This window comes from Cucurbita pepo, chromosome 12 (genome assembly GCF_057944985.1).
Source record: "Cucurbita pepo subsp. pepo isolate OVF chromosome 12, ASM5794498v1, whole genome shotgun sequence".
NCBI classification, from domain to species: Eukaryota; Viridiplantae; Streptophyta; class Magnoliopsida; order Cucurbitales; family Cucurbitaceae; genus Cucurbita; species Cucurbita pepo.
Window position 1 is genome coordinate 10,377,800 of NC_141809.1, and position 70,118 is coordinate 10,447,917.

At 37.7% G+C, this 70,118-nt stretch overlaps 6 protein-coding genes across 15 annotated transcripts; 4 read left to right on the forward strand and 2 right to left on the reverse strand.

The window, feature by feature from the left end:
• Positions 1-3,409: 3,409 nt before the first annotated feature.
• On the forward strand, positions 3,410-19,231 carry LOC111806778 (protein REDUCED CHLOROPLAST COVERAGE 1). The gene is made up of 25 exons (XM_023692230.2): positions 3,410-3,482; positions 3,598-3,674; positions 3,751-3,812; positions 4,071-4,163; positions 5,022-5,094; positions 5,203-5,505; positions 5,695-5,762; positions 5,919-6,050; positions 7,070-7,111; positions 7,199-7,723; positions 7,882-8,039; positions 8,914-9,427; positions 9,503-9,565; positions 9,663-9,764; positions 10,375-10,689; positions 11,589-11,681; positions 11,783-11,884; positions 12,065-12,169; positions 12,319-12,452; positions 12,818-13,001; positions 13,809-13,940; positions 14,138-14,250; positions 15,582-15,669; positions 16,103-18,399; positions 18,940-19,231. Exons 2-24 carry the CDS (start codon positions 3,611-3,613, stop codon positions 18,224-18,226), a joined length of 5,589 nt encoding a protein of 1,862 aa, XP_023547998.2. The 5' UTR covers positions 3,410-3,482; positions 3,598-3,610; the 3' UTR covers positions 18,227-18,399; positions 18,940-19,231.
• A 2,129-nt stretch (positions 19,232-21,360) lies between these two features.
• Positions 21,361-31,117, forward strand: LOC111807553 (histone-lysine N-methyltransferase ATX3). Of its 2 annotated transcripts, XM_023693319.2 has the most exons (23): positions 21,375-22,419; positions 22,506-22,561; positions 22,648-22,843; positions 23,092-23,214; positions 23,319-23,387; positions 23,499-23,567; positions 23,655-23,746; positions 24,002-24,094; positions 24,228-24,363; positions 24,467-24,548; positions 24,634-24,733; positions 25,227-25,351; positions 28,337-28,482; positions 28,759-28,863; positions 29,079-29,143; positions 29,251-29,464; positions 29,551-29,637; positions 29,725-29,781; positions 29,883-29,972; positions 30,171-30,257; positions 30,427-30,501; positions 30,599-30,699; positions 30,778-31,117. In XM_023693319.2, exons 1-23 carry the CDS (start codon positions 21,565-21,567, stop codon positions 30,866-30,868), a joined length of 3,114 nt encoding a protein of 1,037 aa, XP_023549087.2. In that variant the 5' UTR covers positions 21,375-21,564; the 3' UTR covers positions 30,869-31,117. The 2 variants fall into 2 exon arrangements, 1 of the variants encoding a protein (XP_023549087.2); XR_015423226.1 differs by lacking the exon at positions 30,778-31,117 and having other exon boundaries at positions 21,361-22,419; positions 29,911-29,972; positions 30,599-30,664.
• Positions 31,118-39,689: 8,572 nt separating this feature from the next.
• Positions 39,690-43,966, forward strand: LOC111807054 (putative F-box protein At3g61730). Its single transcript, XM_023692623.2, has 8 exons — positions 39,690-39,965; positions 40,989-41,188; positions 41,282-41,326; positions 41,693-41,854; positions 41,966-42,013; positions 42,453-42,623; positions 43,132-43,239; positions 43,637-43,966. The coding sequence occupies exons 1-8, from the start codon at positions 39,724-39,726 to the stop codon at positions 43,717-43,719; spliced, it is 1,059 nt and encodes a 352-aa protein (XP_023548391.1). The 5' UTR covers positions 39,690-39,723; the 3' UTR covers positions 43,720-43,966.
• A 164-nt stretch (positions 43,967-44,130) lies between these two features.
• On the reverse strand, positions 44,131-47,515 carry LOC111807396 (uncharacterized). Its single transcript, XM_023693107.2, has 3 exons — positions 46,794-47,515; positions 45,226-45,835; positions 44,131-44,527 (listed from the first exon to the last, which is right to left on the reverse strand). The coding sequence occupies exons 1-3, from the start codon at positions 47,456-47,458 to the stop codon at positions 44,381-44,383; spliced, it is 1,422 nt and encodes a 473-aa protein (XP_023548875.2). The 5' UTR covers positions 47,459-47,515; the 3' UTR covers positions 44,131-44,380.
• A 3,995-nt stretch (positions 47,516-51,510) lies between these two features.
• Positions 51,511-53,819, reverse strand: LOC111807055 (uncharacterized). The gene is made up of 6 exons (XM_087129314.1): positions 53,280-53,819; positions 53,092-53,191; positions 52,821-52,941; positions 52,699-52,735; positions 52,414-52,618; positions 51,511-52,272 (listed from the first exon to the last, which is right to left on the reverse strand). Exons 1-6 carry the CDS (start codon positions 53,523-53,525, stop codon positions 52,184-52,186), a joined length of 798 nt encoding a protein of 265 aa, XP_086985440.1. The 5' UTR covers positions 53,526-53,819; the 3' UTR covers positions 51,511-52,183.
• A 9,455-nt stretch (positions 53,820-63,274) lies between these two features.
• LOC111807737 (uncharacterized) lies at positions 63,275-68,661 on the forward strand. 9 transcript variants are annotated; one of them, XM_023693603.2, is made up of 10 exons: positions 63,275-63,398; positions 63,684-63,753; positions 64,367-64,478; positions 65,704-65,868; positions 65,986-66,091; positions 66,334-66,516; positions 66,651-66,822; positions 67,262-67,533; positions 67,621-67,710; positions 67,973-68,350. In XM_023693603.2, the coding sequence occupies exons 3-10, from the start codon at positions 64,464-64,466 to the stop codon at positions 68,137-68,139; spliced, it is 1,170 nt and encodes a 389-aa protein (XP_023549371.2). In that variant the 5' UTR covers positions 63,275-63,398; positions 63,684-63,753; positions 64,367-64,463; the 3' UTR covers positions 68,140-68,350. The 9 variants fall into 9 exon arrangements, with proteins under 9 accessions (XP_023549371.2, XP_023549373.2, XP_023549370.2 ...); XM_023693605.2 differs by having other exon boundaries at positions 64,373-64,478; XM_023693602.2 differs by having other exon boundaries at positions 64,402-64,478.
• Positions 68,662-70,118: the final 1,457 nt, after the last annotated feature.

Sequence of the window (70,118 nt, forward strand, 5' to 3'; positions counted from 1 at the left end):
TCGTCTTAAAGCACTAACAACCCCTGTATGGGGCCCTAAACTTTTTGTCTGCCTTTCAAAAGAAAGTAGGGAGTCAAAGGAACCCGTTAAAAGGGGTGTGATGTACGTGGAAGCGTAAGTTAACCATAGAGTGATCAAGAGAACTATGGACAAATTTATGGTAGAGATGAAAGTCAACCGCATGAATATCAACTAGCATCGAGACATACGAAAAATGAAAGTCCTCAACTTAGAGCCTTATCAATTCTAGGATTTTTGAAGAAGACCCCATCAAGCTAGGAACTTGGAGTGGACAAACTAACTTCATGATCGCTAAGATGGCTGATTGCAATGTCATGTTAGGGATGAAGTTTCTATTACAACAAAAAGTCATCCCCATGCCCTTGGTCAAATGCTTGGTCATTAAAGGTTCCAACCCCACATTTGTCCGGACAAACATCAAGCAAGAAGGGGTGAAGATATCAACTCTCCAACTAAAGCGAGGCCTCGCTCATTTGAACCCACCTTCAGTACCATTCCTCTAGTTGAAGCATAGAACTCAATCGTATAGATCCCTATAGAAATAACGAAGGTGCTAAAACGATATCAAGACGTGATGTCGTTGAGTCTACCAAAGATTGTACCTTCATGAAGGGGTATAGACCAAAAATGCATATCGAATAGCTCTAGCTGAGCTGAAAAAAACTACAAAAATAACTCAATGAATTATTGAACGTAGAGTTTATCACACTCGCAAAAGCTCTATATGGAGCCACTGTTTTGTTTCAAAAGAAGAGAGGCGGGAATCTCCACTTATGCATTGACTTCATGCTCTTAATAAAATCACAATTCGCAACTGTCATCTATTGCCCATAATTACAAACCCATTCCGGCTTCATGGCGCCAACTACTTTTTTTTTTAAACTTGACTTGAGGTCAGGACACTACAAAGTCCAAATTGTCGAGTGTGAGATGAGTCCAAGATGACTTATGTCACAAGATATGGCCTTTGAATTATTATTATTTATTTGAAAAATATATTTAAAAAGAATAAGATTAAAATATATTTCAACCTAATATTTATTTGAAAAATATAAAAATAAAAAATAAGTTGAAAATAAAAATATATGTTATTTTAATTAAAAGACAACTTTAGAGGTGGAAAATGTGGGGAAGAGAGAGAGAGTGCATGGGTTTGGCAAAGTCTCGTGATTTGAAACGACACGTCGTGGGTTTGGATTATGTTCCATTTGCATTGCATACCTTCATTGCTCCTACTTGTGTGTGTCGTTTTTAACATGATTCTAACCCCAAATTTTCCTCTGCCAAATCCTTCTCTGTCTTATCTCACATCCAAGACTCGTTTTTATGTTTCATCTCATCTCGGCCTATAGACTTTCTGCGATGAAAATACTTTAAGAGTGTACACGAGTTGAATTGGGTTAGATAATTTTTTTTTTTCAACACTAAATTTTGGGTTGATTGGGTTAGTGATCCGAGCTACCTGAATAGAATTCCCTGTTGGATGATGAAGCCCAAAGCAAAACCATGAGAGCTTGCACTCAAAGTGGACAATATCATACCATTGTGGAGAGCCGTGTTCGTCTAACATCCCCAACCCAATCCTCTATTTTCAAGTTGGGTTAATAATTTTAAAAGTAAGATAGGTAGACAAACACAATACACAAACTAAGAAACGTAGAACAATTAGCTTATAAGAACGATTCAATGATAAAGCAACTTTTCATGTTTTAATCATAAAATCTTAAAAATAAAAAATGTATGTACCAGACATAAAATGATGCGTAGAATTTAAAAAGTTACCATATTTGTTCAACTTTGCGTAATGTCATCCTTCTCTTCACTTCTCTCAACTATATCTAAGAAAGAATATGAACCGAACACAGGATAGGATGCGTCGAGATTAAAAAAGTTACCAAATTTTAAAAATAATTTTGTATTCTTTAATTACAAAAAAATTCAAATAGTAATTCGATGTTAAATAGTATCAAAATCAGACCCTAGAAGTTGAAAAAGTATCATATAGATTAAAGGAATATCTTGAATTTGTTAAATAAATATATTTGAGTGTGGAGTCGGGATGATAAATAATTTTTTTATTTTTCTTTTAAAATTTAAAATTTTTGAGATTTTACTTAAATTTTAGAATTCTAAAGGTAAGAAAAGAATGCTTAAAAAAATTTAAGAAACTCAAAAAAAAAAAAAAAAAGAAGAAAGAAATAGTGAAAATGGAAAACAAAGTCAATTCGAGACAAGTGTAGATGAATATGTACAACATAGTCATAATTGGCCTGCAATTTTGAACCTAAATGTTTATAAAACTTTCTTAATACATGACATGATAACGTACTGTCGCATTCCAAGATAGAGGTAGATCACAAAGATCACCTAAGTAAGATCTTGATAATGCAGGGAATATGTTAGTTGATGTCAATCTCTCGAAGTGTACCTAGAAAAACTGCAAGGTTTACCTCACATGTACAAGTTTGGTAGAGCTTACATCTCCAAATGGATGTGCGTTATAAAAGTTCTCTTGGACGCAGTCTAACAGAGGAATCATTGTGACGACTTCACGCAACAATCTGAGAAAAAAAAAAATGAACAGAAAGATTGAAACTAATATTTTTATGAAGTAAAAAATAATAATAATAATAAATTAAAAAAAATGAAAGTATTATTTATAAATTTAATTTTAAAATAAAAAATGATTTTCAAATTCATAATTAATTAGAGTAATTAAATAAAATAAGACAAAAAAAATTAGTTTAAAACCTACATTTAATTAGCGTAGGACAGTGTAACATCTCATGCTTAGGTTCGGGGTTTTGAATTTAGTTCTGCACCGATATGTCCAATATTAATATTTTTGACATATTTTATTCTTAGTCACGTGATTTCTAAAAAATTCTAAAAAAAAAAAAAAAATCATCTAAATACATAATTATTCATAATAAAACAAACATAATTTTAAAGTTTCCATCGTTAATTCATAGTAATTTTTATTCAATTCTTTTGACCCTTTACTAGTTATCGTACTTGTAGTAACGATTGGTTCATGTATCTCAAATTTATGTAATATAAAATATAAAATTTGTCTAATAGAAACTTAATTAATTAATTATATTAAAAAAAAAAAAAAAAAAAAAAAAAAAAAAGAGAAGAAGCGTAGTGTGTAGATGCCACCAAAACATGCTGATTGGGAGTGGTCCCCACTCCCAATCCCATATCTTAATCCCGACCTTTCAAATGGCTGCATCCATGCCTCTCACTCTCTCTCAATATTCCACCCATATTAAAAATAATAAATAAACTAATTATTTAAAATTTATTTATTAAAAAAAAAAGAAAAAGGGGGAGGGAGGCATAAAATGACAAAATTACCATTCTGAGTCATAAAAATCTCAGCCCTTCCTTTCTTATCACACAGCAACAACAACAACAACATCAACAACACAACACACCCTTTGCTGCTGCTTCTGCTGGTACTGCTTCTTCTCCATTCTTCTTCCTTCTTCTTCTCCATAATATTATCCCTTAGCTCTCTCTCTTCAGCTCCCTTCAATGGCGCTTTCTTAATCTTCTTCTCTGCCTTTGCAGCTCCACCCACAAAATGGCGCCCAGAAACACCCACGCCAAGCCCAAACCAGAGAAGAAGAAGAAGAAGGACGATAAGGGTAATTTTGTATTTTCCTTCTTTATATTAAATTAATTATAAAAAAAAATTTAAAATTTATTTTTTGGGTTTTGCAGTTCTTCCGGTTGTTATGGACATCTCCGTTCACCTTCCTCATCACACCCATCTTCTCTTAAAGGTCCCAACCTTTTTTTCTTTTTCTTTTTTGAATTTTCTCTCTTTTTCTTTTTCATTTTTATTTTATTTCTTTATGAGAATTATGGAAAATAAATTGTTGTTTTTTATATAAATTTTTTAAATTCTGGGTAACTAAGTTTTTATATATTATATTTCAAATAATGAATGGATTAATATGAAAATTATTATTATTATTATTATTGTTAGTACAAGAAAGGAGAGTTTTTGAATTACTGTAAGACTGTGTTGTTTAAAGCAGGGGATATCTACAGACAAAATAATAGACGTTCGTCGCCTACTATCTGTCCATACTGAGACGTGCAATATTACCAATTTCTCCCTTTCTCATGAGGTAATTTCCCCCCTTTTTTTAATTTATTTTTTTAATTTTTGGGATGAAAATGGCTTCTTTTTTTCCTATTTTATTCCAAAAAATTAATAAATTTGTGCACTCTGTTATGAATTTTATTAAGATTTATTCTAATTTTTCATAATTAATTTTTTAATTCAATAGGGTGATAAAAAAAAGAAGAAATTCGATTAGTTAACTCATACGAGTTCGATTGTATTATGAATTTATTTGAGTTGAATTGAATTTAAATAAATGAAAAATTTTATAATTGGGTCCTTATATTATTACTAATTTAAAAAAAAAATACATTTGTTTTTATTTACAATACAAATTATATATATGTATATTTATTTTATTTTTATTCATTTTCATAATTATTTTTTTTATCATTTATCCCTCAATAACTTTTCAAATTATTTTAATTATTTAGAAAGTAATTATTTAAATATATATATCTAAATTAATGGTAAATCTAAATTAAATATTTGAAAATAATACATTTTATTTTGATTAAAAATAAAAAAATTTAATAAACTATGGAAACAACCTCGACCAATTTTTTAATTAGATTGGATTAATTGTTTATAAGAATTGTTTGATTTAAAAAATATCCTAATCAAATCCAAAGCGTTAAATTTAATGTCGAGGAGCAAATGGTTTTATTTTAATGAAAGATATTATATTTTAATTTCAATATATTTTTAAATAAAATACCATGCCATTTTAATAACATAAATAAACATTGGTTTAGAATTATATTAATGATAATAGCCCAAAATTAATAAATTTATGTTTAATTAAAAATATATCAGGGGTATTTTGGACATTGTCTAATTTCATATTTTTCTGTTCTAAAAGGTAAGAGGGCCTCGTTTAAAGGATTCGGTGGACGTGTCCGCACTGAAGCCGTGCACCCTAACGTTAGTGGAAGGTACGCAACGGCGTCGTTTTAGGAAACATTTCCCGCTTCTTTCTTCTCAATGGAATGTCTTTTGTTATCTTTTATTTCTTTGATCTGACTCGTCCCGTCGCCGGACAGAGGACTACGACGAGGAGCTTGCAGCGGCGCATGTCCGACGACTGCTCGATGTCGTCGCTTGCACCACTTGTTTTGGAACGTTACCGTCGGGGAAGGATCAGAATGGCGGTAAGCTTGACGGCAATGGCAGGAACTTGTCCGGTGCGCTGGATAAGAACGGGAAAAAGTCTTCCAACTCCGCTAAGTCGGACGGCTCTACGGCCAAGCATGACGAGTTGGAGGCCGAGATCAGCCATTCGTGCCCTAAGCTTGGAACGTTCTACGATTTTTTCTCTCTCTCCCACCTGACGCCTCCTCTCCAATGTAACTCTCTTCTCTGTGATCTCTCTTTTGTATGGTTTGATCATTATTAGCTTTTGAAAGTGTGAAGCGTTTGTGTGAAAGAGAAAGCAGTTTTCTCCTGAGAAATTCTTGTCTCTCGTCTCTCTCTCTTTCTGGTAGTTCGTTATTTTTAGAATTTCATAGTGTTACAATATGCGGATGGTGCTGCAGTTATACGGAGACTAACGAAGAAGCAAGTCGATGGGATTTTGCCTGATGACCATCTTTTCTCGCTTGAAGTAAGTTGCTATATTCTTCTAGAATTCCAGAATAACGTCACTCTGTACGCGATGTGTAAAGACATTTCTTACGAATTCTATTGCTACACTTCTTCTATTTACACCGTATTGATGAATTTGGCTGTAATTTGTTTATCTATTTATTGAATTTGTAAGGCAAAGCTTTGCAACGGGAAGGTTGTGCGCGTGGAATCTTGCAGGAAGGGGTTCTTTCATGTTGGAAAACACCGGATTTTGAGTCACAACCTGGTTGATTTGTTACGCCAGCTTAGTAGAGCCTTCGATAACGTTAGCTTCTCTTACTCTTCTTTTCGATCAACTTTCATCCCCCCTCCTTTTTTTTTTTTTTTTTTTTTTTTTTTAATTTGTACGTATTTATTTATAGTTATTTTAATATTTTTTTATTAGAAGAATCTGTAGTTCGGATTGTAACCTTCTTGGATATGTGGTAACAAGGACGAACTCAGAAATTTTCATATGTAGTGGCAAATTTTTTTCATTTGAATAATAAAATTTCAATCTCCAAAACTTAGGGAGTGAGAAAATGTGAAAATCTTAACGTTTTTATATAATTTTCTTAATCTAGACTAAGCCAAGAGAGGAAAAATTTTGAATGAGCCCACCAGATTATAGCTGCTTCTTAACAAGCATTGGATATAGATTTAGAAATATGAATGCTTTAATCCTCTAGATATAAACTCATAGTACTTTTGTAGATTTTGTCTCCTGTATCCAAAGATGCAAAATTGCCAACCACGATGGGCCTTCTTGAATAATTTCTTCAAGAGAGGGCGCCTTCTTCACTTCACCCCTGTGTGGGAAGAAGCACGGATTATTCATTGCCGCTAAGAACTTAGGAAGCTTTTAGTGAGTTGAGTTTAAAAACTAGTGTTTGTACCTTTTTAGTGAAGATATACTTTGATAACTGTTTTCTACATGGGCGGAAAATAGTGATTTACGAGATATGAGTCAGTTGGCATTATTTGTTAGTGTATAATTTTACCAAGCTTTACATGCCTCAATAAGTACACTACAATGGTCCTGACATCAATCAATTCGACTGACAGTGACAGAACTATGTTACTTTGGAAGTTGGATAGGGTTCATGTGCTTTTTGTACATTAATTCTGGACTTCTGATAACAAATTTTTTCATCTTGCTATACATTTGCTCTCATGCTATACCAAAGAGAACGGCATGCTTTTACTGTATTGAAAATTTTCTAATATCTTGAAATTTATTAGTTTTTTTAATTTAAGATTTCGAAATATTGGTCGAATTCACATTTCTTATTTCTGATGTTTCAGGCATATAGTGATCTCATCAAAGCATTCTCAGAACGCAACAAGGTTGACCATGATTTTTTCTGTTGGAAGTATGTACTTCTCATTTTTAATTTCTCGATTATAACTAACTATTCATGAATTTCCTTGCAGTTTGGAAATCTTCCTTACGGCTTTAGAGCCAACACATGGCTTGTTCCTCCTGTGTCAGCACAATCGCTATCAGTTTTCCCTCCTCTCCCTGTGGAGGATGAAACTTGGGGAGGTAATGGAGGTGGTTTAGGAAGAGATGGTCAAAGTGACTTGATACCATGGGCCAGTGAGTTCCTATTTCTTGCATCAATGCCTTGCAAGACGGCAGAAGAAAGACAGATTCGAGATAGAAGGGCTTTTCTTCTGCACAGCCTTTTTGTTGATGTTGCCATTTTCAGAGCCATTAAAGCAATTCGACATGTTATTGAAATGTCAAAGGTCGACCATTTAGTTTCAGAGGATGGCGTTCTTTTTACCGAGAGGGTAGGGGATTTAAAAGTTACGGTTGCAAAGGATATTCCTGATGCAAGTTGCAAAGTAGGTACAAAAATCGATGGAATACAAGCCATTGGAATGGACCAAAAGAACCTGGTGGAAAAGAATTTATTGAAGGGGATTACTGCTGATGAAAATACTGCTGCCCATGTAAGATGTTTTCCGATTGAAGTTTAGTTCGTTCAACGTCTGTGAGTTGGACTAGTGTTATTATTAATTATTATCATTTTGACTTTATATCTATTTGTTTGGTTAATTTTTATGGATTTCCTTTCCAGTCATTAAATTAAGTTTTGTAATGGGTATAGGATACTGCAGTCCTAGGTGTCATAAATGTGAGATATTGTGGTTATATCTCCATAGTGAAAGTTGAGGGGAAAGATAACGAGAATGTTAGTTCTCAATATCAAAGCATTGAACTTCTTGACCAGCCTGAAGGTGGCGCCAATGCCCTTAACATCAACAGGTATAAATATCTCAACCATATAAGTGCTATAGCAATTTCCTCTTAACTCTCTACATGCAGATTATGTATACGTATTGTCGCTTGTTACTGCCCTTCAACATGATCTCTAGCTTTAGTTTTTGCATTAGACTTGTAAAAGGTAGTTTATCTATCTTAATAATAATTTTTAGGTTAAGTAACAAGTTCAATCTCTAAACTTTTAGTTGTCTTGTTCGTCCTTGAAATTTAAAAAGTATCTTATAGGTCTTTAAACTTTCAATTTTGTGTCCAATAGAATTGAACAATTTTATGCTTAAGAGGTCATTGACTTATTTACCATTTTTTATAATTCATGGACGTATTAGACACATAATTGAACGATTAAGGTATCATAGGACATAAAATTCAACCTTACATCCATTTGATCAATTAATTTTCATACATTTTGATTATGTATATGTTAGGGACCTGTTAAATACAAAATTGGATATTTAAAGACTTATTAGACACTTTTTAAATCTTAGGACTAAATAGATAAAAACTAGAAAATTCAAATGTTAATACTCCCTATTGCTTCATAGAAAGTTGTTGCCTGCTGTTAAAATTGTTGATGGATAAAATGTTTCATATAAAACAAGCTTGAGAAGTATTTAAAGCTGTTACAAATAATTAAAAAAAAAAAAAAAAAACTTATATTTTGTGGTTTTATTCATCCCCAATCGAGTACAGCTCTAGTTCTTAAAGACAGGTTACTACGTCATGTTGTAAAGTGATCAGCGTTAACTATCAACAAGGAAGATATCAAAGCTTTGGTTTGATGTCAGAGCTTTGCTTGTTCCTAGTTAAGCCATTTTTCATGTCACTCAGAGTCTCACAACTGTATTTTTTCTTACAGCTTGAGATTATTACTTCACCAAACTACACCTTCAGAGCGTAACAAGTCTCTCACACATTTGCAAAATATGGACCAAGAAGAGCTTGGTGAAGCCCAAGCTTTCGTAGAGAAACTGTTAAAAGATAGTCTTGCTGAGCTTGAAAACGAGGAGATACAATCTAATCAGTTTGTTAGATGGGAACTTGGAGCCTGTTGGATTCAACATTTGCAAGATCAAAGGAACTCAGAAAAAGATAAGAAATCTTCCAGTGAAAAGGCCAAGAATGAAATGAAGGTGGAGGGACTTGGGACACCTCTCAAATCTCTAAAGAATAAGAAAAGGCAAGATATGAAAACTTTAAAGATGCAGTCTGGAAATGATTCCAGCAGTTCAGATGGTGAAGTCAACAATGCTACCTCATGTGAAACTGAAAACGAACTAAATTCAAAAGAAAATGAATTAGCATTAAGGAGGAAGTTGTCCAAAGAGGCCTTTGATCGGCTGAAAAATCTGGACACTGGTTTGCATTGCAAGGTAATGCTTCTTTAGAGGCTGTTGCGTCTCCCACCATCTACCATACCTCAACTAACTTACCACTTCTGATTTCAGTCTATGCAAGAATTAATTCACTTGTCCCAGAATTATTACGTGGAAGTTGCTCTTCCAAAACTGGTAATTTTACATTTAATGGTCACATACTTGTTTCTTTTTCTTGCATGTTAATATTGTCATGGTGATTCCCTTTTCTAGCATTTATCATGCTTTACAGGTATCAGATTTTGGTTCTTTGGAGCTTTCACCAGTTGATGGCCGTACTCTAACAGATTTCATGCACACAAGAGGTCTTCAGATGCGTTCACTGGGTCATATTGTAAGTTCATTGATGTATCCCTGCCATGCCTTTGCAGTTTCGTATTGCTTTTTTGTTGTTTTATTCCAACAAGCTGAAAGGGATGAGAATTGAACATGCTGTGGGTTGTTTTGTTCTTACATATTGCCAATCTTCAAACAAGCTCCCCCTTTCAGAATCTCTCTTCCATGATTTAGAGCAATTTACTATGTCTCTCTCGTTGAAATTGGACATGAATGAACAAGGTTTAAAAAACAACTTTTTCTAGCATCAAAGCAATGGTGCAGCATCTCCATTATTATTCTATTTGCTTTGCTTGCCAGACTCTTATCTCATTCTTTCAACAAGAGCTGCTCTTCATATTCTGATCTGACCTGAATATTAGTTGCATATATCAGGAAAAAATGCTCGACTTAAATGTTAGAAGTATTGAATATGACTTTTTTCCCCTTCATGTCTTTTCTTGAAAATAACATAGAGAATTCTTCTTTTTTTTTTTTTTTTTTTTTTTTTTTTTTTTTTTTTTTTTCATTCATTTATTTATTAACCTAATATAGAGAATGCATCTGTTGAGAAAATGTGAAATTTCCTTCTTTGAGAGATATTATATTTGAGTTCTGTACCTTATTAGGTCAAGCTTTCAGAAAAGCTCTCGCATGTGCAATCACTTTGCATACATGAGATGATAGTACGGGCTTTTAAGCATATTCTTCGGGTTGTCATTGCTGCTGTTGACATTGATAAAATGGCTGTTTCTGTTGCTGCCACATTAAATTTGCTTCTTGGGGTTCCTGAAAGTGGTGAATCACTGAGGCCTTGCAATGCCCATTCCCTTGTCTGGAGATGGCTGGAGCTATTCTTAATGAAGCGATATGAATGGGACATAAGCAGCTTTAACTACAGAGAACTAAGAAAATTTGCAATTTTGCGTGGCATGTGTCACAAGGTATTAAGGACTGAATTTCAGTTTCAAAATCCTTTTCAATGGGCCCCATTCTTCAGTGCTATATATAAATTCACCTCTTTTACATTTGATTTGACCTTTTTCTTATTAGCCTCTCATGTATTAAGATAATTTTTGCTAATGAAAGAACATATACAAGAAAGTGTTCCAACTTGTGAGGACAAGAGACCGTGCATAGTTATAGAACTCTTTGTTCACACCTCTCTAAGAACTCTCCATTTTTTAACCAAAGGTTACACAAAATAGCAAAAAAGGTTGCCCTCCGTCAGGGTCTTCCTTTGTCCTCAAATAGAGGACAGAACAACACCTCCTTCAATTTCGGCAATCAACATCATTACGATCCAAGATAGGAAGAAAGAACATATCATGAGAACAACTACTACACTTTGTTTGTTTGTTTGTTTGTTTGTTTTGTTTTTTTTTTTTTTTTTTTGAAAGGTATACAATTCTGCTAGTGAAATATCTGTGAGTATTTGACGTTAGGGCTGGAAAAAAGGTTATAAATTGTAGTTTTGATACCCCGAGCATTAAGGGTATCATTAAGTCAAATGGCTGAAGGTTATTTCCTACAGCAGGCTGCCTTGAGTCTAAACGTCCTCGAGTTTGAGGGGAATGCCTTAGTTTCTTTTCTTGTATGAGACCAGACTATAATATCTGGACTGACCTTTTAGGAATTCTTTAGAATACCTTTTAATTGGAGGCGGAGGCCTTGACTTTGAGAGTTCTTGGGTGGCCATGAGCTTCTTCTGATGTATTAGATAAGGAGTGTTTTTATGCCACTCTAAGATACTTATAGGATTAAGGTTATCAAAAAAGTATGTGCATGTTATAATATGATAATTGACCTCCAGTTTCTAATGTTTTTCTTATTTAAATTTTAGGTGGGTATTGAGCTGGTTCCACGAGATTTTGATATGGATTCTTCATTTCCGTTCCAAAAATCAGATGTTGTAAGCCTGGTCCCAGTGCATAAGGTGATTGAATGGATACCTAACCGTAGGATATATATTTTTTTAGTAGCACTTCGAAAATAAGAACGTTTGAGTTGAATTGAATGTCATGCCAACTCTTTCAGCAAGCAGCATGTTCGTCCGCAGATGGAAGGCAGCTTTTAGAGTCTTCGAAAACAGCTTTAGATAAAGGAAAACTTGAAGATGCTGTAACCTACGGTACAAAGGTATGGCCTTCACAATCGTGGTTTTATTTTTCCTTGGTGTCTTTTGGGTAAGAGGGTCTGTAACATGTTCATTTCTTGAAATCAAGTACTCTCAGGGGCCTTTATATCGTAAGTTGCAAATGTGTTTAATAGCATGAATTAATGGAATTTCATGCTTGCTTCAATCCTTTCCTACCTCAGGCACTCGCAAAACTCGTTGCAGTTTGTGGTCCCTATCATCGCATGACTGCTGGAGCTTACAGCCTCCTTGCGGTAGTTTTGTATCACACTGGTGATTTCAATCAGGTAGTTAATTCATTCTAAAGTATTGTTATGCATCTTATTGGACCATGCATGTCACCTTCTCTTTGTTCTATCTTATTTATCCATTTTCATAATTTTTTTTTTGTGAAGGTATTGAGGTGAAAAGCTAATTCATTGGTTTTCCATTATAGGCTACTATTTACCAGCAAAAAGCTCTGGATATCAATGAGAGAGAATTGGGACTTGATCATCCAGATACAATGAAAAGTTATGGGGATTTAGCTGTTTTCTATTACCGACTTCAGCATACAGAGTTAGCTCTTAAGTATGTCGTCCTCACTACTACAGATTCGCGAACTTTACACATTGTGTCTGGGGTTATAGAAATTTTAATTATGATTTGTTATTAATTTTTAAATCATCTAATATATTTATAAAGCCGCATGCTAACGCTCTTTCTCTCTCTCTCTCTTTCCAATCAATATTCTTATTCATGGCCACGTTAGAATGACTGAATGAGTTAATAATTTGGAGCTGTTCAGGAGGAATATCCATATTGTGATTCACATTACGTGTCCAGTTGAAATCAAATGTTAAATATATACATGTATATATTTTTTATAATACACCATTGATTTCTAAAGGTTTTTGACGTATCAATGAAAGATGTTTCTTGTTTCAAAAATTTAGGTATGTAAAACGTGCTCTCTATCTTTTACATCTCACTTGTGGTCCCTCTCATCCAAACACTGCTGCAACATACATCAATGTGGCTATGATGGAGGAAGGGCTTGGAAATGTGCATGTTGCCCTCAGATATCTCCACAAAGCTCTCAAGTGTAACCAAAGATTACTTGGCCCAGATCATATTCAGGTTTTGCTTCGATCTTATTTTAATTTTCTCCCCATTTTATAGAAAAAAATAAATTTATTTAATACCTAAGCAATAATTATTAGGATATTTTGCTCTCACTGTAATTGGCCATGACTAAAGAAGGACCATACTTTATTCAGTCAAGTCTTTATACGTGGGAAATTTTTGGCACAATGGCGTAGGCTTTAATGTTGTGGCTTTGTAGCTCTTATTCTTTGATCATTATTTTCCGTTTTTTTCCCCTTAACCCATACTTGTACATAATAAATGTTCAAACCTGCATCATTTCGTCCTACAACAAATGATCTGACCTATAGTGGTGAACATGTTGACAACCACATACTAGGATATTAATCCTACATAGCAACCAAATGTTGTAGGGTTAGTCAGTTTTTCTATGATATTAGTGAAGATACATGTAAGCTGATTCGGTTTTCATGGGTATCTAAAAAAACGAAACCAAAAAGTAAAGAAAAATGAAAAATCACAATAATAAGCCCCCTATAACTCTGAATGTGATAGTTTAGACTTTTTTATATTCGGCTGAAGGAATTTGTGCATTTTTTATTCTAGAGGTTCTCTTTCTTTTCAGTTTGCTGCCTGATTTTATATATCTTAATGTTACTCTGAAATATTTGGATGATTGATGAAAATTTTGGGACACGAATTATTGGCCCATTAAAAGATGAAAACTTTTTGGCTCGTATCACATTTGCATGTTACATGCATATGCAAATATTCTAGGCACTATTTAAGCGTGGTCATGAGGTATATCGAGCTCTGATTTAGTTTTCCTAATTTCTTCAGACTGCAGCAAGTTACCATGCTATAGCCATCGCACTCTCACTTATGGAAGCGTACCCTTTAAGTGTTCAACATGAGCAGACAACCTTGCAAATTCTGCGAGCAAAGCTGGGCCCAGATGATCTACGCACTCAAGTAAGTTCAAGATATCTGGACTCATCTAAGACGGCCATAACCTTGTTGCTTTCTGTTTATTGTTATCAGTATACACTGATAATCGTGTAAAACTATGAATGATGGAAGCTGACCCCTATTGGCTGTGTCAAATAGTTCCTTTTCTCTTTCTTCAAAATTATGCTATTGGTCGCTCATGTTAGATTTTAATCCTGCAGGATGCTGCTGCTTGGCTAGAATACTTTGAGTCCAAAGCTTTTGAACAACAGGAAGCTGCAAGGAATGGTACTCGGAAGCCTGATGCATCAATAGCATGTAAAGGCCACTTAAGGTAAACGGCATAATCTGATTTTTGACCTGCAGGTCAGGTCATTTTGACAAATAGTGAGACTGTAATGTAGATACTCTATATTGGTTAATTTTACAGGTTTAAAATTGTGTTGTCTTTCTTTCTATTTTCTTTTTAAATTTTTAATTTTTTTACTGCATACATCTGTGGATTATGCATGCAAATGTATTTTGGATGGCTGAGATTGGAACAAGCTAATTTTTGTGTACTAGTGTTTGTCAATAATGGGAAGTATTTTCTTTTTTGAACATTCATTTTTCTAGAATCTTTTGCATATTATGGCAAGAATCTTACCACATCTACAAGATTGATGTTGAGAGGATTAAGTTGATAGAAGCTCATGTAGTCGTGTTGTGTTATGGAAAGAAAGAATGTTTTATAGGCTTATCTTGAACTCTGATGTGCATCTCGTACTAAACGCAAATGTGGTCTGAATGCCTTAGAGCAAATGGATTTTGTCATCTCATGTACCAGCATTTTCTTTGACTTGTCTCTGTTTCTTTGTTTTCATCTAAAGACACGTTCCAAAAATTCCTTCAGCAATTGATAAGAATTCTATTTGTAATTTGTTTATTGGGTTCTATTTTCACCCCATCTCTGTTTTCTAGTGTGATTTAGAGTTATATTTTGGAGTGTGATTGAATAAGAAATGGATTTTCAAGTCCTAATTTAAGCCTAATATGTTTCTCTTTTTTTTTTTTTTTTTTTTTTTGCTTTGTTTTAAATTTATTTAGGTTTCCCTTTCTCAACCACAGCTTCTGTAAGCATGTAACCTCTTACCAGCGTGAAGTTCAATTGCAACTTCTTTTTTCTTTAAACTAATACTATTTCTGTCGAAGTTTGTGGAATTGAGTCTGATCCTCTGGCGTACTATATTACCCTCTCTCTCTGATATTCTTTTTGAGCAGGATCCATGAATGCATTTTCGGATTTCAATGCCACTCAAACCCTACCCTACGCTTATTCTCTGAAATTTAACCCTGAAATCTCCTACTAATTTTCCCCGTTGCCTTGCATTATATCCTCATAATTTGAGATTTAAAGCTTTTGATATTGCGTCTCCCCCATTTTGGGTAATTAAAAATTTAATTTCCTTCTTTGTCCTGCTGTACATACTTTTTGTGGTTATACAATTTGTTAAAAAGAATAAAGTTGATGAATATTACTCTAGAGCATATTGTTATTGTTTATTCTTCGTCAACCTAAATATAGCTCAATTGATTTAGGCATATATCTTTGACCTCTAGGTCAGAAGTTGAATCTCCCAACTTATTGTTAAATTCAAAAGTTATTGTTTCTTTCAAACTTGGCAGTGTATCAGATTTGCTGGACTATATTAATCCCAGTCATGATGCCAAAGAGAGGGATGCAGCAGCAAAGAGGAAAAACTATATTGTGAAGGTAGTTTACTTATGCAATGTTTGTCATAGTTGTTCGATTAGATATGGAATCAATTAAGATGACTCATATACCGTTAGTTTCAGAAATGGATGATCCTTGGTTGGAAACCGTAGTTACTTATTTAGTCAGCCTGTCTGCCCTAGGTTGGAAATGGGAAATTTTGACAAGATCGGGACAGGAATATTTAATTTTCTTTGACGATGCTTACCTCAATGTTAGATGATAAGTGGGACAGCTATTATAGAATGTCTCTTCAGATGAAGCCTTGCCTTTTCTTTGAATCATACATTTATTTTAGTTTGAACATCATATTCTCTCTTGAGCAAAAATCATGTAGTCCTAATAGCTGTAGTTTTAGTTATCATTTATTAATAAACAGAGACTGGTATACGTAGTTTGGCTATTCATCTCATTGTGCTTTTCTACCTTGCAGTTAAAGGGAAGATCTGACCATAGTAAAAGCTTGGCACATGGCGAAGAATCTCCACAAGAGATCTTAAAAGAGGTTTCTGATGAAGTGACACTTGCACTTGGACCAGGAGATGATCCAAGTACAGATGAGGAGACTACCACACCAGTTGAAGCCCAGCAGCCTGTTACTGAGGAAGCTGCTGAGGAAAGGCTGAAAATAGAAGACGGTGTCACATCTGAACTCCACCCTGAAGGAGAAGATGGATGGCAACCAGTTCAAAGGCCAAGATCAGCTGGGTCATATGGGCGGCAGCTAAAGCAACGTCGAGCCACTTCTGGCAAGGTCTTTAGTTACCCGAAGATGAATATAGATGTTGACGGTGAATCTCATAAACTGAAGAACAATAATCCAAACAGTCGATTATACGTGTTAAAGAAAAGAACAATATCCCATGGAAGTTATACAGATCATCATTCTATGAACTCGTATCAAGGTTCCAAATTTGGTAGGAGAATAGTCAAAACTTTGACTTACAGGGTTAAGTCTATTCCCTTATCTACAGAAACTGATACAGCAGTGGTGCCTGACACTGGCGACAAGGTTGGGTCTGCAGTAGAACCTGGTAGATCCTCGACTCCAATCGATTCTAGCTCATTGAAGAATACGATAATCAGCCTTGGAAAATCACCTTCATACAAGGAAGTGGCTGTAGCCCCACCAGGTACTATTGCCATGTTGCAGGTCAGGGTATCTCAGAGTGATACGACTGGTGCTGAGGAGTTCGTAGTTGAGAAACATGAAGAAAAATCAAGTGAAATGAAGGGAATTTCTGATATTTCTATTGTGGAATCGTCAGATTTCTTGAAAGAGGAAAAACAAGTTGAGAATAATGACGTAACTCAGGCAGGACAGGCTGTGGAAAATAACCTTTCTCATATGGTATCTGAGACTTTGGGAGGACTTCAACCTTGTGTTGTTGATGTGAGTGGAGTTGTGGAGGACAATGTATATGTACCCAATGATAGTATGTCCTATCCTGTTGGATCTTCTGAGAGTAGACCCTCTGTGGAGGATCTACCAAACGGCTTTGAATCAGACAATTTTGACTCCTCCCTTGAACCAGTTGAGGATTTGAAGGACAAGTCGTTAGTTCTAAGTTCTGGCGAGACTCAAGGACTCAATAATAAGAAATTATCTGCTTCTGCAGCTCCATTTAACCCATCACCAGTTATCATGCGTACTGCACCTGTAGCCATGAACATAACAATTCCTGCTGGTCCCCGTGCCATTTCACCTATTGCACCTTGGCCAGTAAACATGAATATTCACCCAGGGCCTGCTTCAGTGTTGCCAACAATTAATCCATTATGCTCCTCTCCTCACCAACCATACCCATCCCCACCACCAACTCCTGGCATGATGCAATCCATCCCCTTCATGTACCCTCCTTATTCCCAACCGCAGGCGATACCAACTTACACTCGGCCTTTATCTGTACCTGGTTATTCCCAACCAGTTCCAACCAGTACATTTCCTGTAACCACCAGTGCTTTTCATCCCAATCCTTTTACTTGGCAGTGTAGCATGAACACCAACACATCAGACTGTGTTCCACGTGCAGTTTGGCCTGGCAGCCATCCACCAGAGTTTTCTGTTCCATCACCTGTCGATCCTGTTAGTGATTTCAAGAAAGATTTGAATGTTAACTCTGATGATTCTTTGAAAGTTCTGCCAGCAGATATTGACAGACTAGGAGAAGCTAGAAAGGAGAATAATTCTCTGGCATCTGAGGGTATGGTTAGTGAAAATGGAGGTGCTGAGATTGGTTTGGAGAGTGTGGAAGAAAAGTGTCATTCAAATCCATGCATGGTTGAAATTTCAACTGTTGAACGCGTACAAAAATCCATTTTAAATGGAAATGCAACAAGTAGTAGAGAAAGTGTCGATGGTGAGAAAACCTTCAGCATTTTGATAAGGGGAAGAAGAAACCGGAAACAGACTCTCAGAGTGCCAATTAGTTTGCTAAATCGTCCTTACGGCTCACAGTCGTTCAAAGTAAACTATAACAGAGTGGTTAGAGGAAGTGATCTTCCCAAGTTTACCAGCTATTCAGCAAGCAAAGAATGTACAGCTAGTGCAACATAGCTATAGGTTGTCATTCTTGCAAGCAGATTGTTCAAAGATAGCAAGGATATTGCTGATATTATGTCCTGTGAGCAAATGGAGTAACTGGGACTAGATATCTTCTGGCTTCATGTTTACGTATCATCCCTGCCTTGTCACTTTCACGATTCAAACAAACTTCTGAGAAAATTGAGGTTTGTCTTCTAAATGCAATCCATAAAAAGACTTTTATCATCTTGTATGTGAACATTTCTTTTTGGGGGAGTAAACAAAATCGTTCATTGAGTTATTTATAGGAATTCTTAGGCTTGAATCATATAGATTAATGGAAGTAGACAGCTTTTTTCTGTTTCTAATTAAATTCTATCCCAATGTTATAAATCTAATTATCATGGGGGTTAAAGTTTTGGGTTCAATAGTTTGTTTTTTCTAAAATGAAATAGTTGGTGTTCATATGCTGGACTTTGTACATAGGCTTTAGTTTGGTGCTACCACATCATAGGTTTGAGTTTGTTAGTTGTTAATTGGATAGTAATTGGGTTGAAGTAGTTTGCTGGTAATTAGATTGGTGGGCTTAAATCCTCTAAAATAGAAGGTTATAATCTTTTGTATTAGCAAGATTTGAATGATAATAAAAATACTTGTTGGGAAATTTTAGAGTTTTAAGCTCTTTTGATACTAGATTGTTTGACTGATTGCTGGCTTATTATTATATGGTATTTCTTGATGTGCAGGCATGATAGACATCTGGTGAAAGATTAAGCAGTTCTTAAAGTGATTCTTCATTATATAGTTGGAAATCGGATCACAGCATTCAAAGATAAGTTGGTTTCTGGCTTTGGGATAGTGATAGCAGTGATTTTGGTAGGGTAGTTTTAAAAAAGTGTATACCACTGATTATTTCATTTATGTTTGACCCAAAACTTCTCTTTTTATATTTCTTGATCAAGTTGATTAGAACAATTTTTTTTTTTTTATGTTATATAACAATGAGCCAGAGAATAAGGAAATTGTCCCTTTAGTATCTTGAGCTTTCTAATAATGTCTGGTTTTGGGTAATATTTTTACTTGTGATGTTTCATCTGCTATTGTTAGAGATGGATGGACTGGTACTTCTTTCTGGTGATTTAAGAATCTGTGATTTTTGTAGTCCAAAACTTAGTATTTGAAAGTCTTCTTTCCCCTGAATTTAACGAAGTTTATAAGGCTGTCAGGGCTCCATAACTTTGAGCAGCTCTCATATCAAGCTTTGAAAATGGAAAGAAAGAAAAGAAAGTCTCAATAAAAGTGTGTTAATAATAAAATATTATGATTTCATCACTCTTATTAGAAAAACGAAGAAACGAAGAGTAAGGAATGTTACATGTCGCATGGGATGCGAGAGAATGTCGGGGTAGTACTGAATCTGTATTTCAAATCTTGATCTGAATTTTGTTTATAGGTCGTTACAACTTAGTAACAGATACAACGTTAATTCAATGCTCTTTTGCTAACAAATTGAAGGATTTATCTCGTAAAACTTATCAGCTAACACTTCCCAAGTGTTGGGAAGCAAGGGAATTGAGATATTTGCCAAGGGGTGTTTGCAGTGACTTCTTCATCTTCCCACCTGTGATAATTTCTCTACTTTCTTAGCCCAAACAACTTCATGAATCTTGGTTTTGCTTGGGCGCCGCTATACAAGTCCAACCTCTTCACAGTTGAAGTTGCTCGTCGTTGCATGATGGCGGGATCCCCCAATAATTTGCCTAGGGTTTCTTGAGCATATAAATGTGCAATACTTCTCTACACACGACTCCCACATATGCACATATACCTACTAGGCAAGCACCGTTATCGTACTCCTAAGTATAACTATGAGCTTGCACATGCTCACACAATCGAAAGAGGCAAAAGGAAAGGAACATGAACAAAATATCGTAAATGTACGCATCTGCACATGATTGGAGATGTAATTCATGACTAAATGATTACACAGCATGCATAAACTAAAAAACTTGATAATTTCAACCAAAAACATACCTATAAACTCGATTAGGGAACTTTCTTTCCAGGCATCCAGACATCTCAGGTCCCGACTCTTTCATGAAAGTTGTTTCCCACGTCCACACGAAACTAAAGGAAAAACAATCTTTTCAATTCTTACACTGAAGTAAATTTCATAAAAAAAAAAAAAAAGTTCACGGATAAAACTTACCGAATTGGAAGCTCAAATGCGTGTAGGGTCCGATGGGCGTTTTTTCTTCACTTCCTCGCAACATTTTAGCTTCAATCGAAGTCTGATTTTGGCGCAATCCAATCTATGGCTTCGTCCATAGGGTATTTGGTTGGAAAATTGGGAGAGAAATTGTTGTCATCAAAGGGCAAAGGGCCTATTGGATGATCTGTTGATTGTGCTTCTCCATGGTATCCACGCATGGTGGGATCATTCACAGCTCACAAGATTGTTCAATCGCCATTGGGTCTAGTTCATGGCCATTTTCCATGAACTACTACCTCCATCATATCCATTTGAGGTTACCTCATACCCTCCACAAATATCACCTATTCCAGTGAAAATGGACCAATAATCTACCGAGAGGTTCTTAATTTTGTTCCATATGCCCACCATTAATAGCACTCATGGCAATAATGAGAGAGCATGTCGATTATGAGATTGACCAGATCATTGATTCTAAATGCTCAAACCGCATGACTAGCAATTGGAGGAAACTGCGAGACAAGAAAGAGTAAAAAGGAAGTCGGGTAGTATATACAACCAACAACTCACCATTGTCGAAAGTTCATATCGATAGTATGACAATCATGTTAGGTAAAAAATTCTAGTATATAATCTCTAGAGCAGGCAACTTATTGATCTTGAAATTCGTTGAAGTACTTATTTACAGAGTTTATATATAGAAATAAGACTGGGAAGTGAGCCCAAAAATCACTCCCAATGAAGTTGTGGCATTCTTCCACGCTTTTCCTTTTCGAACTCCAGAAAAGAAAAAAAAAAAAAAAAAAAAAAAAAAGAAGAAATTTGGGTTTGAGTTTGGAATTGGCGCTTGAACGTGAAGCAATTCCGAATAGTCTCCCTCCCGCGGTTTCCTGAATTTGATTTGGAGCCAAAAATGAATACAATCTTTTGCACATCGCCCGCCTCTTTTCTCTTTCCTAATTTGTTTATTCCTATTTTTCGGTTCTGTATGTTCCAGTATATGTGTCGCGTGGAGTGGGCATGAGGCGGAGTTCAATCGTGGATGGAGAAATCCTTCGACGTTGCCCTCTCTACGTTTCCTTTTCCTGGAGGAACAACATATAATTAGGGCTTCGCATTGTTTTTCTCTGGGAATTTGGGTTTTAATATTCGTAACAACATGATCATCAAGCGAACTATGAAATTCCAGACGCCGAATCTCAAACGTTGCAAGCTTGAGGAGCCTATGTATTCCGTGAATTCTAAGAAACGGCGGACGGATGGGTACTATTCTTGTGGCCTCCAACGCGAGGATTTTAGTACTGGTTCGGGTTCTTGGTACAACCATGGGTTCTACTGGGGAGAGGAATTCGAGCGAAGTTCAAATCAATTGAATGGCCAGCGAGTATTGAACCGCAGCATCAAGAAATTACGACCTCCACTGTTGAAGTCATCGCGAGGAAGAATTCAGATGCTGCCTTCGAGGTTCAGTGACTCGGTTCTTCATGTATGGAAGAATGAAGGATCGAAGGTTGATTTTACGGATTCCAGCACTGAAGAAGATGAAGATGGTGTCTCAGCAGAACCCAGGATAAGAAATAAGGGATTGGCACTATCGAAACAACAGCGGTGGAAGGGTAATTACAGGTTGAAGAATTCAGAGTGGGATTCACCAGGTAAAAGTGAGGAGGAGGAGGAGAAAGAAGGTGGTTTTGTGGGGTTCTCTAATTTGAATGGTTCAGGGTATTTTAGTTCAAAAACTGTGCTGCCATTGGAAGAAGAAGAGAAACCCACGAGGCTAACTTATACGTGCGCGAAGACAGATACAAATTCTGAAAGGAGGAAGCATATTTACAAGCCAGAGGAGTTTGCTTTGGGAGATTTAGTTTGGGCGAAGTGTGGGAAAAGGTACCCCGCTTGGCCAGCGGTAGTTATCGATCCCTTGTTGCAGGCTCCGGAAGCGGTTCTAAAATCTTGCGTCCCAGGCTCTATCTGTGTGATGTTTTTTGGATACTCAAAAAATGGAACTCAGAGGGTAATTTTGTCGATCCTTGAATATGGTAATAATAATTTCAGTTGACGCGTTCGTTAATTCTTTATTACTATGTTTATAATTCACAGGACTACGCATGGGCGAAACAAGGGATGATATACCCCTTTGTGGAGTTCTTGGAGAGGTGTGTAGCCAACTATTTCCGTCAATTGTTTGTATTTTTTTAAAAATAATGAAGTACCATGATCAGAAAATCTCCCTGTTCATCAGATTCAAAGGGCAGAAACAATTGTACAAGAGCAAGCCAAGTGATTTTCAGTTGGCCATGGAGGAGGCTATCTTGGCAGAGGATGGTTTCGTGGACGCTGGCGTGGGCAGTACGTTAATGTCTCTTCCAGAAGCAGATGTCAGTGAGCTGCCTGATGCTTCGACGTCAAACCAGGATCTGGAATACTATTCCGGGAAGGCAAGATTCTTTAGAATTGGTTTCGTACTTTTCAGCCAAAAAAAAAAAAAAAGGTTAATTTGCCCCAAAAAAGGTTAGGAATTTGGGGAGCAATCTTTCTGGAGTTTAGTGCTGTGGTGTGGCCATAAGGATCTTTATACTCAATGTTTACATTTGTTTTAGCCTTTGTTGTTTGACGTGTTTGTTCTTAACACTGTCTTTTATGTTTATAAACTGTGTTCACTCTTAATAGTTAATTTATTTTACAGAAAGTAGTCAACAAAGGTTCTAGACCTTGTGACGGATGTGGCTTGTTATCGCTTTGTAAGACGCTCAAGAAAGCGAAGGGCCTGAATTCTGCCACACAACTTTTATGCAAACATTGCAATAAGGTTTGGAGATGCTTATTTTCAAGATATTTTAGTTCCTTGCCAATCTTGAGGAAATAATGAAACAGAAAAAATAGTTTCTTATCTAATAATTCTCATATGTACAGTTAAGACAATCGAAGCAATATTGTGGCATATGCAAGAAAGTATGGCTCCATTCTGATGGTGGAAATTGGGTAAGAATATTTTGTCATTAGTTCATACCAATCTGTTTGTTAACTGCGTTCTTCGTTCTTCGTTCTTCGTTCTTTTATCTGATCGTATTTGACTGTTTGTTGTTGAATTAGGTATGCTGTGATGGTTGTAATGTATGGGTGCATGCTGAGTGCGACAAAATTTCTGGCAAGCTATTTAAGGTATGCCTTCTGCACCTCAAAAATACGGACACATATTTTTTTCCCAAGTTTAGGAATGTGTAATTGCTAATCTTGTCGCGTTTGAAGGATTTGGAGCACAGCAAATACTATTGCCCTGATTGTAAGATCAAATTCAATCTAGAACCACCGCATGTTGAAAATAGTCAATCAACAGTCAAGTGAGCACTCCAAACTCCTTTTCTATTATTTCTTAGTTATTATGACTTCATTATCCTATAAATATGTTGACATATTAATATACTTTGGTTAAGAGAGAGGGGTGTGAAATTCCACTTTACTTTTCTGCTATGAATCTCTCATGAATCCGATGCCATTAGGAAGTAGTAGGAACTTTTTCATGTTATCAGTTTCTATTTTCTGATCTTAAATTTTATACCTTTGATGTGAGTTATCTGACACTTTATTTAAACCAGTTCCACGGACAAAGGTGCGGTGACTTCTATTCCAGATAAGATAACAGTGGTGTGCAATGGCATGGAAGGAGCTTACATTCCTGATTTACATTTGTAAGTCCAAGAGTCCTCTGAACGTAACATTAAACGACATTTCCACGAAAGATTTAGAGTTGCACATCATTTTAATGTTTTGGCAAGTTGTTTAAGATGATGAAATTGTGACCTCAATTCCTATATCTTTTAGGGTTGTCTGTAAGTGCGGTTCTTGTGGGCCAAGAAAACAAAGACTTAGTGAATGGGAAAAGCACACTGGATGCAGAGCAAAGAAATGGAAATATAGTGTTAAAGTGAAGGCTACAATGTTACCTCTGGAACAATGGGTTCGTATTAACTCCTCAATCCTTCCTTTTTATTTTTTAGATTTTAGTCATTCTCTTGTACTTGCGCCATACGCTATTCTTATTGACATCAATGAGATTTCAGATTGCAGAGTTCAACACAAATGGCAAAGATTCCTTGAAGGTTTCGAAATTGGATAACCAGCAGCTAAGCACCTTATTAAGTGGTATATATTTCCTCAAAATATTTGACTTGTGAAGAATTTTCTTCTTTTCTTTCCTACGTTTTTAAATTTATCTTTGCTGTAACAGAGAATTATGAACCTGTTTATGCAAAATGGACGACAGAGAGGTGTGCTATTTGTAGATGGGTTGAAGATTGGGAAGAAAACAAAATTATCATCTGTAACAGGTATTAACACGATCTGCACAATTTTGTACTATGCATATATTTAAAATGGAAACGAACTTCACAGTTTGAAATTCTTGAGATTATGAATATGTAGTACCATTTACCACCACAGGTTCTTGATTTATACTATCGCATATCTTTTCATCGCCATTTCAAAATTAATTGTCGATGTGTTTGTGTTGTGAGTTGAAAGTAAAGTTTGATCCCACATGTGGAAGTAAGGATTTTCTATTGTCCATTTGTTTGTGTTGTGAATTGAAAGTAAAGTTTGATCCCACATGTGAAAAGTAAGGATTTTCTATTGGTCTGTTATCTTGTATGCCCACTCTCCATCAAAGCTATGCTTTTGGATAAAGGGCGGTAATGATTAGAATTAATCATGTTTAGTAATTTCACTGCTGGGATTTCTAACGGTTAATGCTCAACACATATGTACGTGTATATTTATGATCCCCAAATAGTTGAACTGTAATCATTCTCCTTTCTTTTATAGATGCCAAGTTGCTGTCCACCAGGAATGCTATGGGGCAAAAGATTATAACGATTTTACATCATGGGTATGCAGAGCTTGTGAAACACCAGATGCCAACAGAGAGTGTTGCCTTTGTCCTGTGAAGGGTGCGTATATTGCATTTCATTTCTGGGACGTCCATGTTTCTGCATTTTTCGCTAATGATCAATTTTATATTTGAACTTTCACAATTAAGGTGGCTATAAGTTTAAGACTCTTGACCTTAGAAGTCCTCTTTTAGGAAATATTTCTCAAATTAGAGGTTGAAGGCTGCTAAGTTGAGAAGGAGTGAGATGAGTGGGAATAGGCTTATTATACGTGCGTGCTATCATTTTAAAGAGATGCCAAGTGTTTTTAAGGTGCTTGGGTGCATGCGAGTGTCATAGTCGTACTTCTTTAACCGTGTGGCGTCGTGATCTTGACATGTTCACGACAAGCCTTAATGGAGAACTCAAACTCATTCCCATTTGTCGCCCGATTTTGTAGTTTCTTAGGACCTTAGGTGAGGTTCGCCTTCACCAACCGAACACAACTTGTGCGGAATTCAAGTTTGTTCGGCCACACACACTGCCTGTGCGTGCATGTTCAATTGTCTGCGACTCTAGCCAACTTGCCTGTACACTAGGCCAAGTCATCTAGCTTTAACCTTGCCTCTACTCTAGACCAAGGTCTCTCCTAAACAACCTCGCATCTCTTGGTCATCTTGGTTCCCAACAACAGGATCCATGTATTGTGATGTCATCTCATGTCTCAGGCTTGCTCGGACACATCCGTTGGGGATTGACTCATTTCAACCATCTCATCTAGACTTCCTGAACATCCATCCATCCAGGTTTTCATATGGCGTTGGACTCTCCCGTGTCCATGCTAAACCATTTACGGCATCCGTTCCAAATAGCAGGTGCACAATCCAACCTTTGACATATGAGTTGGGGTGCAATACCAGCATGCCCGTGCCGTTCGGTATTGTCCTTGAAAGAACCCTTTTCAAAGGAAGACGCTCAAAACGCTCGCTCACGCTTTGACACACGTATACCACAAGATAGCTTGCTTAAGCCACATGGCCCAGGGATGGTGGAGAGCTACACCATCCCTCTCCCTATAGTACATTTTGAGACATTTCCAATCCTTTTTTAGTAGACATCGTTTTAGCGAGCAGTCATATGACCCTGTACATTGTTTGTTGAGTTTTTGATTGACACTAAATTTGGTGAGCTTTCATCTTTCTTATAGACGGACTTAACTTCAGAGTTGTATGCTGAAACTCATATTAAAACCTCAACTTTTGTGGTTATGTTTGGGGTCCTAATCGGCTCTCTTCGAGCTTGTCTTCGACACTCATATCATGTTGTTCTCTCGAACCTTGTTTTTGTCTTGGCTTAGCTTGAATGAACTCTTAGTGTGTTGGATGTTGCACTGTCCTCCTCGGTCGCATCATGACACTTCTCAATCTTGGCTCTAGACCTTGCTTCCAACAAGCCTTAAGCGTAAACTCAAGCCCCATTCACATTCTCGCCTAGCTTTGTGGCTTCGTCAGACCTTAGGTGAGGTTTTCCTTCGCCAATCGAACACAACTTGTGCGGAATCCAAGCTTCTTTGGCCACACATGTCACCTATGCGTGCATGTTCAATCGTCTACAACTCTAACCAACCTCTACACTAGAGCAAGTTAGCCAACTCGACCTTGCCTCTACTCTAGGCCAAGGTCTCTCGTAAGCAATATTGCATCTCATTGTCATCACGGTTCCCAACAACACGACCCATGCATCGTGATGCTATCCCATGTCTCATGACAGCTTGACCATCTTGACTTGCTCAGACACCTCAGTTGGGGATTGATCCATGTGTCAACCATCTTACCTGGACATCTTGAGCATCCATCCATCCCAATTTTTATTGGGTATTGGACTCTCCTGTATCCAATGCTAAACCATTTATGGCATCCGTTTTGGATATCAAGTGCATAATCCAACATTTGACACATGGGTTGGGGCACAATATTAGCTTACCCGTGCCATCTGGTACTATCCTTGAAAGACCCTTATCAAAGGAAGATGCCCGAGACACTCGTCTTGCAATGCTTGTCCATATTGTGACATGCGTATGTGCCACAAGACAGCTCGCTTAGGCCACAGGGCCCAGGGATGGTGGAGAGTTGACACCATAGCTCCCCTATAGTATATTTAGAGGCATTTCCAATCCTTCTTGAGTAGACATCATTTTGGCTAGCTGTCATACGACCCCATGTATAGTTTGTCAAGTATTTGATTGACACTAAATTTGGTGAGCTTTCATCTTTCATATAGATAAACTTAACTCCAGAGTCGCATGTTGAAACTCATATCGAAACCCCAACTTTTGAGGTTATGGCCCAAGGCCCTACCCTACTTTTGAGTGTCTTTGGCACTCATGTCATCTCGCTCTCTCAAACTTTGTGTGTGCCTTGGCTTAGCTTGAATACACACTCTTGGTGTATCATGACACTTCTCAATCTTGGCCCTCACATGGCTGGATGGGTGCTACTTGAGGGTCGCCCCTTGTCTGTCTTGTGTATGAGGGTCACAATCTACTTTCTCTCAGTGAGGTTGTGACATGGGGCGGCATAGATAAAATTGCTCAAGAAAAGGATAGCGGGATTTGTAGAATTTTACAATACTAGGTTTGGTTGTTCTAATATCAAGATAATAACTAGGTAAATAAAAAAGAAACTAGGGACATGCGAGGAATTTGAGCTATCCCAGCGGCCTACTTGGGGTGCAAACCCTATCAGAGAACTCCGTTTCCTTGCAATATTAACCTGAAACTAAAATCATCCTGTTTTCGTTAGTTACGCCACCTGAGTCTCACGTTCTAGTTTCTTTGATTTTTTCTTTTTCTTTTTAACTAGAGTTCCCCACCCACCCACCGTGTTCCCTCTCATGCAGACATGTTTGTCTTCATAATAAAAAAACATATCCTTCCCGTTCAATCTATTCTTGTGCTTATTTTCTTTTATAGACTTTTTACACGTGTATGCCTTGTGCCTATTTTTTCCTCGGCTGTCTTGCAATATGATTATGGGACACAAATTTAATTATTGTATGCTGCTTCAGGAGGTGCTTTAAAGCCTACTGACGCTGAGGGACTCTGGGTTCATGTCACATGTGCTTGGTTTCGCCCTGAAGTTGTTTTCTTGAATCATGAGAAAATGGAGCCTGCTGTTGGCATCTTTAGAATTCCATTGAATTCTTTTCTTAAGGTAATTTTACCATTTTAAAATGGAGCTAAATTAATATTATGCTAATAGCTAGCCTCATTAGATATAGCTTTTTAAAAAAATTCATATATCATTCTTTTAGATTATAAAATGTAATTATTTACAAGATGTTACAAATAAAGAATAAAATTGAACCTTTTAAAAGTTTAGAGATAAAATTGAGAAATGGCATATACAACAAAATAATATATTTAGCCCTTTATTTTTCTTATTTCCAATGGGATTTATAATGTTGATCTTCCTTTATATGGATAACAGAGATGTGTAATTTGCAAGCAAAGTCATGGTTCCTGCGTGCAATGCTGCAAATGTGCTACTTATTTTCATACAATGTGTGCTTCGAGAGCAGGATACTCCATGGAGGTAATTGTTTATGGTTGATATTATGTGATCATTGCTCTACATAATACTTCTTTAAGTTAACACGGTACTATTATTTTTTACCTTCCCTAATGTTAATGCATCTTCGTTTTTAGAATAGATTTGATTTCTGTTTCTGGGCTGGGAAGTTTTTCTTTTTCTTTTTTGAAGGTGCAACTGGCTGACAATTTCTTAACTCGTTGTATATTCACTTTCAGTTGCAGTGCTCAGAGGAGAAAGGGAGACAAGTGACTAGAAAACTGATATATTGCGCTTTTCACAGGTCAGGTCTTTACTTTATTGCATTTGATTATACTCTCTCTCTCTCTCTCTTCTCCTCCCTGTTTGATTCAATATGGATCCTGAGACTAATCCTTCTTTGTCATGCAGAACACCAAACCCTGATGCTGTTTTAGTGGTGCGTAGTCCTTCTGGGGGCTTTTCTGGCAGAAATTTGCTTCAAAAGCAGAAGGGATGTTACAGGGGATCAAGGCCGGTTACATCAAAGATAGAAGAACTGTCAAGGTCTTCAGGCTCTGAAACTAATGATTTTGAACCATATTCTGCAGCAAGATGTCGTGTTTATGTTAGATCAACTGATAAGGTTGTCCACTGACCATTTCCCAAATTATTCTGTGACTACTAACTTATGATTTCTTTGTCTCACCGTTATTATCTGTGTTTTTCTAGATGGTTGAAGCGCAGCCAATATTCCATCGACTTATGGGGCCGAGCCATCACCCATTGGATGAGATCATTAGCCTGAGTACACACAAAGTAATATTCTTGTCCTAGATAGTTTAACTTCACTGTATTAGGTCCTTTCCAAGCGGTTAAATAAATACATTCGCTTTCTCTTACAAGGAACGAGCAGACCCCAAGGCCTTTTCCTCATTCAAGGAACGACTTCAATATTTACAGGTAAACGCTACCTCCTCTTGCAATATCACTTCTTTTTTGTATATTTCATATATTTACTGAAATCTTGTTGCTATTTGATTAATTTCCCTTAATGACTTCAGAGAACTGAGAGGGATCGGGTCTGTATAGGTAAATCTGGAATTCATGGATGGGGCATCTTTGCTCGTAGGAATGTGCAAGAGGGAGAAATGGTAAGGATGTTGCTAATTTCTTGTGTACGTATCTGTAATTAGAAAGTTGGTGCAAACTGTTTCAATGACTTTTTGAAGATTACATTGGCAATATAAAATGTTGTACTTTTTGTTTTCTTCTTCAGCGTTCCTTTATGCTTTTAACTTATGCATAAGCTTTAGGTATCTTACGTATAAGGTGTCCAAATCTATGTTTAGGTTGTTGAATACCGTGGCGAGCAGGTGCGTCCCAGTGTTGCTGATTTGAGAGAGGCTCGGTACCAATTAGAAGGAAAAGATTGCTATGTGAGTTGTTTAATCATTTCTATTTATGCATGAAGTGTTACCATTGATGAAATCTAATTTGGAGGAACTTGGACGGACCACTTGAAAAGTTTTTGAAAAATTTTAGAACACTTGAAAAAGTATTTGAAGTACTTTAGAGGAATTAGTTGAACTGGTTACATTATTGCAGCTGTTCAAGATCAGCGATGAAGCTGTAATTGATGCCACAGAAAAAGGGAATATAGCACGCTTGATCAATCATTCGGTATGCAAATGCAGTCTGGATTAGTGCTTGTAATTGTTTGTTTGGTTGTTTGGTGTGGGAAGAGACTGAAAAGGGGATGTGTGTGTGTGTTTTGCAGTGCATGCCAAACTGCTATGCAAGGATCATGAGCGTTGGTGGCAATGAAAGCCGAATAGTTCTGATTGCCAAGACCAATGTAGCTGCTGGAGAAGAACTCACGTAAGAACACATTCTTCTTCAACTTCAAACTTCAATTCAATTTTTGCTTACTCAACACTCTCTCTAAAAACCAAACAGGTACGATTACTTGTTCGATCCTGACGAACCCGATGAACTCAAAGTCCCTTGCCACTGTAAAGCTCCCAATTGCAGGAAATTTATGAACTAACTCTCGACTCAACTCAAGACTAATTCTTTTGCTACATCTCCACTGCAACCTCTACTGGAGAGCAGCTACATTTTTTTCCCTCTTCAAAAGAAAGAAATTTAAAGGCAGTTGTTTTAGTAGAATATTCATTTCCCCCTTTCTACCCCCACCATTTGTATAGCAATCTGTAGCATAGTTGGAATAAAATTGTAAATCAATATGCGGCTCTTTGTGGATGCTATGCTTAGTCTTCCGAGGCTTTTTCTTTTTCTTTTTTTAAGTTATTTTTCTCTAAATTGGTCTCTATTCTACTTTTGCCTTTTGTTTTTCTTTGAGAGAAACTTAAGTGGAGTAGCTTCATCTCCTTCTTGGTTAGTCTTAATAAAAGGATGTGTTATAATCGGTAGTAGAGCAAGATTGTTCTATGGTTGTAACTCTACATGATCTTCCACATTAGACACGGATCTTTGAGATTAATACTGAGTGAGTAGAATTGTGTCATGAGTAGTTTGACTCTACAAGTTTTGTGTCGAAAAAAAGTCCATTTGGTTTTACTAGGGTACTATCAATACGATGGGTGATTTTCAAGTTGTCAAAGAAAGCAACTTATTTGATGTCTGATCTACAAGACAAGATTGTGAGAAGATCTTTTGTGAAATTGCGTCGCCAAAGGAGGATTATTATAGTGCCTTGCACAAATGGAGAATCAAAACAATGTTTGCTTGAAAACCACAATCATCGAAAGAAGCATGGGACATGGGACACGTTCATGGCGCTTTTCTTAAAGAAGAACAATATGAGGCTACAACGTCTGTAGAATGAGTTGTTATCTCACAATGTGACATGGCGATTGCTAGTAATTCCAAGGGTCAAGTCGATCTATCAAAAAATTACTAAACTAGATTTAGAGTCCCTTCATTGGAGAAGCTCAAATGAAGAGGACCACATTCATGGATTGCGACCAGAATATAGAAGTTTCGTTATTGCTGTACAAGGATAGTCTGCTCAACCATCATTTACAGAGTTTGAAAAATTGCTAGCTAGCCAAGAAGCATGACTAAGCAAATGGGAGGGCCATTACTAAGCAAATGGGAGGTATCATGTTGAAGGTGTTGAGTCAGTTTTAGATTATTTCAATAAAGACCTATTCTCTAGGTTTAGAATAGGTCAATTTCTCTTAGCTATTTTCTTGTTATTAGTAGAGCTAGTTGAGTGGTGTCTTGTATTTTTGTTTTTGTGCAGTTTTATGTATTTTCTATAGAAAGACATTGGAACCTATGAATAAAGACAGATCATTCTGGTGCATTTGTCCTTAACGTAATTTGGTATCAGAGCCAAAGCAAAACAAAGTGATCCAGAGAGAAAATGAGCGACGACAAAACACTCACCAAAATTCCACAGTTTGATGTTCACTATGACCATTGGAGTGAACTGATGGAAAACCTCTTGCGTGCCAAGGGTTTGTGGAGTCTAGTGGAAGAGGGTTACACCGAACCAGCAGAGGGAATCGAAGTGACTGCAACATAGAAAAGAAATCTTGAGGAGCTCAAGATGAAGGACCATCAAGTGAAGCACTACCTGTTCAAGGCAATTAATCGGGTTGTGTTTGAATAGATCTTGAATCGCAAAACATCCAAGATCATTTGGGATTCGATGAAGAAAAAGTTTGGAGGCAACGAAAGGGTGAAGCGGTCTCTTCTCCAAACCTTAAGAAGAGATTTTGAGATTCTTGAAATGAAGAATGAAGAAAACATTGATGATTATTTTGGAAGAGTAATGGCTGTCTTCAACAAGATGAGAAGCAACGGAGAAAACATGTCATATTCGAAGATTGTTGAGAAAATACTTTGAACTCTGACTGACAAATTCACATATGTAGTGGTGTCCATCGAGGAGTCAAAAGACAAAGGAAAGATGACGATTGACGAACTGCAAAGCTCTCTGTCTGTACATGAAAAGAAATTTAAGAAGATCAGTCATGAAGAAGGTGATCAAGCTCTCAATGTCAGAGGCAGTCTCAATGTCAAAGGCAGAGGATCATACAGAGGTCGAGGCAGGGGCAGAGGACGCTCATTCAACAAAGCAACAATCGAGTGTTACAACTGCTACCAACTTGGACATTTCCAATATGAATGTCCACATGGGAACAATGGAGCACATTTTGCAGAGATCGAAGAAAAGGATGAAGTTCTTCTCATGACGTATGTGGAACTTCAAGGCACTAAAAGAGGAGATGTGTGGTTCATGGATTCTGGGTGTTCAAACCATATGTGTGGAGAAAGAGGTATGTTCTCAAGCTTGGACACTAGCTTCACACATAATGTCAAGCTTGGGAACAATCACAAACTGATGGTTGGTGGGAAAGGAGTAGTGAAAATAATGCTTAAGGGAATAAGCTATGTGATCAACGATGTGTATTATATTCCGGAATTGAATAACAACCTGCTTAGTGTTGAACAACTTCAAGAAAGGGGTTTAGACGTGCTATTCAAAGGAGGAGATCGAAACCCATGCAGCATCTTTCATCCCTCAAGAGGAAAAATAGCAGAATCTGTTATGAGTACTAATAGGATGTTTATCCTGCTGGGTGAATCAAATGACAAAACAAAGGAGGAGAGATGTCTGCAAGTTGATATCTCAGACAAGGCAGAGTTGTGGCACCATCGATATGGGCATCTCACCTACAAGGGACTTCACACATTATACAGTAAAGAGATGGTTGTGGGTTTACCTGAAATTGAAGATGTGAAAACCACCTGTGAGGCATGTGTCAAAGGGAAACACCACCGTGTTCCATTTCCGTAGCAGAGCAAGTGGAGAGCCACTAAAAGATTGCAGCTTATCCACTCTGATCTCTGTGGTCTGATTAATCCACCATCAAACAGTCAAATAAGGTACTTTATAAGCTTTATTGATGATTTCTCGAGAAAAACATGGATATACTTTGTGCTAGAAGAATCAGAAGTATTTCATCAGTTCAAGGCATTCAAAGCGTTTGTAGAGTAGCAAATTGGATTGTTCATAAAATGTCTAAGAACAGATAGAGGAGGAGAATACAACTCAATTACGTTCAAAAAATTCTGTAAGGCGCATGGAATCAAAAGACAACTGACCACCGCCTTAACGCCTCAGCAAAATGGCGTTGCTGAACGCAAAAACCATACAATCATGAACATGGTGAGAGCAGCGTTATTAGAGGAGGTACCAAAAGCTTTCTGACCAGATGCTGCTCAATGGGTGAATCACATTCTTAACAGATCTTCTACACTCATTGTAAAAGATATGACTTCAGAAGAGGCATGGAGGGAAAGAAAGCCATCAGTCAAATACTTTAGAATTTTTGGATGTATCAGATATGTTCATATCCCTGATGTTATAAGAAGCAAACTCGATGACAAAAGCGTGAAGTGTGTTCTGTTAGGTTTCAGCAGTGAATCCAAGGCTTTTAAGATGTTCGATCCAGTGGAGAAAAAGATTCACATCAGCCGAGATGTGATATTTGAGAAAGATAAGAAGTGGAATTGGGAAGATGTTGGTTATTCTGGTGAAGAAAGCATTGAACTTGAGTGGGAAAATGGTTATGAAAATGTTGAGAATGCAGAGGAAGCGGAAGAAGCAGAATAATACACTGATAACGTTCCTTCACCAAACGATCCACCAACTAGAGAAACAACAGCAATAACGGGCAGGGTGAGAAAACCACCAATCTGGTCTGCAGATTATATCATAGAAGAAGGGCTATCAGATACAGAGGAAGAAGCAAACATGGCTAGAGTTGAGATTGAAACTCTAGCTTTCATGGCCATATCAGATCCGACCAGTTTTCAAGAAGCCGCAGGACATTAGAAATGGAAACAAGCGATGAATGCTGAGATATAGTCCATCGAACGGAACCACACGTGGTTGCTGACTACACTTCCCGTTGAAGCCAAGACTATTGGGGTTAAGTGGATTTACAAAACCAAATTAAATGAACTTGGAGAGGTAGACAAGTTCAAAGCTCGGCTGGTTGTAAAAGGGTATGCTCAAGAGTACGGAGTAGATTACACAAAGGTATTCGCACCAGTGGCTCGAATGGATACAGTGAGGATGATCATTGCTGTAGCAGCACAAAAAGGATGGGGAATCTATTAGCTCGATGTCAAATCTGCTTTTCTACATGGAGAGCTGAAGGAAGATGTATTTGTTGAACAACCACAAGGTTATGAAGTAGCCGGGAAGAAGGACATGGTTTATAAGCTGCATAAGGCTCTTTACGAACTAAAACGATCGCCTAGAGCTTGGTTCAGTCGCATTGAGACTTATATCGTCAAGGAAGGTTTTGTAAGCAGCTCTAGTGAACAAACATTATTCATCAAACAAAAGGGAGGTAAAATTCTAATTGTGAGCATTTATGTTGATGATCTATTGTTCACTAGTAATGATGAGGAGTTGTTGAATGAGGTTAAGCGCTTCATGATGGATGAATTCAACATGACTGATTTGGGGAAGATGAGATATTTTCTTGGCATTGAAGTGATGCAGAATGCTGATGGCATCTTTATATGTCAAAGAAAATATGTTGTTGAGTTGATCGAGAGGTTTGGGATGCAAAATTACAACTCTGTTTGCAATCCAATAGTCCCTGGACAGCAGGTTGGTCGAGATGAAGCTGGTGTGAAGGTCGATTCAACGCTATATAAGAAAATGGTGGGCAGCTTAATGTATCTCATAGCCACACGACCTGACTTGATGTTTGTGTTGGTTTCAATCAATTAATTGATGTTTTGATGATAACAAACCTACTTTTTAATTATTAATTATTTTCAGTATTTTGAACCGTCCACAGTATAAGGTCGGGAATAACAATTTCAACGACTTTTCAATTACTCAAATCAGAGCTAAAACGAAGAAATTACAGTCGAGACAACATACCCGACGTGATGATGTGGCAGCAAAATCAAAATGATGGACAAATCAAAATATATCAAAGTATGACATTTATGATTTTGGGAGAGTAACAAATGGTGGAATTTTTCTTATTACTATATTTTTAAATAAAGTTATTTTTACAAAATATAAATTTGAATCTAACCGTTACTCACATCGATTTTTATTATTACTATATTATTATTATATTATTATATTTTAAAATTTTGATAGTTACTCACATAGTTTTTATTATTATTATATTATTATATTTATAATAAATTTTGAATTTCATTTGACCGTTACTCACATAACTTTTTATTATTATTATATTATATTACTATTATATTAAAATTTTGAAATAAATGAATTTTTAAAAAATTTTCTTATTTATTTACTTTTAATCTCTACCTTCCATTATTCCTAACACAATCCAATGGTCAATATTCAATCCTACATTTTGCCACTTTTCTCCTCTATATAAACTCATCTTCCCCACATTTTAAAATACACAACTTACATACATTCTCCAATCCTCATTTGTTCAAAGTCTCCATTGTTTGTTGCTCTCTCCAAGCTTACAAGTTTATTTCTTTTCATCTTATTCTTGAGAGGGATTATTATTGTATTGTGAGGAAATAGTTGTGAGTATCCCAAATTGTAAATCTACTCTTTGAGAGAGTTGTGGTGTGTTATTATCAAACTCAAATACTTGTATCGGTTTGATCCTGCGCCGTGGAAAGGATTGAGTTTGCTCTTGAACTCGTAAAAAGAGCGGTGTAGCGGTTTGGCTCAGATCCGTGAAAAGAGTCGAGAAAGTTCTTTATTCAAATTCCCAAGAGGCGCTTGGGGAGTGGAGTAGGTCGAGTTTGACCGAACCACTATAAAACTACGGTGTCATTTTCTCTAACTCTTTTCTATTTAATTTCAAAATTATTATTGTGATTTATTGCATGTTCTACTTGATTATTGTTTTGACTTGAATTACTTTGTTATAGTAATTATCATCTTCTACTTATTTGTAAAAAGTTTCATCATTAGAAAAATTAATCACGTTTAAACACTTTTATCGTTAAAACCCTATTCACCCCCCCCCCCCCCCCTCTAGGGTTGCCATACCGATCCAACAGTTTGTGGTAAGTCTTATTAGTCGTTTTATGGCAAATCCTACTGAGTTGCACTTTACTACTGCAAAAAGAATCATGAGGTACTTGAAGGGGAACTCTGGAATTTGGGATATGGTATCAACGTGAAGGGAAGAGTGAACTCTTAGGCTACACCGACAGTAACTATGCGGGAGATGTGGATGACAGTAGGAGTACTTCAGGCTATGTTTTCTTAATGAGTGGAGGAGCTATGACATGATCCTCAAGGAAGCAACCAATCGTCACTTTGTCAACTACTGAAGCAAAGTATGTAGCAGCAGCTACATGTGCCTATCAAGCCATTTGGATGAAAAGGATATTGAAAGAAATCGGGTATGAACAAGATGAAGAGATGGTTCTATTTTGTGACAACACGTCCACTATCAAGTTGTCAAAAAATGCAGTCATGCACGGAAAGTCAAAGCACATAAGGGTTCGATACCATTTCTCCGAGAATTGACAAAGGAAGGTGTAGTTAAATTGGTCTATTGTAGCACTGAGGAGTAGGTGGCCGACATAATGACAAAGCCTTTGAAGATGGCATCATTTCAAAGGATCAGAGAAGCGTTTGGGATGAGTGTTGTGAACTAAACTCTTGATCGAGTTCAGTTCAAGGGAGGAAGTGTTGAGTCAGTTTTAGATTATTTCAATAAAGACCTATTCTCTAGGTTTAGAATAGGTCAATTTCTGTTACCTATTTTCTTGTTATTAGTGGAGCTAGTTCAGTTGTGTCCTGTATTTATGTTTTTCTGCAGTTTTATGTATTTCCTATAAAAAGGCATTGGAACCTATGAATAAAGACAAATGATTCTATTGTATTTGTAAGTCTCTGAAGCTTACAGTATCATAGACTTACAGTATCATAAGGGTGAAGAATAAGCACTCTACACAAGAATGTTGTCACAAGAATGTTGACCAAGGAAAAAGTCATATGGTAACTGCACAACTTGGGAGAGCTCAAAGAATAACGACAAGATCTCTCAAGGGATGAGATTTGAAGATATTTGCTAAAATTATGGAAATAAGGATCACAAGTCCAAGGATTGCTCGTACAAGAAAAAGTTCGTCGAAAGCAATACAACAACCTCCAAAAAAGAAGATAGAGGATGAGTGGGAAACAAAGGTACTATGTACCTTAGAAAAAGGACTGTAGTGCTCATGGCTTGATGAGAGAGCATATTGATGATGAGAATGATTGGATCATTGATTCAAGGTGCTTAAACCACATGATTGGTAATCAGAATAAAGTCTTACAAAACTCGAACAACAGTGAAGAAATTCCATGATAGAAGATGGGGAACAAGCTGAATACATTTGGTCAAGTATTGATGTGCTTAGGATCCAAGCGACACTAACGTTAGTGAGCAAGAAGTGGTTCAACCAAATGTACTTGGTGAAAAGGAAATGACACATCAACAGCTTATACAGTCGGAAAGAATCCATAAGCCAAATCTTAATTATGTCAATACAACTATTGTAGAGGGCAAAGTTAAAGAGCCAGAGATGTATGAATAAGCATCACAAAACTGGACTAGGCAAAAGGCGGTGGAGGAAGAAATTATCAACTTGTAGCTCTAGGGTTCTCTCAACAATATGAACTAGACTATGATGAAACATTTAGTCCAATGGTAAAGATCACTATTGTATGGGTCCCACTAGCATTTGAGGCAAGTAAAAATTGAAATTTATGGTAGATGGATGTGAAGAATGATTTATTGCACGAAGAATTGGACTCAGAGATCTATCTGAACCAACCAAAGGGATTTAAGAATGCAATTGGAGTCATTAAGTATATGCAAAGTTCAATTTTGGAATAATTTCTTGGTGCAGAAAAAAAAAAAAAAAAAAACAACCAACATTATCATTGTCAATTATAGAAGCGTTGACAGTGTAGCAGCTGGAAAAGTTTAGGAATGTAGAGGGTGAAACTCTTAATGAAGTATTTGTACCATAAAGTTGACTATCTAGTACCACTTCATTACAACAATTAATCTGCGATCCGCCTAGCAGAAAATTTGACGTTTCATACTAGAACAAATCATGTAGAGGTGCACTATCATTTTATTAGAGAGAGTCCTCAAAGAATTAAACGGATGACCAAGTGACGATCTTGTTTACAAAAGGATTGAATAATGTCAAATATGATGAGTATTTTCAATGTCAGCTCAACATGGTGCAGCGAACGAAGACTAATGCTTAGGGGAGTGTTAAAAGATCATCGTTAGTCTAGTATGGTCACGCCCAACCTAATGGGTAAATGCACATTTTCATGTCATATAAAATTACAAAATAAAACAAAAATATCAATCAATATTACTAATGTGGATATAATAATAATAATAAGACATTTTAATTTATTTGAAAAAGGGGAAATGCATAAATGTTGATTTAAATATTCTTATAAATTTCTATTTTATAGAAAATAACGATATAATATAATCTTTTAATACTTTAATAAATACATAAATAATATATAATTATTTATTTATTTATTATATTATTATATATGGCACAAAACTAACGCATATATATTTATATTAGATATATAAATATAAATATTAATATTCATCTAGATATATTTATATATAAAAGTGGAAAGATGATCATTAATATGAGGGGTAGTTTGGCACATTTACCCTTTTGCACTTACATTTAAAACTGTAATAATATTAATATCAATATAATTAAATTTTAAAATTTTAATTTTTTAAAAGAGAAATTTCGTTTCCCGCGCATATAAATACCCAAGTTTGAGAGAGAGAAGAGCCTGTTTGAATCTCAAAGCAACGGAAACGAAATAGGCTCTGCAACTATACAACGTCCATGGGGAAGAAACTGAGCATTGCCTCTGCGCGAGATCGAGTGGTTACGAGATCTCAATCCATTGCCATGGAGCGTGAGAAAATATCATCATCGCCAAATCCAGTTGTTGCTGTAGAGCCGGAAGGAATGGTAAAGCGAATGCGAAGAGATATTAAGCCGATTCATTCTTGCAGCTCTCCTCGTTCCACTTTTCTTACTGCTCATTCTTCTGCTTCATCCTCTGCATCTTCGTCTGCCTGCTGGTTCGTTCTCTTCCTCTTTCTGTCTCCATCCTGATAGACGCTGTTCGTAGGTAATTTCAGTTCTGATACGAGTTTCGCGCGTAGAAATGTGTCTGGCTGTGGAGGTAAATGCCTATGTGTTTTTTAGCATCGTGATAGTGAAGAAATTCAAATTTGATTTTCTAGAAGTGATTTGAATATCTTAGTTCAGAAATTGAAATGTGAAGTTATTTCCTCGACTTTAGACTCTTTGAGCTAGATTGTGAAGTTGCATTAGTTTAGTACTGCCAAGGACTTGGAAGTAGTAAGAAATGAACAAGTCGAGTTGTTTCTGTGAGATTCCGAAGCTCAAAGTGAACGTCTGCAGAGTTAAATCTACGCAGCATAAACTTGTTCGTTTTCTCCATCGGGAAAACGATGGAGAAGAAACGTTTATTCTTGTGATTTTAGAATTTGCAGACTGAATGTGACAATCTTTGTTGGAAACCACTACGCGTTGATGAACACTTTCTGGAGCTCTATAAAGTTAATCGCAAGTACAGTTAGTAATATAAGTAGGGTGCCAAATCTTCAGTATAGTTTGAAGTGATTATTTGTCACAAGGATCGAAGCAGTTACAGGACTTACATTTTTTACTTTTTTTTATCCAAACACTTTCTGGAGCTCTATCTAAAGCTTGTTCAGCACTTACATACTTCTTTATCACATAAAGTATTCCGAGTCTCCTAGTTTTCTTCTTAACTTCCATCTTTTACTTTTCTATGTATTGGTTCTTGGTTCTACCTATAAGATTTCAAACGTGATTGTTCTATCTTTTTACATATTCAATTTTAAACCAGTTATTATTTCAGTTTTAAGTAATTGAAAGTTCATTTGTTATTTGCCATTAGTCTGGCTAAAGTTTGGTAGATCGGGAATAAGATTGATGAATCACGTGAATTAGAAATTGTTTCTATCAGTTTGAATATTTCATCGGAAACAGAGCTAAGGATTAATATGTAATTTAACCTTCCGTATGACAATTTCCGCGAATGAACATGAAAGGTATGACGCGGACGTGTGGACAGAGGTGGCGAAGTTTCTGGATGGAAGATCTTTGATGATGCTTGCGGCGACTAGCCGGTGGTTTTACCGTTTAGTCATGGAAGACAGCATATGGAAGTATGTTTGCCTGCGTGATCTTCAGGTCCCTGCTCCTCAACACACGGCCTTCAAATGGATCAAGCTCTACGTTTCTGCCTTCGGTAAGGATCGGATTCGAGTTCTTTGAGTTATGTATTCCTGCTCTGGTCAATACGTATTGCGTTTGCTTAACTATTCAATGATCTCTGTTCCAGATGGAAGTCACTCTTACATTTTCCGGCAGCAGGAGAAACATCTCGGTGAGTGATTGTGATTCCACTCGACTCCTGTAAGTAATTAGGCGCGGATTGTACTTAAAAGTAAAACTATATGTCAAGGACCTGCTTAGCCACGGGTTCTATCTAATCTTATCATCACATCTTACCTAATAACTAGATATTCAAGCTTTATTCAACCATAACTCAAGTCATTATAGAGGGTGGAGGTAGTATAAACCTACTATCTCGAGATTCCAAGGAATAAACTCCCAAAGCAACTGTACTGCTACTTTCCATCATGTATGAAATAGACATTTAGTGATCCTGATTCCAATATACTAATTGAACTGTAGTTAGCTTCTTTACCACATTGTTTATTATTTATTTATTTATTTTGAATGAAATCAGATTGGATGCGGATTGGGGCTTTTTTCATGGATTCTTCCGTAGTACTCCTATCAGAACGGCTGGGCTCTCAAGTGAAAATTCCAAAACAGGATTCAACGGATAATACATTGGAGTCCGGTTGTTGTGTCTTGCACAATGTTAAAACTGGGATCTGGATAGCCGGTATCAAGCTTGCTAAATGTTTTTATCATTTTCTTTCAATGGTTGTCATAACTTGATACTCTATTAACCTTTTCTTAAGTGAATTATATTCTAAATGGACTAATGTGACAGATCTACAACTTGTTCGTTGTCCAGTTTGCGACCTGAATACATGTGATGGTAGGTATCCCTAGTAAACATTCTGTATCCCACTAAAATGTAGGAACCTCTTTTTATTTCAATTGTTGCAAGATCTTAGCCTGCAATTGTATCATTTTGGTAATTGGTATGCCATACTGTGTTTAAAAATATTGGGGAATTCATAGGCTTATTTTCTTCCGAATTTCATTGAAAATTAGTTTAATCTTGTTTCCAATACCTTAGGAAAGTGGAAGATACTGAGAGCACATACTCCTAATCAGCTGCTAATCAACCTTAGTTCAGTTTTTTTAGTAAGGGTTTTAACACATCCAAACAAAAATTCATTCTACACGCATCGTCCAGAACCTAACCTGAAAATAGAATTTGTATTTCAAAATTGTAAGCAGTGGATGTATAGCTTCAGAAAGTTATCTACAATTTATTGGCTTTTGCTGATCTTGCTACTACTATTATGTAGGAACAATGCAAACGTTGGATGCCAGGCACATAGAGCTGTTCCTGAACGAAGGTTACCAAGATGGTAGTTGGGAATATCAGATTTTAGGTTCTCATGATATCAGGAAGCCTACAGAGTCAGCTTCAGGGGCCATTTTTGATGTAAAGCATCTGAAAGACTCTTCAACCTCAGGTATAGCACAGTCTTTCTATACTGAAATATTACCGTCTTATTATTATTGCTAGGTGCTTCTGAAAATGATTCCTGTAACATCTTTCCTACTCCTAAGTTTAATTATTTAGGATCTGTCCAGGAAAAGTAATTTTAATATAATACTAGATTACTCGTGAAATTCTTGAATTATTTATCCTTTTTGAAGAAAGTACTGCGCACTGCGCAAATTATATGCCATGGAAGGATGCTTTTTTTCTTTCTTTATCTAAAAATTATACTCGTATAGTGCAACCTGTTTCAGCATTTGCTTAGAAGATACTAAATTTCTATATTTAGCTACGCCTAATGATTTAACATGTTACAAATACAACACAAGATCTGAGTTCAAATTATTGCAACATCCGTTAAGTTTGTAGACGTTGAATGTTGTTATATGACATACTTCTACATCCAGAAAATATTGAGTTACTTCAGGAGATTCAATTATGAAAATTTATGGTGAAATTTGTCCCAAATGAATTGACAGGAATATTGGATCTAAAGTCATGGACAGGCAGTCGAACTGATTGGCAGCCAAAGGCAATGATTACTCTCAACGCAGTTGCCGTAAATACCTATTTACAAGACAATGAAGGTAAATCGCCTCCAGTTTTATATGATATTCAAATTGGTGAGAAGTACTTTTCATTGTTTAAAAAGCATTTTCTAGAATTTTCAGTCTTTAGTCGACTCGATAGAAAGACCTTTACTAGTATGTTTTTTTAACAATCATCTTGGTTAAAAGCACTCTATAAATACTTTCTCACGAACCACTTAAATCCTTTTTACTTTTTTTGAAAAACACGTAGATCACTGCGAAATGGTTGAGCTTCAATCGAAAGAGAAAAGTACTTTTAATAGATATAAAAAAAAATTGTTATTAGCGACATGGAAAGCATTCCTAACTTGTCAATGCCTCCCTTAGTTGGTAACATTGGCGTAGTCTAGTGTTTGATTGAGAATGAGGTGTGATTTTGTAATGACGCATGCAGGAGTTCACGTGAAATACCAGGCCATGAAAGCCGGAGCAAACGGAGAGGTGGTTTCTATCAGAATCTCTCAGCAGCTACTTTAGTTCCTTCTTCAAATGCCCTTCTTTTATTATTCCTTCTTGTAACCCCCTGGAGGCCAACCCCAACCTTTCTCTACTCACTATACTTAGCGCCAAAGAAGTGTAATTCCCCAACAAAACAAATCACCAATTTCTATAAATACTTTTCCAGAGGAAGTGTGTAACCTTTCGTTAACAAGTTATGTTTAAAAACAGTTCTCTACTTTTTTAAAATAGAAGTTTTTGTATGTTGAAAACTTTGTGAGAAGCTTAAAAAAAAATATTTCTTTTTCTTGCATGATTTGTTATGTTTATTGTTTGTATATAATAATAAATTATCTTTAAAGCATAATTTGATTACGTTATTATTATTATTATTATTATTATAACTATGTCGTCTTTAGTAATTTAAATTGTCTTTAAAAGAAAAGAAGAAGAAGAAAATCATGCCATTAATATTTACAATTTGATCTTTAGCATAAATAAAAGTTTTATACAAATATTTACAAATTTCCCATTAATAACTCCAATACAAAAAAACAAAAAATGGCCATTTTAGCTTATTAGAACTATCAAAATTGTTTTCTGTACTGGTAAAAAGATTGAAAAGAAAATGCATTAAGATGTCACCCTAATATCGCAACATCTTAATGGAGAGAAGCTCGTTGAGAATAGTAAAAAGTTGTCACTTTCTGGCGAGGAGCTTCTTTGGAAGCTTGTCCAGAGGGGTCGATTTGAGCAAGAAAAGCCTGGCTGCCCTCTCTTGCAAAGTACCTCCACACTTTAACCCACGTGCTTGCAGTTCTGCCTTCAGCCTTTCCAAACCAACAACCTGGGTTATAACAAAGGGCAATAATATGAGAGCAGGCTTAAACTAATTAGAGTGAGTTTCCATCACTTTCTGTTCATGTTTTAACATGAACAAACAATCATGATTAGTTACAAGTCCTTCAGGCTTCTAAACTTGGGGCGTATCTAAGGAAAAGATTATAAGCAAGTATAATTCACGAGGAGGCTCGGTCCCTAAGGGGGGGTGTGGACAACGACAAAGGGGGTGGATTGGAGGGTCTCACATCAATTGGAGAAGGGAATGAGTGCTAGCAAGGACATTGGCCGACGTGGGGTGAATTGTGAAATCCTACATCGATTGGGAAGGAGAATGACGCATTCTTTACAAGAGTGTGAAAACCTCTCCCTAATAGAGGCATTTTAAAAACCTTGCGGGAAAGCCCAAAGAGGATAATATCTGCTAGTAGTGGACTTGGGCTGTTAATCATGAACTCTTTCTTCGACTGGTTAAGGTCTACTTGGTTAGAACATAAAATTTTGGCCTCTCATGAGATTTTCTGAATTTACCCATGTGTGACGGTAGTGTCGTGTCATACACAAGATTATATTAGCAACAAACAACGAGCAGAAGTTCAGAAATAAAACGATGCAACCTCCTAGAAGAAGAATAAATGAGAAAGAACTTTGATATTAAAGTTATTGTGAATTAAGAAAGATAATCATAGGACTTCTTGAGCGTACCTCCATTTCAGCAGCAGAATTAAAGTCACCAAAATTCAGAGGCGTTTCTGAACTGCTTGTAGTTGCATTTGTTTCCTCATGGTCGCTCAGCTTAGACACTGGAGAGCCATTTGGTTCAGGAAGCGTGGACAAATCTTCAATAATTTGACCATTTGGATGTGAAATATGTTGAGGAATAGCAGCTACATTTTCCGAGTTGGCGATTTCAACCTCGTGAGCATCCTGTTTAACAAACTCGTCTTCTTGATGGGCAGAAACAGCAACAGCCTCTGAACAAGATACGATTGCGCCCCGAGTATTCTGACAATTCATTTCAACCACATCAACCCGTTCATGAAAAGCTTTCTCAGTAGAGCTTCCAACTAATTCCAGGGTTTCCTGCATTGCCAAGTCCTTTTCTTCCTCAGAACCACTTTCACATGAGGATCCACCAGAACAAACCCCACGTTTACCGAAGTTAACAGAGTCTGAGCTCCCTTCAGTGTCCTTATTTAAATCGGATTGACAACCAACGTTCAAGACGACAGATTTCTCGCTTTCCCCTTCATTTTCAGTGTCATCCTCATCCGAATCATCACTGTCACTTTCACCCATTTTCCTCTTCCCCATCCTAGCAAACAAATAATTATTTGCACAAAGCTAAAAAGAAAATGCTCAGTTAATATATAGGGAATAAATACATTTCAATCTCCAGGTTCTAAATAATTCTTCAATAGATGGCTAATAGAAGAAAGTGGTGATGAGTTAACTGTGAGATCCCACATCGGTTAAGGAGGAGAACAAAACAATCTTTGTAAGGGTGTGGAAACCTCTCCCTAGCAGAAGGATTTTAAAAACCTTAAGGGAGAGGGAAAACCCAAAGAGGACAATATCTACTAGCGGTGGGCTTGGGCCGTTACATGTAGATTCAGTAAACGTTTACATGCTCTCAATGTTAAACGGCTGAGATCCCCAAACAAAATTTTTCTAGGGAAACGTTTTAAAGATCACTCGATTGGGTGGTTACTCAATGGAGGCCGTTTATTCGGGTAAGTTTCAAGGGTCCATATGAGAATTTGATTCCATCTTCTTTAGAGTTCCTAGTGGAGTTTCCAGCCAGATTTTCCCTTGGTGGCTTAATGGTGAAAATGTTCTTTGTTGGTTATATCCATCTTCCACTTCTTAATTGATAGGCTACCTTCTAATAATGACCACTTTCTTTTATTTGTAGCTGTGTTTGAGGTTTGAGTATTCATTTAATGCTGATTGTTGAAAGATCTCAGTAAGGATTAAACAGAAAAACTCATCAACTTCATAAAAACAAACTTGACATCAAAATACTTCCACATCTTAAAGCTGTAAAATTCATTGTCCTATGGGTTCATCAACATACAAAGCTATCTTTCTAATATAACAGGGTTTCTAGTATCTATGGAATGGTCTCATGGATTGATCATTTGAAGAAGCCACTCTAATACAACAGATAATTTGATCAGAAACATTAGTTTTGAAGGTGAAACAGCTGATTTGTAATGCTAATAAACACATAAATTAACACATCAAAGAAGAGGAATGGGTAAGAAACTAACCAGATCTTCAGCTTTTTGGCATCCCCACCATTGGCCATCAAACCACCCTTCCTTTTGCCCTTCATCACCGCATCTCTCACGGATTCCACAACCTCAGCCACACAACGAGCAGATTCCTCCCGATACTTCTCTACGTACTTCTGCGCCGCGGAATCACCCACCCCCTTCTTCCCGACCTTCCCTTTCTTCTTCAGAAACTCCTCAGCCACCGTCTCCAACCTCCTCTCCTCCTCCTCCGCCTTCCACTCCTCCAATCGCTTCTCAGCATTCACATGCCTCAACCTTCTCCCTCTCATATCCCTACACGCATCGAAATTATTCGTCTTCTTCTGCCCTGCTTTCGTCGCCGCCCCACGCAGCAACGATCCGAACCCTCCCTTGCCTCCCACGAGTCGAAGCAGAAGATGAATAGTCGGAAATTTTCCCGAAGGCTCACTGGAACATGATACAACCGAATCATCCTCGATCGGACGGACTCCGGTGACAAGACGCTGGTGATTTGGGGGAATTCCAGTGCTCTCGTAGAGACTGTGCTTGAGGGCATGGCCGTATACAGAAGGGGAATTAAATTTCAAAGCTAGGGTTTTCCCATCTAACAGCCTCACGAAGAGATTGAAAATCTCGACATTTTGACGCCTGGATATGTCGGTACCCGTCGCCTCCATTGACGTAGAGCTTCGAATTTCAGTTTTCCATTTAAGCCGTCGCCTCCATTGATGGTTTAAATGGAGATTAAATACAAAATCTGTTTAAATCCTTATCATTATCTCTCATCCATAATAAGACATGCAACATTTTTTTATTTTTTATTTTATTATATTTTTCTCCTTCTTTTATTTACGTCATTTATTATTTTTCTACTACAAAATCATGCTAATTTATTTTTTATTACATGCAACTTTTTCTTTTATTTAAATTTAATTAGTAATTATTTATTATTTAATTTCTTAAAATAAAGTATTTTATTAAATAACTATACAAATAAATTTTATTTATACTTTTCTAAGACAAATTTATTTTAATTTTGTTATTTTATATAATTTATCTTAATTATTTATTATTTCTAATATTAACTAAATCATTACAATATAGAATATCAATGTAAAATAAACTAGTAATAAAAAAATTATAATTTGTTGTGGGATATTATTTAGTTAAAAATGTATATTCTAATAATTGTATTATATAAAAAAAATTATTAAAAACGACATAAATGGGTCACTGATTATAACTTAATAATGAGAAAAATAATTAAATTAAAGGTAAAAAAAAAAAAAAAAAAAAAAAAAAAAAAAAAAACAACATAAGGTGATAATGGACTACTTGTTTGTATGAGTTAAGACGTGTTTCTTCGTGTAAATTCAGTGTTGCTAATGATGTCTAAGAGATGAGAACGAGGAAGGTTTTTTCATCCTATCCCTAGCCATATATTTGATCTTCATCTCCACAAAATTCTTCATTTATTTTTATAGATCTTCTTTATTTATTAGATTTAAAAGTCATTCTCAACCATAATGAATTTATGAAGTATAACCTTAGTGGCTCGGCTCTTTGCGCTTTTATAGAGAGAGAGTTGGGGGCCATATGGAAGATTGGTCCGTTGCCACCTATTCTACTATTAGTAGCCCCTACCCCTCGAGAACAAATCTTTAAAAAAAAAAAATTCTAAAAAGATAAATCTCAATATAACTCTCTTAAAAAAAACTTATAAAATATTTCAATAAAAACAATGATATTCAATAAGTAAAAATATAATTATAATGTTCAAAACCCTATTACTATCATAATAACAATAATAGTAATAGCAATAATAATAAATAATAACCATAATAGTAATAGCAATAATAATAAATAAATAGATCACGAGGATAAGGAATATAATCTTTGTCCTTATATTTAAAATAAATGTAACAAATAATAAATACAAAATTGCTGGAAATTTCAATAGATAAAATTGTAAATAAAATTAGCTCTTTTCAATCTCAAACCTCAAAACTTAATTTGTCTTATAAATTAGATGACTTTATATAGCCTGCAAAATATGACCTAAAATAAAAAATGCATTTGTATGAAATATATCATTTTCTATATATATATATATATATTTTAATAGCAATAATAAAAAAATGCATTTTTTTTTTATAAGGAATCAACCCAAAAGGTAGGTACGGAATGAAAAGTAATCTATTTCAAGAAAAGCTCTAATATTAAATAAGAAATCACTATTAGGAAAGTAAGATTCAGATTATCTTATGGATCAAATATCTCAAGGTAAAAATATTTGTTTGAGATTCAAATCATTCTACAAGCAAGATCGACCATGATAGAATTTAAACTACATAGAATTGCAAAGAAAAGGTAAGAACACTTAGCCCTAATGATAAAGAATCTCTTCAAGGCAATAACACTTGTTTGAGATTTGAATTATTCCACAAAAAAGATTGATCATGTGAAGCTTGAATGATTCTAAATATGCAATCTAAACTACATACGTTTTCTTACAAATACAACATACATGGCTTTTAGCTTCAAAATGAAACTCTTAACCTTCCATGGTAAACATTTCAAGAGTGGTAACATTCATATTTTATGGTCAAAATTAACCACTATATAAATGTAATCTAAAGTAAATAAAAAGTCCTAAAATGCATCAATGAAACATCCTAACTTCAAATTATGACATTTTTTTTTTATAATTTTGACAACAATTTCTTCGCCTCTTCTTTAAAGTTTATTTTGCATGATTGATGTCTGGGTTCATATCAATTTTTCTCATATTTTATGTTGACTATATAATTCTTAATAAAATCAAACAAAGATCTAATGTTTCTGCGATGTAAATGAACAATTCATTCTCTTCATGAAGATTATTGCCACACATCAACATGGGTCCCTCCAACATGCTTTGTTCTTGATCACATATGCTTCCTAGAAAAATTTTATAAAACACGTCTAATTTTAGAGTTTTTATAATTGAGTCACCAAATAATGAGGTGTACCTTGTTGATATAAACAATAACTTTCAAAATAAAAAATAATCAATCTCTTTCCGAAGTATTATAATTAAATTGAAAAATATAAAAAATAACTATACACACCCCACTTTCCTTACTCTCAATTTTTCCTCCCAATTTCCTCCATATTATTGGGAGCGAGTCCCACATTGGTTAATTTAGTGGATTATTGGGAGCGAGTCCCACATTGGTTAATTTAGTGAAAGGTGATGGGTTTATAACAGAGGAATACTATGTTCATTGGTATGAGACATTTTGGGAAACTCAAAGCAAAGCCATGAGACTTATGCTCGATTCCTGACATGGTATCAGAGCCATAGACTTATGCTCGATTCCTGACATGGTATCAAAGTCATGCCCTTGTTAGGATCGCACAACAACGCTAGTTAAAAGGATTTGGATTTTGGTTTAAAGGATTTGGATTTTGGTTTTTTTTTTTATTACTTCAGGTATGTACAACAAGAGAGTACAGAGAATAGAAAAAGTACGTTTTCTATTTACCGAGATATATATATGGTTTAGTTTACTATATATAGCTTTACCAGATTTAGCCATCTACTATATATAGCTATTTATCATATATATAGCTTTACGTATATAGCTTTACCATATATAGCTTTACTATATATAACTATATAGCTTTATCTTAGTCATCTATTATATATAGCTATTTACCATATATAGATTTACCGGATATAGCTTTACCATATATACCTTTACTATATATAAGATTTACGGATATAGCTTTACCATATATATCTATTATATATAGCTATTTACCATATATAGATTTATAGCTTTACCATATATACCTTTACTATATATAAGATTTACCGGATATAGCTTTACCATATATACCTTTACTATATATAACTTTACCAAATATAGCTTTACCGGATATAACGTTGCTTTACCATATATACCTTTACTATATATAAGATTTACCGGATATAGCTTTACCATATATACCTTTACTATATATAACTTTACCAAATATAGCTTTACCGGATATAACGTTGCTTTACCATATATACCTTTACTATATATAACTTTACCAAATATAGCTTTACCGGATATAACGTTGACCAAGCTCTAAAGAGGAGCCACCCGACTCCATAACCTAACAGCCTTTACCATATATAGATTTACGCTTTACCATATATACCTTTACTATATATAAGATTTACCGGATATAGCTTTACCATATATACCTTTACTATATATAACTTTACCAAATATAGCTTTACCGGATATAACGACCAAGCTCTAAATAAGGAGGAGACTCCACCCGACTCCATAACCTAACAGCCTTAAACTTACCCATGACAATAGAATTCTCAATTCCTGACATGGTATCAGAGCCATGCTCTCAACTTAGCCATGACAATAAAATTCTCAAATATCGAACAATAGAATTTTCAAATATCGAACAAAGAATTGTAAGTCTCAAAGGTGTAGTCACTTGACTAAAGTGGATAATATCTTACCATAGAATTGTGTGCGGGTGAGGGAGCATGCAAGCCCGCCTAGTGGGTTCATGTGTGCGTGTGTAAAGAAGGACACCCATGTAAGGAAGAGGACTTTACATTATCCATTTGTTACTATTTTCAAATTTTACATAAATTTTGTGAGCGTGTGAGTCCATGATACTGTTTATAGTAAATTGTTTTAAATCATTTTCCACACTTAGTAGTATTTGGACATTATTTTTTAATAGAAAAGTAGGATTAAAAAATTAGGATCCTGCCAACATATGGTCTTGGTTCATCCACATAACCCTCATTTACAAGAGCAATCCCAACATTTAGTAGAGCAATCCCAAGCAGGCACATGATTCCCTAAAACCTGCCTTCACTAACTTTATGACACAAACCCCCAAAAAATTATCTTAATAAAAGCTAAAAAGGTAACACAATCAACATTTTGGAGCTTTGGATTCCCATAAAGTCCAAAACAAACCAACTGATGCTCCCTTTCCTTCTTGACCAATTCACTGTTAACGAGCGTGGCATAGGATGCTCTCCGCTTCCCAGACACGATCGTCTCATTGCAGTCCGAACGAAAGACGGGAACCCAAAGCCTTCTTTCGGTTCCCCGTCTTTCGTCGAATACATGAATCAATCAAATTCTTCACCTAATTATAACAAACTACTTACAGACTCCAAACATATATAATGTTGTTAGACATGGATATGATGTTACTGATGCAACTTTGTACCGTCTCTGGAACGCTTGTTACCGAGTTAAACGGACGACTCGACCGTGCTGGAACATGAATGTCGTTTTCCCATCCTTCTTATCGAATCACACAACTTACAAACTTGCCATTGTTCTTGAGTGTTCCCTCGACGTGTTTTTCAAGCTTTGTCTAAGTGGTTAACTCGAAGACTTCGGATCAGAAGCTATTGCAGAAGAAGCTTGTGAAGGTCCAGATCCGACCGCCCATGACGGTGTTGCTGTTGTACCTGTTACAATTTGCACATAAATCTCCAGACCACTTTCAAAACCAACATGTCCCAAACAAGTGACATTCTTTAGATAACAATTCCCAACATCAATGACACAATAATGCATTAGATTACAAGCATTTGTAGTTCATTTAGCACCTGTTCTTGTTGCGTTCGAGCCAGGAAGCGATAGGATATCGGTCGGGTACTGCATTAGGTGTGGATGCTGAATTCCAAACGCGTACCCCTGGCTACTTTGAGCATAATATGGATAGAGATTTTGAAACATTCTAGCCTGATCTGAAATCCCATTTGCAGAGTAATAAGGTGAAAATTGTTGGCCCCTGTAAGCACCATCATAGTTCTGCATTGAAAACACAACGCCCAGACCAAAATCAATGCCAACAAGATCACAAACACAAACATATAAACATAGATTCCTACCAATGGATGGATTATGTCTTGTGAATATCCAGCAAACCTGAAATGACAGTTTTAATCAAGAACAGGAAAATGGTAAAATTGGGTTTTGTTGATATCATTTATAGTTCTTGTTTCAACCTTACCCATATCCTGAAAGAGGGTATGAGTATTGAGTAGTGGGCTGATGGATATAAGATGATGAAGGGATATGATATGCAAGGGGGTTCATAATCCCAGATGAACCTCTAAATCTTCCAGCAACACCTGCAAATTTGTTCAACATTTTTGGATTTGACATGATTCTCACCAAAAGAAATGGAGATTCAGATTGCATGTGGGAATTTTTATGATCCATTGGAACGATCAAAGCATTTCTTGAAAAAGAAGGTAAAGATCAAAGAAATGAGAACGAACCATGTTGAGAAGCGAGATTGCAATTAGCCGTTCTACCATCGATAACAGGGGAAGGGTTTTGAGAAGCTCTAATGGCAGAATCAGGATCCTTAAATGTGACCTAAAAACAAAATCAATGAAATGAAATGAAATGAAATCAAATCAAATCTGCATTATTCCAAGAACGAGAAGGGGGGATGGGGACTTACAAAGCCATAACCCTTGGATCTGCCAGTGGTTTTATCAGTAATAACAACAGCTTCCAAAATTTCACCAAATTGTTCAAAATACCTTTTCAAGGTATGTCTCTGAGTGTCCCAAGCCAACCCTCCAACGAAGATTTTGGTGAAAGTGGTGTCACTATATTGGCCCCAAAGGCCAACGCTGCTGCTGCTGCCGCCGCCGCCGCCGCCGCCGCCGCCATTGTTATGAAATTGCCTGTGTTGTTGAGACATAAGGCACAGAAATATGCCCCTCCCAATAAGCACCAAATTAAACGAAGAGAAATCTACGCCCCTTTGTGTTTGTTCTGTGTGAGATGGAATGTATTTATACAGACAAATTGGACGTTATAACAATCTGAAGACAATATGATATCGATGAAGAACAGAGAGAGACATGCTAGTGGGCTCCCACGCTCGACGACAGAGCCTCTACGGAGATTTTTGCTAATACCCAAAATGGAATATTTAACTCTTTCACTGTTATATTTGCTGGATTGGTCTCCCATGGCCTTTGCGTCCTTGTATTCAAAACTAATCTCTTTTTCTATCTCCTAAGTTTGTTTACACTGTTTATCTAACCTATTCCTAATACAACGTCTCATTCAACATCATCTTGGTTATACAACGTCTCATTCAACATCATCTTGGTTCTCAATTAACATAACCCTCATGTCTTTACGTCATCTCAAGTCATGGGACATTGGCAGCTATTGTAGCTTACTTGGTCATGCCATTGAGAATGGGTGTATGTGTCGTTCATAATCTTAAAACATCCCAAACGTTCATCCTTCCAGGTTCAATTGAGACATTGGCCCTCCTGTATCTATGTCGTGTCATTTACAGATATGTGATGTCCCACATTGGTTGGGGAGGAGAACAAATCACCCTTTATAAGGGTGTGGAAACCTTCCCCTAGCAGACGCGTTTTAAAGCCTTGAGGGGAAGCCCGAAAGGGAAAGCCCAAAGAGGACAATATCTGCTAGCGGTGGATCTGGGTCGTTACAAATGGTATCAGAGCCAGTCACCGGACGATGTGCCGGCCTTCTCGCTGTTCCCCGAAGGGGGGTAGACACGAGGCGGTGTGCCAGTAAGGACGCTGGGCCCCAAAGGGGGGTGGATTTGGGGGCGGTCCCACATCGATTAGATAAAGGAACGAGTGCCAGCGAGGACGCTGGGCCCCGAAGGGGGGTGGATTGTGATGTCCCACATTGGTTGGGGAGGAGAACAAATCACCCTTTATAAGGGTGTGGAAACCTTCCCCTAGCAGACGCGTTTTAAAGCCTTGAGGGGAAGCCCGAAAGGGAAAGCCCAAAGAGGACAATATCTGCTAGCGGTGGATCTGGGTCGTTACAAGATACTATATTGGATAGCGGGTGCAAAATTCAACCTTTGACACTTGGGCTAGGGGGCAATACCGGCCCACCTGTGTTGTCCGGTACTATCCTTGAAAGACATATTTTAAAGGAAGACACCTGAGAAACTCGTCCTGGAACGCTCGCCCTCACTATGACATATACATGTGACACAGGATAGCTTGCTTAGGTCACAAGGGTCAAGGGTTGAGAGTTGACACCACGCCTCCCCCTATAGTACACTATGAGACATTTTCAGTGTTGCTCGAATAGACATGATTTTGGCGAACAGTCATATGATGTCATGGTGTAAGGCCCACGTTTTGGGCCGATGGCCCAATACAAATTAATAATTATAAAAATAAGCGTTCGGCCATTGGGGCCAAACCCTTAAGCCAGTCGCTGTTCTTCCTCCTCTTTGTCATTTTCTTCCTTTTGTCATTTTCTTCCTTAGACCGCTGCCACCCAACGCTCACGCCGTCCCGCAACTGAATATTTCCCATACCACACCACTCCGCGCCCTTCGCACATCAGAAAAACCGCCACCCAACACCCACATCGCCGCCACGAGGGTACGTCATCGCCGTCGCCAGAACCTACAATAAGAGGAGTAAACACAGCAAAGATTCAACGCGGTTTCCTCTCAAGATAGTAGGATTAGAATCAACCCCTACGTAGGAAGAAGGCTAGTGGAGTCGGACCGTTGTGTGTTAAATAAAAGCTATGTTCAGTTAGGTTGTTTTGACGTCTCAAAACTTCTGAATTCACGCCAATGGAAGAGCGTAATTCTAGCTGCCATTTTTGGCCAACTTTGGGCGAAGTCTTCGCCCACTTTTCTAATTAGCTTTTCTATTTTTGTAATTAGGTTTGTTATTTAAAGAATTCAACTAAAGAGAAATAAAACATCGAGTCTTCAGCAAATCTCTCCCTCTCTCCTTTTACTTCCGCTATTTTTTCTTTCGAAGAAACCTTCTTCGGCCAGTTTTTCGTCGATGTTTTCCTCCAAATTGCCAGAGTCAATTGTCAGAGTCAACAAGTGGTATCAGAGCCTGGTTGAAGCGATCGGTGGTATATCATTATAGAAGAACCAATCTTATCAAAAGTCAAGTTGAATAGCTCAAGTGGTTAGAGCGTCGACCTAACAACACACAGGTCTCAGGTTTGAGTAGAAGAAAATGCAAAGCGTGAAAACACACACATCGTGGTGTCCATCTCGTGCAGGCTCACTCACTCCTCCACTCCGCTGTTGTGTGCCGGCATCTCCATCACCGCCACAAAGAGGTCGACGCCGTGATGACTGGCCCTCCACTCCGCTGTTGTGTGCTGGCATCTCCATCACCGCCACAAAGAGGTCGATGTCGTCAGTGATCAGGGAGACGACAATCGCCATTGTTCAGTACCCGATGTTGACAGGGTCCAACTACAACGAGTGGGCCTTGTTGATGCGCGTCAACCTACAGGCGCGCAAGGGTTATGGCACGCTGTCGAGCCAGAGGAAGGAGAAACGAGCCTTGTTGATGCGCGTCAGGCGCAAGGGTTATGGCACGCTGTCTTTTCAGATGAAGGAGAAACGATCGAGAATCGGGAGGATCGGCTGGCGTTCGCCGCCATATTACGTACCGCACCAAGCGTACCGCACAATCGGCGAAGGAGCTCTCGGAGATGCGCTTTAAGGACTACGAATCTGTCGATGACTTTTCAATGCGGATCACGGGGCTCGCCAACAGCATCACCACTCTCGGAGGCCAGCATCAGCGAGACAGAAATCGTGAAGAAGATGTTGCAGGTCGTCCCGGAAAAGATGGGGATCAAAAGAAGGAGTCGACCGATGGCAGGCTGATCGAGTGCTCAAACTGCGGGAAAGATGGGGATCAAAAGAAGGAGTCGACCGATGGCAGGTCGATCCAGTGCTCACCGGCGAGAGCAACGGGCCCTCTAGCCGCAAAGGCGGTAAGAAGCCATGGAAAGCTCGCGGGCGCACGCGCGGGAAAGATGGGGATCAAAAGAAGGAGTCGACCGATGGCCAGACCGATCCAGTGCTCGAACTGTGGGAAAGATGGGGATCAAAAGAAGGAGTGGACTGATGGCAGGCTGATCCAATGCTCGAACTGCGGGAAAGATGGGGATCAAAAGAAGGAGTCGACCGATGGCAGGCCGATCCAGTGCTCGAACTGCGGGAAGAGAGGTCACCTGAGCAAGAATTGCTGGAGCAAAGCTCAGGAAGACCGAGAAGGCCCATGTGGCTCAATCCGAGGAGGACGAGCCAGCTCTCTTCATGGCAAGTGCATGCGTCCCCAATTTCAATTCCAAATCCACGGAGGTGGAGGTAATCGACGACGACGTCGAACCCGAGAAAGAGCTCCAGCTGGGCGTAGCAAAGGCGGCACCAGCTGGGGAGCCAATTCAACTGGAGGAGGAGCGAGTGTTCGCTCAGATCGGCGAGAGGGACGAGCAGCACGAGCACCGGCGATGGATCCTCGACATAGGGGCAACAAACCATAGTTCGCTCAGATCGACGAGTAGCACGAGCACCAGCGATGGATCCTCGACACAGGGGCAACAAACCATATGACCGGGGCTAGATCTGCGTTCTCTGAGCTCTACTCGGAGATTCACGGGACAGAGAAATTCGGCGATGGCTCCGTCGTCGAGATCGAAGGGCGTGGCACAATCCTATTCGTCAGCAAGGGAGGCGAGCACGGCAAGCTGACCAACGTCTACTTCATCCATCCCGAGGCTCAAGGCTAACCTTGTGAGCCTGGGTCAACTTGATGAGGCAGGCTGCTTCATTTCCATCGAGCGCGGGCTACTCAAAATCTGCGATGATCGACGACGGCTGCTCACGCAGGTCTGGCGCACGACAAACCGTCTTTACATCCTGGAGTTAGAGATAGAGCAACCCGTCAGCCTCTTGGCCAAGACCGAAGAGGATCTTGGAGATGGCACGCAAGGTACGGGCACTTAAACTTTCCTGCTCTAGAAAAGCGCTACAGAAGGAGGAGATGGTGCACGGTTTGCCGGTAATCAAAGGCGTGAACAAGCTGTGCGACGGGTGCCTCATCGGCAAACAGAGGCGCACACCCTTTCTATCTCGGACATCCTACCGCGGCAATGAGCCGTTGGAGCTTGTACACGGCGATATCTGCAGGCCTATCAAGCCGGCGACCCCAGGCGGTAAGAGTCTCTTTCTTCTATTAGTCGATGACAAAAGCTGCTTCATGTGGCTGACCCTGCTGCAAGCAAAAAGTGAGGCAGCAGAGGCGGTTAAGCGCATTAAAGCACGAGCGGAGGCCGAATGTGAGAAGAAGATGCGAGTGCTGCGCACAGACCGAGGTGGAGAATTCACCTCGGTAAGTTTTGGTAAGTACTGCGACGAGTTCGGCATACAACGGCACCTAACGACGCCCTACTTCCCCCAACAGAACGGAGTGGTGGAGCGCCAAAATCAGACCATCGTCGGGACAGCGAGGTCATTGCTGGTGACGGCCGAGATGCCTGGGAGATTCTGGGGAGAGGCGGTAATGACGGCCGTCTATCTCCTCAATCGGTCACTAACCCGAAGCCTCAACGGGAAGACGCCATATGAGGCCTGGTACTACAAAAAGCCAGCGGTACATCATTTCCGCATGTTCGGTTGCGTCGCATACATGAAGGTAACACGTCCCCACCTCGCCAAGCTCGATCCCAGGGGGTTGAAGGTCGTCTTCATCGACTATGAACCCGGGAGCAAGGCGTACAGACTTTATGATCCTATAGGGGGGTGCGCTCACGTGTCTCGCGATGTCGTCTTTGACGAAAGCACCTTCTGGCAGTGGAATGACGTGATCGAGGCAGACCATAATCCAAATCAATTCACGGTGGAGTACCTCGTTCCCGAGCCGGAAGAAGGACGAGCCCAGCATCAGGAGCCGTCACCGCCGCCAGCAGGTGCACCCCCTGAACTAGTGGAATTCGCAACACTACGGACTGCGGATTCGACGCTAGATGCCGATCACGATGCCGATCTGGAGGCCAGGTATCGGAGGATGGACGACCTAGTAGGAGGACGTGAACCACCTGGACTGGCAGCGCGCGAGCTCGAAGAAGTGGTCGAACTGCATGCCATCAGTGTAGATGAACCGAACACCTTCGCTGAAGCAGAAAGAAACTCGTGCTAGCTGAAGGCAATGTAGGAGGAGATGACATCCATCATCGAGAACCAGACGTGGAGTCTAGAGGATATGCCGCCGGGACACCGAGCCATAGGGCTCAAATGGGTCTTTAAACTGAAGCGCAACGAAAAAGGAGAAGTTGTGAAGCACAAGGTCCGTCTTTTGCTGGCAATTGCGGCACATTACTCTTGGGAGGTTCACCATATGGACGTGAAGTCTGCTTTCCTTAACGGAGAGCTGAAGGAGATCGTCTACGTCCGACAACCACCTGGCTTCCTAGACAACGACAACCCCGATAAGGTACTGTGCCTGCACAAGGCACTCTACGGGCTTCGACAAGCCCCACGAGCCTGGAACGCGAAGCTCAACAGTACCCTACTGTCACTGAAATTCAAGCGTTGTGCCTCTGAGCATGGCATGTACACGCACGGCCATGGCAAGCAGCGACTGATCATGGGAGTGTACGTCGACGACCTCATAATCACTGGAGGCGACGTGAAAGTCCTCGGAAGGTTCAAGAAGAAGATGTCAAAGAACTTCGAGATGAGCGATCTCGGCATGCTCAGCTACTACTTCGGCATCGAAGTGCAACAGAATTCTACCGGCATCTCCATCTGCGAAAGTGCATATGCGAAGAAGCTGCTGGACACAACTGGGCTTGTGGACAGTAATCCTACAAGGACGCCAATGGAGGTCCGTCTCCAACTAAAGAAGGCCGGCACTACGACGACAGTCGACTCAACCAATTACCGCAGCATTGTCGGGAGTCTACTCTATCTGGTAAACACTCGTCTGCTTATTTTGTTGGATATGTGAGCAGGTTTATGGAAGCACCTAGGGAGGAGCATCTAGTGGCTGTCAAGCGCATCCTGCGCTATGTAGCTGGAACCAGAGGCTGGGGTGTAAGATACTGCGTAGGGAGAGGAAAGGAGAAACTCAAGCTGGTCGGCTACAGTGATAGTGACATGGCCGGTGACGTTGATGATCGTAAGAGCACCAGCGGAATGATCTACTTCCTCTCAAGCGGCGCGATATGCTGGCAATCAACAAAACAGAAGGTAGTTGCTTTGTCTTCCTGCGAATCAGAATACATCGCCGCTTCGATGGCAGCAACACAAGGGGTCTGGCTTGCGCGACTAATGGAAGAACTCATTGGGAGAGAAAGCGATCCACCAATGCTATACGTAGACAACAAAGCTACGATCTCCCTGATCAAAAATCCAGTTTTGCATGACCAGAGCAAGCACATAGAAATCAGATTCCACTACATTCGAGAATGTGCAGATCGAGGGCTCATCAAGATTGATTTCATCCGAACAGAGGAACAACTTTGAGACATTTTTATCAAGTCCCTGGCGCGGGTAAAATTTGAAGAACTACGCTCAAAGATCAGAGTTCAAATACTAAGGTAGATATAGCACAGCTTTTAGGAGGAGATTCTTAAATAAAAGCTATGTTCAGTTAGGTTGTTTTGACGTCTCAAAACATATGAATTCACGCCAATGGAAGAGTGTAATTCTAGCTGCCATTTTTTGCCCACTTTTCTATTTTTGTAATTAGGTAGAGAAATAAAACATCGAGTCTTCAGCAAATCTCTCCCTCTCTCCTTTTACTTCCGCTATTTTTTCTTTCGAAGAAACCTTCTTCGGCCAGTCTTTCGTCGACGTTTTCCTCCGAATTGCCAGAGTCAATGTCAGAGTCAACATTGTGGATTAGGAAAGGCTAAGAAAGCCCCTATCCCCAGGTAAGGAACACGCCTATTGAAACTAAATGTTTTGTTTTTGAAAAATGGGTCGAAAAGATTTGTCATGTGGCTATGTGCTATGTAATCTAATTGTTGTGTGCCTTTCCTAATCCACAACGGTCCGAAAAATACCACGCGGTTTCCGTTGTGGATTAGCAAAGATTCAACGCGGTTTCCTCTCGTGTAATTTGAACAGATTTGTCGGGTCGTTACGCGTGTAACTATTAACACAAGCCTCTTAACCGTTGCTACCTACAAGCATAATATGCAGGTAATAGGCCCCGCGTATGTTGTGTTATACATCTCGCATAGAACCCAATCACCAAATACCACTGACCACAGCACACAACCTAAACCAGATTACACACAGCACACAGCCTAAACCAGATTACACGCAGCACACACAACCTAACCTAATCAGATTACACAACAGCACACACAACCTAACCTAATCAGATTACACAACCTAATCAAATTACACAACAACACACAACCTAATCAGATTACACGACACACATCAATCAGATTACACGGCACACATCAATCAGATTACACGGCACACATCAATCAGAATACACGGCACACAGCAATCAGATTAGACGACACATAGCTCATATGACAAATCTGTTCGACCAATTTTTCAAAAACAAAACGTTTAGTTTCAAAAAGGCGTGTCCCTTACTTGGGTAGCTGCTTTCTTAGCCTTTCCTAATCCACAAGGGTTCAACTCCACTCAAACTGAGCCTTCTTCCTACGTAGGAGTTGATTTTAATCCTACTATCTCGAGAGGAAACCGCATTGAATCTTTGCTACGTTTACACCTCTTCTTGTCAGTTATGGCGACGACGATGATGTTCCCTCGCAGTGGTGATGTGGGTGTTGGGCGGCGGTTTTTCTGATGTGCGAAGGGCGTGGGGGGGGGGGGTGTGGGAAATATTTGGCTACCGGACAGCATAAGCGTTGGGTCGCAACGGTCTAAGGAAAAAAATGACAAAAAGGGGAAAGAACGACAACTGGCTTAAGGGTTTGGCCCCAATGGCTGAACATGGGGCTTATTTTTATAATTATTAATTTGTATTGGGCCATGGGCCCAAAACGTGGGCCTTACACATGGAGTGTTCATCTGGTGTCTGATTGACACCAAATTTGACTAGCATTCATATTTCATATGGGACAGACTTGACTCTAGAACTGCCTATCCAAGTTTCCTTCAAAACCTTGACTTTGGAAGTTAAGGCCTCGCTCTACCCGACCCTTCAACAAGTCTATCTTTGACACTCGTAACCCTTGTCTTGTTTATGCCTCGACCTTTCTTCAAAATTGTAGAGAGAAATAAACTTGTTCAAAGTATGCTAAAAATTCATTTTTACAATTTTTGATGTTCGCTCGAACTCTGACTTCTGGTCGGATTCAACTCCAACTTCCTGCACGGAAGTTGTGCAAAGTCCCTCCAAAATCAACATATTAAAATTCATAATCTAATTCTAAAAAAATCTCTTCAATCTAGAGGTAAACCGAAACTAAAAACTCGAAACTTTTAACACTCGATTTTCCTTGATTCTGGATGGATTTGGACGATTCAAGAGACCTAATTTGATATCCTTAACCTTCTAAATAACTTTCATGAAGGAATCGTGTCTGAAAAATGACTCTTCATAGCTCGATCAGAGTATGCACGATAGTTTCCACATTTTCCAAACTATTTTTCTCTCTCTCTCTTTTTTTTCTTCCTAATTATTTTTGTATTAGGATATTTACCTACTCCCTAATTTGCATGCATGTAGACGGACATGACTATTTTACCCCTCATATTTTCTTTTATATTTTTGTTGAGCTCTTATGACTTTTTCCTATTCTAAAGCCTCAATAAAATCTCAAAAGTTGGAACTCTTAAGTAAAAATTGAGAAACTAATCTTGGTTGAGGCTTGAGTCTCATAAAATCTCCTTTACTTAAAAACTTTAGTCCTAAAAGTTGCTTATTCCTGAATCTGAATCCCTGGGTAGGACATCCTCATGTCCATCTTCTTTTCTCATGCTGCTATGATGTAGCTTGTATCCAACTAGTGTGGCGTACCCAATGCCCTTCATGGACCTTATAAATTCTGAGTACACTTTAAGAGCTTGGCTTCCAGTTCTATTAGCAAAATGTGAATACTTAGAACGAGGTGGAAATACTTCTCGATCGTAAGCCTCGTTTTCGAGTCGTTGAAGAGATCTTGTCTTTTGGCAGCTTAATTTTGATTAATCCTGTACCTTAGGCATCATGTGGTCAACCTCTGGGGTCCAAGATGGAGCTTCCCAATAGGACCCTCAAGGGAGAGCTCGTCCCTAGCCCGTCCTTTACCTTTGCAAGAGTCTCTTGGCAACATTTGGTTCTCTAAGCCAATAATTATATATATATATATATATATATATATATAGATAAATTTGGATATTTTCTTAACTAGTTGATCGATAAATATTATTTATAGATTTCAATGTTTCAAAAAAAAAAAAAAATACACGAGTTCAATTTAATGTTTTTATTTATTTATATAATTCGTATTTTTATTAATTTAGCGTAGATATAGAATTAATAATTGGGTGTTTCGAGTCATAATTGTAAGTGTACACATGTGTTGTTTGGTAGATGAGGTTGTTAATTTTTAAGATTCAAAATCTAATTTTTAAAAATTAAAATTTGAATAATTATTATTAAATTATATGATATTATCACTAGAAAATTCAATTCATATTTACATGAGAAAATTGTTTGATATTAGAGAAAAAAATCTTGTTCTTCAATGGCGCAAAAAAATGGATGGCGCCGTAGATGCACAAGCGCAGCCGACAGCAGGGGAAACTTCTCTCGTTTAGGTATATTCTCTCCGGCTCCCCTTTCTATTTCTAGCATTTTCTTTTCCGCCATTTTCCCGGAAAATATTCCAATCTATAAATGCAACACCTTCTCCTTCTCCCACTCCCATTTCCCCAAGATTTCCCCCCTTCACTTCACTCTCCAGCACCTTTTTCACTGCCCATTTACTCCCATTTTCGACTTATTCCTCGATTGTGAACATTTTCTGTTCTATTTGATGGCTGTGAGCTGCTTTTGAATCTAGATTTTTGAAGCGGTTTTAATTAGATCTTCTTCTTTGTTAGATATTTGAGAATTTTGAGCTTCTTGGAGAAGTTTCGTTGTTGTTTTTGAGTTCCAGAATCTTGGTGTTAGGTAATACTGCTAGATCCTTCCTACCTTTTCCTTTTGCTATTTGGTTTCTTCGTTAATTGGTCTTTTGTTAAACTAGTGTAAAATGTGAATGATTTGAGCTTGATTTAGATCTGGGAATCTGATTATTATTTTGATCATTTGTTGCTTTGGAAAACAATTATTTTATTCTGAGATTAAAGCCTTTTCATACTCGAAATGCGTGCCTTTGACGATCAATTCTTTATTAGGGAAAAAGGGTGGAAAAGTGGAGCTTAGATCCTTATTTTAATTGTCATTACAAAATCTAAAAGGGTTCAAAATAGTTCTGTGCAGAAGATCCTTTACCCTTTATTGTTTTTTTTTTGTATTCTTTTTGGAAAGTCTTTTAAGTATTCAATCAGCACATGTTTTGGTATTTGGTTATTCTCTCTCTTATTTTTCATTATGAACCGAAACCATGGAAATCAATCAAATGTTAACAAGATGATAAGAAACAAAATGCTGTTTCCTTACTCGAATGGATACTGTTCTAACAGTTGACAAATAACATAATTTAAGTAGAGAAAGGAAATACCATTTGTGTATTGATTGAAGTACAAAATCATTTGCTTTCGTTTATATGCTCATTAATCAGTTTCAGGGGGATTAAAGAAAATCTTCTATTATCAGGTTGAAACTCCGCCAACAATTGCATAGAGAAGAAGGATGTGGTTAACCTGCATTTTGATAATATGAAGACCACACAGGTTCTTCTCTATCTCTTGATTATTGTCCATCTTTTACAGGATTATTTTAATTTGTTCACTTCATTTTATAGACCTCGTTCGATTTATGATATGAATTAGCTTTCTAAAAGGTACTCATAAAATATTTGCCTGTACAAGCTTGAGGATGTTTGTAAAGTGAATAAATAGGCGATTTTCCACAGGCCTCACAAGTACTGTAGGAGGATACTATCCACATCTCTGTTATCTAAACCTTATAGGGAAAAAATGCATAGCAATAGTTGCTTTCTAATCAATCCATGGTTATGCTTGAAGCAGGCCGTAAACAAAGAGAGGTAGAGGCTAATTTGCCTATGAAAGTGTTCGGTACAGGGGGTCGGTCGGTCGGAGTAAGGCTTTCTCTTCCTTTGTGCTTTAGAGAAGGAATGCCACCAGTGGTTGGCATACTCTGAACATCTTCAAGAAAAACAGCCTGGTCACGCTCGGCCTTAAGCTGGGTCACAAGAGGATATCAGTATATGAAAAAGATGTCTGGGTTGATACTGATCCAATTAATATAAAAGACTTGTCTTCCCTAGATCACATTGGAAAATCAATTATCGAATTTCTAAGGTATGAGTTAATATAATGCATAAACTTCTAATCATTTTCATTACATTTATTCAGTTTAGTAATATTGCTATTGTGAGATCCCACATCGGTTGGGGAGGTTGGGGAGGATAACGAATCGTTCTTTATAAGGGTGTGGAAATCTCTCCTTAGTAGACACGTTTTAAAAACCTTGAGAGGAAGTCTGAAAAGGAAAACCCAAAGAGAACAATATCTGCTAGCGATGGGCTTGGGATGTTACAAATGGTATCAGAGCCAGACATTGGACGATGTGCTAGCAAGGAGGCTAAGCCCCGAAGGGGGGTGGATTGGGGGGTCCTACATCGATTGGAGAAGGGAACGAAGTGCCAGCGAGGACGAAACATTCTTTATAAGGGTGTGGAAACCTCTCCCTAGCAGAGGTGTTTTAAAAATCTTGAGGGGAAGCCCAAAAAAGACAATATCTGCTAGTGGTGGGCTTGGGTCGTTACAGCCATCTATATGTAGTTTGTGGCATTATCATAAACATGTCTATGAACACTCTTTCCTGACTCTTTTTTAAGTGCTTCTTTCATCTAGCACAAACCTACAAATGAGAGGTTTTTCTTTCATATATTGCCTACAGCTATATTCTAAAAGACATTTTTGGAGTTCACAGGGCTCTAAAGAATCAGCTCAAGCTTCTCGTGATTCAACAAATGAGAAAGCAAATGAGAAAGAAAATGACAAATTAAATACAACTGAGGCACCTATTACAGATTCAAGTTCTGTATCTGCAACGAGCAATGACAGCAAGAGAGTCTCACCTCAAGATATTGAATTTGTAAGATAAGATATTCTTAGTTTAGAAGCAATGTTCTTTTTATCCTCTCGTGATTCCAGTTATCCATATTTGTGAAGTTTTGATGTGTTGATAGGTTCTTTAAATTTGGTGTTTTAGGTCCAGAATTTAATTGAGCGGTGCTTACAATTATACATGAACAGAGACGAGGCGGTTAAAACGCTCCTGACTCGTGCAAGAATAGATCCTGGATTTACAACTCTCGGTATATTGGAACTTACTTCAATAGTTTCTTGATTATTTTTGCTTTTCTCATTTGAATATAATACCTTGTTCTTTATCACTTTTACATAGGCGACAACAATATGTATAGTTTAGCCTATATATAAATGATCATGTACGATGCAGGTTTTAGAAAACCCTTATTGAAAGTCTACTTATCTGTTGTTTGCATCAATGCTTCATGGCTTTCGTTAAACTACATAATTTTATATCCTATTAATTCAGTATGGCAGAAATTGGAAGAAGAAAATGCCGACTTTTTCCGAGCATATTATATAAGGTTGAAATTGAAAAAACAAATCCTCTTATTCAACCATTTGCTTGAGCATCAATATCACCTCATGAAGTATCCTATGCCTCCCAAGGTTTCATTGGCACCTAGACAGAATGGGATTCACCCTATGCCTGGTACGGTGGTTCCATTCCTACAAAATGCTTATTCATACTTGTACTTTCCTTTTTGCCAATTTTTATATCCTCAATTTTTTACTTAAAGTGATCAAATTATTTTAGTTTATAAACTCGAACTTTTTGCAGTGCAGTTAATAATAATAACTTACCTATGGGGTATCCAGTCCTTCAGCAATCTATGGCTCCAGTCCCAGGTCAACCCCTTGTTGATACTATGAGTAATGGAATATCAAGTTGTCATATAGTCAATGGAGTCCCTGCACCAAGTAACTATCATCCTATTCGGATGAATTCTGGAAACGAGTAAGTTTTTAGGATCTCTTTGGCCCTTCTTCCTATCATCTGACATGATATGCCCACTGCGGTTGGAAATGTTCCTTCTAAAATTTAATTCTGCTACGGTTCAAATATTTTTCTTGTGCTAATGTATGTCTGAGATCCCACGTCGGTTGGAGAGGAGAACGAAACATTCTTTATAAGGGTGTGGAAACCTCTTCTTAGTAAACGTGTTTTAAAAACCTTGAGGGAAGCTCAAAAGGGAAAACCCAAAGGAGACAATATCTGTTTGCGTGGGTTTAGGGTTTAGGGTTTAGGGTAACCTCTTCTTAGTAGACTCCATCTAGCTTTTGTCAATTCCTTGTATCTGTTGTTTGGTGGCTCTGATAATGAATCATAGTTTCAATTGTTAAATTATGGCAAACTACAATACTGCTGATGAGGCTGCTGTTCTTCCACCAAGCAGAGCGTTGTCATCAATGTCAGAGATTCCTGTGAGTCCTACATCTGTGGCATCCAGTGGTCATTTCCCATTCTCAGCATCAGAAATCTCCGGAATTGGAGCAGAGACTTCAAATCTTGAAACTGTCTTCACATCGGACGTTGCGAATTCTGTAGGTTTGCAACTTCCACCGGATGGTACAGATGGAAATTCTCGGGATCCTTTCCGATCATTGGATCAAATTCAATGGAACTTCAGTCTGTCAGATCTTACAGCAGATTTGTCGAATTTGGGAGGTAATACCTTGCTTAAACTATACCATTTATTTTTCATATTAGCTTCCATTGTAAATAACTTATTGTCATCATTTTCAACTATTGCAGATTTAGGAGCTTTGGGAAATTATCCTGGTTCTCCATTTCTGCCTTCTGATTCGGATATTTTGCTCAATTCTCCAGAAAATGAGGATTTAGGTACCAAATCTACACGTTCTCTTTAATGCCTTCTTTCAACTGTTTCATATCATCTCTGTTTAGTTCTCAGAAGCTTTTCTGCTTTTTTCTTTAAAGCTAAATAAATAATGAAGAAGATGAAAAAGAAACAAAAGGAAAGAAAGGAAAGTAGTCCTATTACTATTGCCAACGGCTTAGTTCATTCAAATCTGGTTACAATATGCATGTTGTATAATCAAATCTCAGCTTCTAGTCTTGAAGACATTTAAACTCATACATGTAGGCAACATCTTCTTTCTCAATGCCCTTCCATACCGATATGATTCCGGTGTCCAAATACTCCCTAAAAATGTGATAAACTTCACTAAATCAACACGAAAGTTGAAGAGATACAAGCCTCATGATAATTCAAGGATGTTCGTCTCTTCCAACTCTCAACTTCTGAATTGAAAAGTGTCGCTCGCCTCTACTTTAGCTTTCCCTAAATGCTTCTCAAACTCCCATTTCCTACCCTGCCGTGTAAGTTTGTCATAAATTACATTTCTATAACTCATCGACTCACTCGCCCACAACTCTCATCTTGCTAGACATGTCGACTGTTGGGGTCTATCGGAATGGCATTGTTAAATTCTGCAGTTGAAGGTGTATGTCATTGTGTACTGCTTGACACTTGATATCTGTTTTATCCTACAGTTGAGGAGTTTTTCGTTGATTCTGTGCCTGAGCAACCGTGCTCGCAATCGGATGAGGAGAAAACTTAGATGTAAGGTTAGGCAGTCAATGTTTCCTTTCACTTTGATTAGTTTGGGTAAGATCAAAAAATGGTCAATAACTAATAAGCCTTTGCTAGAAATTTTGTGGGCTGTTGCCTTCAGATTGGAACATCTTGAAATCAAATGCGGTTAGGTTGTATGCTTTTTGTATGATTTCTGAGTAGAAAAGTAAAGATGCCAAGGGAGGAATTTCTGTTCATTGTTCTTTTACAAACCTCTTTAACTGTTTGAAAGTTGAGGCTATGATTTGCTTTCATATTTCTTTTTGTTCAAATTCATTTCCATTGTGTCTAATCTTTTGATTTGTATATCAATTGGTATACTATGGATATCGGATAAAGATGGCTCGTTTGACGTATCACGTGCTGTCTTCAATTACATCGTCCATTGGATTAAAGGGACTGCAATAGTATGTTACGAGGTTGGGTTACCCCTACTCAATTTTATTTTTGAACTTTAGTATGTAACAAGTTTGTCTTTATATTTTTAAATTTGACTCGAATATTTGAGATAGTAGACAATCTGTGGATGGTCTAATGAAGCTCATGTTTTTTTTTCAATAATAATAATAATTTTCAACTCTTTTTTTTTTTTTAAAGGAATTTATATAATAAAATTATTGAAATTATAATTAGGAAATTGGAGTAAATTTGTCCAAAAATGATTATTCAACATTTTAAGATAAAATAATAATAATAATAATAATAATAATAATAATAATGTGGCAATATATATAAATTTATTATTATTATAACTGCACAACGGTCATAGCACCTATTATCATTATAAAAAAACGGCTTTTTATAATAAATTGACTTGTTGAATTAATGCACATCTGTTAAATAAACCAAAATATTAATTAATAATAAAATTGTGTAATCTTGACATGCTCACCCTAAGTTTTAAGGTAAACTCACGCCTCATTCACATTTTTCGTCACGCTTATGCCTTCATTGACTATTTGTGCAGAATCTAATTGTTTGGTCACACACACCGTCCATGCGTGCATGTTCAATAGTCTGTGACTCTAGCCAACTTGTCTCTACTCAAGTCCAAGTCATCCAGCTCGACCTTGTCTCTACTCTAGGTAAAGGTCTTTCATAAACAATGTTGCATCTCATCGTCATCTCGATTCCCAACTATACAACCCATGCATCGTGACACCATCCATGTCTCAGGAAATCTCGACCATCTTAGCTTGCTTGGACACATTCATTGGAAACTAATCCATGTGTCGATCATCACATGGAGACATCTCGAACATCCATCCAACTAGGTTCTTATTGGGCATTTGACTTTCCTGTGTCTATTCTAAACCACATTTGACTTTCCTGTGTCTATTCTAAACCACTTACGACATCCATAGGTGAATAATCACCACATTAATATTTTAATATCTAATATAATAAAATATTTATCTAATTTAACATATGTTGTAGCCTCCATTGCTTGGGTCCATAGCTCAGTGGTAGAGCATTTGACTGCAGATCAAGAGGTCACTGATTAGGCCCTTTTATTTAATTTTTCTTTATTAATAGTCTTTTCACCTTGATTTGTTTTCACGCACATGTTTTCGAAGGCCACTCAACATAAGATTGCTCTAAGTAGATCTTCCAACATAGTGCTGCTCTATGCTTAAATTTTAAGTTCATATGA

Excerpts from the sequence above, each read along its gene's own strand:
- LOC111807055 (XM_087129314.1), bottom strand. The coding sequence starts at position 53,525 with ATGTCTCAACAACACAGGCAATTTCATAACAATGGCGGCGGCGGCGGC. Across the intron at positions 53,192-53,279 it reads GATCCAAGGGTTATGGCTTT|GTCACATTTAAGGATCCTGA; the intron begins GTAAGTCCCCAT and ends TTTTGTTTTTAG. Across the intron at positions 52,942-53,091 it reads CAATCTCGCTTCTCAACATG|GTGTTGCTGGAAGATTTAGA; the intron begins GTTCGTTCTCAT and ends ACAAATTTGCAG.
- LOC111807396 (XM_023693107.2), bottom strand. The coding sequence starts at position 47,458 with ATGGAGGCGACGGGTACCGACATATCCAGGCGTCAAAATGTCGAGATT. Across the intron at positions 45,836-46,793 it reads GCCAAAAAGCTGAAGATCTG|GATGGGGAAGAGGAAAATGG; the intron begins GTTAGTTTCTTA and ends TTTGTTTGCTAG. Across the intron at positions 44,528-45,225 it reads ATTCTGCTGCTGAAATGGAG|GTTGTTGGTTTGGAAAGGCT; the intron begins GTACGCTCAAGA and ends GTTATAACCCAG.
- LOC111806778 (XM_023692230.2), top strand. The coding sequence starts at position 3,611 with ATGGCGCCCAGAAACACCCACGCCAAGCCCAAACCAGAGAAGAAGAAG. Across the intron at positions 7,724-7,881 it reads ATGAAAATACTGCTGCCCAT|GATACTGCAGTCCTAGGTGT; the intron begins GTAAGATGTTTT and ends TAATGGGTATAG. Across the intron at positions 13,002-13,808 it reads TTGGCCCAGATCATATTCAG|ACTGCAGCAAGTTACCATGC; the intron begins GTTTTGCTTCGA and ends TAATTTCTTCAG.
- LOC111807054 (XM_023692623.2), top strand. The coding sequence starts at position 39,724 with ATGGGGAAGAAACTGAGCATTGCCTCTGCGCGAGATCGAGTGGTTACG. Across the intron at positions 41,189-41,281 it reads GCTCTACGTTTCTGCCTTCG|ATGGAAGTCACTCTTACATT; the intron begins GTAAGGATCGGA and ends TCTCTGTTCCAG. Across the intron at positions 42,624-43,131 it reads GAAAGACTCTTCAACCTCAG|GAATATTGGATCTAAAGTCA; the intron begins GTATAGCACAGT and ends ATGAATTGACAG.
- LOC111807737 (XM_023693603.2), top strand. Across the intron at positions 65,869-65,985 it reads CACCTCAAGATATTGAATTT|GTCCAGAATTTAATTGAGCG; the intron begins GTAAGATAAGAT and ends TTGGTGTTTTAG. Across the intron at positions 66,823-67,261 it reads CGGATGAATTCTGGAAACGA|AGCGTTGTCATCAATGTCAG; the intron begins GTAAGTTTTTAG and ends TCCACCAAGCAG.
- LOC111807553 (XM_023693319.2), top strand. The coding sequence starts at position 21,565 with ATGATCATCAAGCGAACTATGAAATTCCAGACGCCGAATCTCAAACGT. Across the intron at positions 22,420-22,505 it reads CAAAAAATGGAACTCAGAGG|GACTACGCATGGGCGAAACA; the intron begins GTAATTTTGTCG and ends TATAATTCACAG. Across the intron at positions 30,502-30,598 it reads CACGCTTGATCAATCATTCG|TGCATGCCAAACTGCTATGC; the intron begins GTATGCAAATGC and ends TGTGTTTTGCAG.